The sequence below is a fragment of the Trachurus japonicus genome, chromosome 18, assembly GCF_045865225.1.
Source record: "Trachurus japonicus isolate A0001 chromosome 18, Traja_1.0".
Taxonomy (NCBI): domain Eukaryota; kingdom Metazoa; phylum Chordata; class Actinopteri; order Carangiformes; family Carangidae; genus Trachurus; species Trachurus japonicus.
Genome location: NC_140924.1, coordinates 10,826,740 through 10,898,106, shown reverse-complemented (window position 1 = coordinate 10,898,106; position 71,367 = coordinate 10,826,740). Strand labels below are relative to the sequence as shown.

Genomic DNA, 71,367 nt, shown 5'->3' with positions numbered 1-71,367 from the left:
TGATTCTCTGTGAGCAGTTGACCACACCTGAATTTCCTTCGGGATTAATAAAGTAAATCTATCTATCTATCTATCTATCTATCTATATGTTTTATGTCCCTATTTATGTCCCTATGTATTTGTGGTGTGTGAGATGGGGGAATGTATGTAAATGAATGTAATTTGCACTTCTCGAGGCTGTCTGTACCATAGACTGTATATAAAAGAGGTCTGTACGCAATGGTGAAAACAATTTTCCTTGTAAAGGACAAATAAATTCATCTATCTATCTATCTATCTATCTATCTATCTATCTATCTATCTGTATATATATCTATCTATCTATCTATCTATCTATCTATCTATCTATCTATCTATCTATCTATCTGTATATCTATCTATCTATCTATCTATCTATCTATCTGTATATCTGTCTATCTATCTATCTATCTGTATATCTGTCTATCTATCTATCTATTTATCTATCTGTCTATCTATCTGTCTATCTATCTATCTATCTGTATATCTGTCTGTCTATCTATCTATCTATCTATCTATCTGTATATCTGTCTATCTATCTATCTATTTATCTATCTATCTGTCTATCTGTCTATCTATCTATCTATCTGTATATCTGTCTGTCTATCTATCTATCTATCTATCTATCTATCTGTATATCTGTCTATCTGTCTATCTATCTGTACAGTATATCTGTCTATCTGTCTATCTATCTATCTATCTATCTGTATATCTATCTATCTATCTATCTATCTATCTATCTATCTATCTATCTATCTATCTGTCTGTCTGTCTGTCTGTCTGTCTGTCTGTCTGTCTGTCTGTCTGTCTGTCTGTCTGTCTGTCTATCTATCTATCTATCTATCTATCTATCTGTCTATCTATCTATCTATCTATCTATCTATCTATCTATCTATCTATCTATCTATCTATCTATATTGTGTAACTTGTTGATAATTGTTGCTTCCCTTCGCTGAATAAATAAAGGTTTTAAAATGAAACAGAATAACCCAGATGTGTGTGACTATGACCTCTGTCCTGTCGTCCGACTCGCAGCGTCCCTTCTCTCTGGAAGTTTCCAGATGTTGTTCCTCCTTCTTCTCTGGACAGAAACAGCAGCTGGCTGCGGTTCACCCTCAGCTTCTTCACCCTCCTCATCTTCATCTTCCTCTTCTTCCTCCTCCTCTCCACCACACATCAGCTGTCTGCCATCTTCTTCCTCACCAGGGTGTCATGTCCAGCTGCTGTAAAAGTTCATAACATTTTTACATTTTAAATTAAAAGTCATATAGGCTATTCTTCCACAGACAGGTAAATACACAATGGTGCCTGATAATACAGAGGATTAAACAAGGAAACAAACTTCTGTTATAGTTTCGATATCGGTCAATAACCTGGTAAAACACCTGTCACTCACTCTCTGCTGCTCCATAAACCGTTGAAACGAGCGGAAAAACTACAATAAAATTAACGTTTAACTTGATAAAACTACTTTAAATGAAACAAAGAGGGTTTAGTCTTAACATTTCGACGTGTTATCTGCTTCGTCCGCGTCTCTTACCGACTTTAAAACCGAGTTTTTTCTTTTTTCCTTCTGGGATTAAAACCAACTTTCCAACCGCCGCTGTTTGTTTTGACTGGAGTCCATGGGAAAAACCTTTGGACGCGCTCAAGTATCGCGAGAGTTCCGCAGTCCTCGCTGCGATGCTCCCGTTGGGCCACAAGATGTCGCGAGAATGACGGTGAAAACACAGAACTACAGGTGGACAAACGTAAAACAGTCACTATTTTTACAGTAATAAAGGTGGAAAAATACAGTTTTAAATGACTTGATGAGTTTTTTATGTTTTAAAACAGGTTATTTATTTATTTATTTTATTTTATCTTAAATGTGTGCACCTGTTTGATGTAGAACTATTAAAGGTTTTATGGAAATGTTGTAGTAGTTTTCCTCAGGATGTGTTTTCAAGAAGTATTTTGCTGATAATGAATATAATATGTAATAATTGTTTCTTTTTCTGGTAATATATGTACATAAATACACACAACATACATTTCACAACCAACTTTTATGACTTTGTAACCTTTTACTTTCACTGATGTTTAGATGAAACAATGAAAGAAAATATTTTTAACTATCCAGTGTTTTGGCTGATCAGTGTGTCATGATTCAATATGAAGCTATTATTAATTATACCATCAACCCACCTTTATTGATTAACCACAATGGGGTTTGCAGGTTGTGCAACTGTGGTCTGTCTCCGCCTCTCACTCTCTCTCTGTCACACTCTCTCTCAGTCTGCAGCAGGTTAGGATGGAGGCGGCAGCGCTTTCTCTACTTCTCTGTAAGTAACACGATTCAAAATGTACATTGTGTTTTCTTTTATGCATTTGAATTGAAATGAATGCATTAATCAATACAAAACACCAAAGCTTAAAAAATGATGATAATAATAATGATTATCAAAATGGTACTTTTTTGTTGAAAGTTTGTGAACCACAATGTTTTTTTTTTGTTTGTTTTTTAACAACCATTTTATATTATATTATTTTATTGCCATATTATTTGTGATATTTTGTTTTATAATGATAATCTTGATTGACATTTGATATTCGTTCAGATTTAGTGATGAATTCCTTGGAGTCTGGTGAAACGGGAGCTGAGAGTGAGTTCACACAGTATTATTATTATTATACTATAATACTGGTATAGTTGTTGGTTTTTGTTTTACGTAATGGGTAGGCACAATAAGCTATTACTTCAGCCTACACCTTTTGGTCGCATGGATTACAGACCAATCTATGCATTTTGTCAGTCTCTTCTTTTTTTTAATCGACCAAATGAAGAAATATTATTATAATATTGTGGTTTATATTCTCATTAGATCAGTTAATGTGTGTTATTTCTTCCTCCTCAGTCTCTCTGAACCCTAAAAGGTTACAGTTCTTTAAATATGGCACTTTCTATGTGAGCTGTGAGGAGGAAGAGGAGGAGGAGGCGAGGACTCAGTGGAGAGTGACGAAGAGGGCGACAGACGGAGAGGTTTGTGTGGGACGATGATGATGATGATGATGATGTTTATGTGTAAAATACCGTTCACCTGCAACTTATTTGTGGTTTTCCTTCAGGTGACTTCGTGTCTGTCGCCCTGTCGTGTCTCTCCAGCCTTCCCCAGCACAGACACTGGAGTCTACTGGTGTGAAACTGGACCAGGAAGCATCAACAGTAACAGCACCACCACCACCATCAACATCAGCACCGTCAGCGTCACTATCACTGGTACTGATAAAGTTTTTTTTGACAATAATTTGATCCCATAGATTCACTTTTACATTGCGGTTAGTACATCGGTTTAGGGATTTTTTGTTTTTTCATCCAAATCAACCAAAATGCAGTTTGGTTGAGTTTTTCTGGACACTGATGATTCATTGTGTGTCAGCCAATCAGAAGAGACGCTAAGACTCCTACTCTCTTCTGATTGGCTGACACCGACCTGATGCTCCAGAGAGAAGATGTGAAACTTTTCTGGGATGGTTTTACGTAGTTCTGCAAATGTGTTACTGAAAAGGGATAGTTCAACATTTAGTCAGATTCTCCCTATAGTCATAGCAGTAGGTTCATGACCTTCACAGTAATTATCAGTGCAAGTTGTTTTGAGATCAGCGGGGCAGAGACGTGAGCTGCTCAGTGAACACAATGGAGGTGAACGGTACAGGTCCCCTGTCCCTCATCAAACTCATCAAATACACAATCCAACAACTCCACAACGCTCTTGTGGACAAGTTGTGACCTGCACATTCACCACGCTATGAAATAATTATGTAACATTATAACAGATGAAGCAAATACTTGGAACTACTTGTGCTTTTGCATCAAAAACAACTCCGTCTTGTAATGTTACATACATGATATAGTGTGGTGAAGAGAGGAGAGGAGAGAGGAGAGAGGAGAGAGGAAAGATTAGAGGAGATGAGAGTAGAGGGGAGGAGAGAGGAGAGAGGAAAGATTAGAGGAGATGAGAGTAGAGGGGAGGAGAGAGGAAAGGAGAGAGGAGATGGGAGAGGAGATAGGAAAGGAAAGGAAAGGAAAGGAAAGGAAAGGAAAGGAAAGGAAAGGAAAGGAAAGGAAAGGAAAGGAAAGGAAAGAGGAGAGAGAAAAGGAGAGAGGAGATGGGAGAGTAGATAGGAGAGGAAAGAGGAGAGAGGAGAGGAGACGAGAGAGGAGATGAGAGAGGAAAGGAGAGGGGAGAGGAGAGGAGAGGAGAGGAGAGGAGAGGAGAGGAGAGGAGCGTTGTAGAGTTGTTGGATTGTGTATTTGAGTTTGATGAGGGACCTGTACCGTTCACCTCCATTGTGTTCACTGAGCAGCTCACATCTCTGCCCCGCTGATCTCAAAACAACATGCACCGATAATTAAAGGTGCATGAACCTACTGTTATGACTATAGGGATTATGATGAAAAATGTTGAACTATCCCTTTACATACTTCAAAAATAAACGGGGTCACATGACCACTGTCTCCACCAGACGGTGCTGTGCTCCTGGAGAGTCCGGTCCGTCCCGTTGCCGAGGGAGACGACGTGACGCTCCGCTGCAGGACCAAAGGTGAAACGTCCGTCTCGGCCGATTTCTACAAAGATGGCGTCTTCATCGGCAGCAGCTCCGCCACGGGGGACTTGACCATCCGCAACGTCTCCAGGTCTGATGAGGGACTCTACAGGTGCAACGTCTCAGGAGGAGGGGAAGGGTCACCGGACAGCTGGGTGAAGGTCAAAGGTCAGGAGGAATCTGACGGATAAAACTATTTAAAGGGACATTGTGTAACTTCTCCTGTTATATTCACGAAAATCGATTATTTCGTTCAAAAGTATGTTTTTCATTAAAGGGATAGTTCATTCAAAATCGAAATTTCACTCATTATCTACTCACCCTCATGTTGACTAAGGGTTGGGAGAAGTTTCAGAGTCCTCCGTGCAAAAAGACACACCAAAAAACATCCAAATACCTCCATAGTGCTCGTCTGTAATGTCCCTCTTGTATTGAAGCCCCAACATGAGAAATTGTTGCGAAAAAAATTTGTCCGTCTGCCGTCTGCCCAATTTCACGTGAATGCAGCGTGAAAAATACGACTGAGTTGCTTGCTTGTGATATACAACCACAACGCTAGATGGGAGTAATTCCTACACAATGTACCTTTAAAGAAAAGAAAAGAACAAAACAAACTACCAACGACTCGCTCCTCTCTGCAGCGCCCCCTGGCGGCCAGGAGGAGCCTCTGATGTCGACCGCCACCGTCCTGCGCCACCTGGTGGTGGCGACGCCGTACCTGCTGTCGACCGTCGTCCTGGGACTCATCTACAGAGACCGGAGGAGAGGTACGAGCTGCTGCTTCTTCTTCTTCTTTGTCTTTGTCTTCCAGTTTGGCGTCATTTGCTGTTTTATTCGTGTTACAGAGCTGCAGGCCGACGAAACAAGGCGACCGTCTGATGATGTCATCATGGAAATAGCCATATGATGACAACGACCAGTGACATCACTCGTCGTCGTCAACACCAGACGTTGATCACGTTACCCCAGAGACACTGTAGCACATAAAGGACCAAGACTCTTCTGGGCTTGATGGACGAGCAGTGTGGTACCGGACGCAGTTTGGTCCAGATCATCTTTTGACGTCCATGTTGACACGTGAAATTTGTTTAAATGTCGAAAACTGTCATGTGACCGTTTCTGTTTTTGACGTATTTGGACAAGAAGCTTCAGGCTGCTGGTTCATAAACGTACCGACCCCTCTGTGACCTCAAACTGTTTCATTGTACTGTATTTTTCTATTTTATTATCATTAAAGGTACATTATGTAGGAATTCCTCCCATCTAGCGTTGCGGTTGTATATCACAAGCAACTCAGTCGTATTTTTCATGCTGCATTCACTCGAAATTGGGCAGACAGCAGACGGACGACAGCCGCTGCACGTAACGGCATAAACAAGCCTCTATGTAAACAAGTGGTCCGTCATCAAGAGGCAAAACAATACACGTGACAATATGTTGTCATGGCGATGTCGTATTTTTGACCTGACCCCACGTTTTACCGTCTTTCTCTGACCTTCTGTGACTAAAATGACATCTGGTTTGTTACTGACGGCCGTCTGCCCGACTGCAGATGAATGCAGCATCAGTGTAACGCTCCATTCCTCCTCACTGCGTTACCACGGTGACTTTTCACAGACGCCACCTCGACCTGAGCCGAACGGCTAATTCAGAGCTGAAAGGAACACTCCAGTTTGTTGATGGGGGTAATTACTGATTAATGAAAAACATACTTTTGAACCAAATAATGGATTTTCGTGAATAGATAACAGGATAAGTTACACAATGTACCTTTAACGAAGTAGCAGCCATGTAATATTTAATTTCAGTATTCAGTTTTTCGCTGACATGTAAAAACTAAAGTGCTGATCTGATGCTGAGCTGAAGTTGAATCTTCACCTTCTGTTTGTTTCTTAGAAGTGATGCATCGTAGGTGTCCGAGTCGGAGCGCTCGCTGTTTCTGTGGCGGTGGGTTTCACAGGAAGTGTGTGTGTGTGTGTGTGTGGGAGGGGGTTCAGCTGTGGCAGTTTGTCTGTTTGAGTTTGTATCCGTGATTATCAAACATACAATATTTATCAATTACACTGATTAAATGTGAATTTATACGTCATTATAAAGACATACAGTAGCAGAAAGACTGATGTTATTGATGCCACTTCCCAGGCTGTGGTCGTTTATTACAATATATCAACATTACAAAGCTATTGTGACACGTTAACAGTTTGACTTTGAAGTGAGAAATTAAATAACATCTGGACCTGGATGGGAATAAAAATGTTTTAATTCCAAAATAGTAAAGTCTTATAGGTATAGCCTACAGTTTCAGTGTGAAAGCAGCAGTAGGCCGCAGGAACAAAGGTAACACCTCAATAATTGTTTCCTCTTCTGGGTTTCACAGGAAACTGCACTTTGTTTAGAAGAAAACATGCTGCCCCTCTTCGTCACCGTCTCCGTGGTCACACATCTTCTCTATACACATTTAACTTATGTTATGTGCTTTTGAGTAACATTTTCATTCAATTAAAATCTGTGAAATACACTTAACTTAACGCTTAACTTAACATAGATTTTAAAAGTTAATTATGTCTACTGAATACTTAGTTTTTGGTTCATTTTATAAACTAGTCAGCAAGGTAAAGAAACCTTATTGGCTATGAAAAGAACCAATAAGCTCAATGATAAAACATAATATATAAAGTATGTGACTGAGTGATTTTTTGCAGCATATATACAAAGCCAGTTGTCACAAACAGCCCAAAAAGAGTTTTACTTTTGGATGAGGTTTCAAAAAGAGACTGTCTGCTGCCCTCAAGTGGTCATTAAAATCCAGTGAGTCACTTAATGTAGAATAAATAAATAAATAAAAAGTTCATTATCATCATCATTTGTAATTACAAATAACACAAATCTCTCCCACTCAATGAGTTAAAGGTACATTGTGTAGTAATTACTCCCATCTAGCGTTGTGGTTGTATATTGCAAGCAACTCAATCGTATTTTTCATGCTGCATTCACGTGAAATTGGGCAGACGGCAGAGGGACGACAGCCGCTGCACGTAACGGCATAAACAAGCCTCTATGTACACAAGTGGTCCGTCAGCACGAGGCAAAACAATACACGTGACAATATGTTGTCATGGTGTTGTGGTATTGTTTTACCGGCTTTCTCTGGACTTCTGTGATTAAAATGACATCTGGTTTGTTAGCGACGGCCGTCTGCCTGACTGCAGGTGAATGCAGCATCAGTGTAACGCTCCATTCCTCCTCACTGCGTTTCCACGGTGACTTTTCACAGACGCAACCTCGACCTGAGCCTGAGTTTCCGTGGTTTCCTACCGTCACGCTGCCACTGAACGTAAAAACATGGCAACACCACATGGCAGCCAGCACCGAGCTTACCCGCTCCATGTAGATATGAATGATATGAACGGCTCATTCAGAGCTGAAAGGAACACTTCAGTTTGTTGATGGGGGGATTATAGCCTCGTAAACCAGCCTCTCACGGAAATGCATTTCATTTCATTTCTCGGGAGAGTCTGGCCTCATCCCCCCTCTAAGCGTTTGGGCTGGGCGGGAGCTGGGCGGGAGTAGTAGCAAAGACGGTTTAATATCTTTGGTAGCAGCGTTGACAGACAACCCCATTCAGCCAATCAGCAAGTTGGTGTAGTGACGGGGCTTTGCACCAGTCGGCCCCTGATTGGCCAACGTGCTGTGTCAATCACAGCGGCGACGCTGATTGGCTCGGCCTTCTGAGGGTTTCAGGCCAAATGCTTACAGCGGCAATGAGGCCAGACTCTCCCTCGGAATGAAATGAAATGCATTTCCGCGAGAGGCTGGTTTACGAGGCTAGTGGGATTACTGATTAATGAAAAACAGACTTTTGAATGAAATAATAGATTTTCCTGAATAGATAACAGGAGAAGTTACACAATGTCCCTTTAAAAAAAAACATAAATGTATAGACAATTAATATATAAGCTGAAATTTAAAAAAATACTTTGTTATGTACATGAAAATTAAGAAAATCCAGACTAAAATAAACATATTCAAGTGTTTTTTACGCTTTGAAATTGATTTTGTATTCATTTTAAGCTTCATTTAGTTAGGGAGAAATAGGAGACGCTTGTTTTGCAACGCGGCACCGCCCGTGTGGGGCGGAGTTCCGTTCACCGTCGCTCTGAGACCGCGAGAAGCCGCTTCCTGGCTCCGTGCCTCCGGAGTGAACCAGCCGCCACATGGAGCGCTCCCTCAGCAGGAAACAGTTCCGGGTGTGTTTGACTTTTCTCTGCAGCTTTTAGCTTCACAACTTTTTCTTTTCCATCGTTCAGTTTGTTTAATAAATGTAACAAAATGAGGAGTTAAAGGCGGGAACAGGAGGAAAAGTTTGACGTTTAAAAGACAAAGAAGAGGAGGAGGAAGAAGTTTTGTTTTTAAAGCCGTGAAGGTAAAAAAAAAAACGGTTTTAATGTGTTGTCACCTTTGTGTGTTTGTTGTGAACCGGGGTCTCACCTCTTCTACCGTCAAACACCTTTTACTTTCATCTTTTATGCACAAAAACCGACCGATTATCGATCTAAAATCACCTTTTAATAACTTTATATCGAAGATTTTGCTTCTTTTAGCTCAAATTAAACCACGTTATTGCCATTTTAGAGGCTGTGGGTTGAGCTGCTGTTACTAATAACATTAACATCGGTGTACTTATATAAGAGCTGAACACTAAAACCTTTATAAAAAGCAGATTTAAGTAGTTTTATGTCCAACTAACACCTGAGTGCACTAAATGTCCAAACATTATTGATAAAAGCATCACATTTTCACCTTGTTCACACTAAATCTATCAGTTTTTGTCAGATTTGTGCCTGAAAAACTATAAATCAATCAAAAATGATTGTAAATCAATGACATTTTCTGTGGATTAGTGGACAAACTGTTGCAGCTCTTCACAGGTTCATAGTTTGTTATTCAAATGACACGTTTCACTGAGCCTGTTCTGTAAAAAAAAAACTCATGTTCCTGTTATCAAGCAGAAGTGCAGATGATATTGATAAGGTCTAGTCTATATTTACAGGAAGTCTCTTCTTTACTTGTGTTGTTTGGTGCAGAAATTCAGTCTTTTTCTTGCCAGATCTGCAGAAATCTTAATATATTTAACAATTTATGAAACGGTTGTGGAGGTATAGAGATGTATCATCTAAGTAGAGAAACATTGATACACTAAAATATCGTAATAATGTACTGTATCGATATTATTTTACATGAGGACAATGGTTTTATTGTCCTTACTTGTACTTACCGACCATTGGTAACATTGGTTCAGATTTCATGACAAACAATGTTATATTGCATGTTCCAGTGACCTTTTATTATATTAATAATAGGCTTTTTTTGATGGAAAAACTCACAATCTGCAATCTGAACAAAGGAATTACCATCACTCAGTCTCATATACAACACTAAACCACTCTTGCAGCATAATATAAATGTAATAATCTAAAATATTGCGATATTTTATTGTATTGATATATGTTTTTACACCGTCTAGGGCCGCAACTATCGATTATTTTCATTATCGATTAATCTGTTGATTATTTAAACGATTAATCGATTAGTTGTTTGGTCAATAAAATGTTAAAAAATGTTGAAATATGTCAGCCAGTGTTTCCCAAACCACAAGATGACGTCGTCAAATGTTTTGTTTTGTCCACAAACCAAAGAGAGACTCAGTTTATTGTCATTAAGGAGCAAAGAAACCAGAAATATTCACATTTAAGAAGCTGAAATCAGAGAATTTTGACTTTTTTTCTTTAAAAAACTACCCAAACCGATTATTCGATTATCCAAATAGTTGACGATTCATTCAATTATCGATTATTGTGCGATTAATCGGTTAATTGTTGCAGCTCTAACACCGTCTACTGCGTACTTTTGTAATGGCTCTCTACCAGGAACCCCGGCTTATTGGATTTAGAGAAGATGCTCATGTTTGGCCTTTGTGTTGTTCGGACAATGTGTTTGAAAACTAATGCAGATTTATTCTGAGCTGCCAGGCCTCTTCTTTACAAAGGCGATTTTGCGTTTTGTTTTGTTTTTTTGGGTGGGACTCGACCGTCGTACCTGCCCCTACGTCTGTAATTACAGCTACGTCAAAGTTCACACTAAAGATAAGTTGCGTGTACTTTGCACTTTGCTGTAAACCAAGTTTTCAGAGGAACTATTTATTACCTTTAACAGGAAAGTGGTAAAGTTTTGGTAAACGCCTTAACATTACAACTGGTTACAGAGACTCTGTTTGTATTTAACGGTGTTTGATGATGCAACAGGACTCAATCTCGCCCTGACTTGTAAATTATTCATGTTGCCAGGTTATAATTGTCCGTGTTGTTGCTTGTAACGGCTGCAGGCGTCGTCGATGGTGTGTTAATTTACATTCATCAGATGGTTTGAAGCGTCTTCGTCTTGTTTGTCTGATTTAGTTTTAATTCGGCTTCAGGCTGGTAAATGTGGTTCGTATGCAGTCAGTGACTCTGTCTGGGCTTTTATTTTGAAAATCCATGCAGCAGTTTGAGTGTTGGATGGATTTTAACGACCAGATTTAGCATCTTTTTAGTTTCTTCTGCATTTTTTGTGTCTCAAAAAATCAACACTGAAACTAAAAATAATCCTCCATCCTTCCTTCTTTCCACAATCCTTTTTCCTTTCCTTCTTTCCTTCCTTCCCTTTGTCCTCATTTCTTCCTTCCTGATCTGTTCTCTCCTTCCATCTTTCTTTCCTTCCTTTTCCCCTTCCTTCTTTCATTCTCTCCTTCCATCCTTCCTTCCTTCTTTCCCTTCGTCCTTACTTCTTCCTTCCTTTTTGACCCCTCCCTCCTTCTATCTTTCCTTCCTTTTCTCTTTCCTCCCATCTTTCCCTTTGTCCTTCCTTCTTTCCCTTTGTCCTTCCTTCCTTCCTTCTTTCCCTTCATCCTTCCTTCCTTCTTTCCTTCCTTCCTTCCTTCCCTTCGTCCTTCCTTACTTCCTTCTTTCCCTTCGTCCTTCTTTCTTTTCTTCCTTCCTTCCTTCTTTCTCTTCATCCTTCCTTCCCTCTTTCTTTCTTTCCTTCCTTCCCTTTTTCTTTCCTTCCTTCCTTACTTCCTTCTTTCCCTTCATCCTTCCCTCCTTCTTTCTTTCCTTCCTTCCTTCCCTTTGTCCTTCCTTCCTTCTTTCTTTTCTTCCTTCCTTCCCTCTGTCCTTCCTTCCTTCTTTCTTTCCTCCCATCTTTCCCTTTGTCCTTCCTTCATTCCCTTCGTCCTTCCTTCCCTCTTTCTTTCCTTCTTTCCTTCCCTTCCTCTTTTTCTCCCATCTTTCCCTTTGTCCTTCCTTCTTTCCCTTCATCCTTCCTTCCTTCTTTCTTTTCTTTTTTCCTTCCCTTCGTCCTTCCTTCCTTCTTTCCCTTCATCCTACCTTCCTTCTTTCTTTTCTTTCTTCCTTCCCTTCGTCCTTCCATCCTTCTTTCTTCGTTCCTTTCGTCCTTCCTTCCTTCCTTCCTTCCTACCTTCCTTCCCTTCGTCCTTCCTTCCTTCCTTCCTCCCTTCTGACTCCTCTGTCTGGTTTCAGTCTTGTTGTTTCTTGTGTGTTTGTCTACGAAGTTCTTCCTCAGTCGTCTGAAACTAAACACTAAATAAATACCCAACTACTGACGATGATGTAGAACGATAAGGACGAGTCGACATCATGAACTTCCTTTAGTTTGTGTGATTCCTCGTTTTAACCACTAGATGTCGCTGTCGGTTCACGTTGATCTGAACAAACGTCAAACTGAACTGAAATCAAGTTGTGTATAAACATGTGAACACTGGTCTAAACTCTGACAATATATATGGTGATATAATAAACTTACAGATGAATTATAGTAGTTTACAGGTGTATTATTGATTTTACAAAAACACAATTAGACGATGAATCAAATTTCTCAAGATTATTAACATCAAACTAATAATTGCACTGAATTTTTAAAGAAAAATGTATTCGATACAATCTGATCAGATGTGATTTGATGTTTTTCCTCATCATGAATCACAATTAACTGAATATCTTTGTGTTTTAGACGTCGTTTAGACAGAATTTAATATTTTGACTGTGTCACTTTGAGCTATAATTTTCTGTATATTTTATGTAAACAATAATTAATTAAGAAAGTAATGATTTGAAACCTGGATATCAGGTTAATATCTGGTGATACAATGCATAATATTTCAATAATGAGCAGTGTTTTATCAGACACAATCCACCAAATAACAGAGGATGTGTTGGATATTTTTCCTGTTTCTACTATTTTTTTAGTAAAACTCTGTAGATTTATACAAAACAAACTTTTAAACAATTAAACAATGTCAACTATTTAAATTGTTAAATGTTACATAATGTTTAAACACAAAATAAATAGCTGGAAACGTGAATAAAGAAACATGTACAGTAAACATCATTGTCATGTTACATAATTTTCCATAACGGTCTGAACACGTTGATCCTTTGTGTAAATGTATCAGTCTGTGAACTGACATGTTTTATGTTTAATCTCTGAAGGAAGAAGAAGAAAAGAAGGAGAAGATGATGGAGGAGATGGAGCAGCGAGGCGACGTTACCGTGGCGTCCGACACCGCAGAGGAAGAAACTCCTCCCACGGTGAGACGGCGTTAAAAAAGAAAAACCGTAATGTAGTCTGCAGAGATGGACTGAGTACTCCACCCCAGTACTTGAGTAAGAGTACAAGTACTACTGGTAAAAATTTACTCCGTTACAAGTAAAAGTAGCTCAGTCGACATGTTACTTGAGTAAGAGTAAAAAAGTACCGGTACTTGCTTTTAAAGGTACTTAAAGGACAATTCCAGGCGAATTCAACTTGGGGGTGTATTTTCATATCATTTTAGGTCTAAAAGAATGAATCTGAAGATTTTCAGTTTAATCGCTCCTGTTTTGCGGTAGTTGCGTCTGTCCCCGCGTCCCCACGGCAGCAATGAATGGGAGTGGATGTAAGTTCCGCTGTTTAGGCTGTTTCCAGCCCTCAAAGCCGCAATTTTTTTTCCACAGACAGCGTCAGATGGAGACTCAAACATGCACCGAGAAGTTTATTTACTTCAAGCAAGCCGACATGTTTGTAAAAGTCGATCTAATTCAAAGTCTCCCCGGAGTCTCGCGCGAGACCCAGTTGCCGTGCTCGGTGTGTTCCGGTGCAGTAGGAAAAGCTACCGTTTGTGTCATAAACACAGGAATATCAACTCTTTACTTGCTTCAAGTAAAAAAAACTTCTCGGCGCATCTTTGAGTCGCCACCTGACGCTGTCTGTGGAAAAAAATGTACACTTGAAGCAAGTAAAGAGTTGATATTCCTGTGTTTATGACACAAACGGTAGCTCCTACTGCGCCTGAATGCACCGAGCACGGCAACTTGAGTCTCGCGTGAGACTCCGGGAGACTTTGAATTAGATCTAGTTTTACAAACATGTCGGCTTGCTTGAAGTAAATAAACTTCTCGGTGCATGTTTGAGTCTCCATCTGATGCTGTCTGTGGAAAAAATTACAGCTTTGAGGGCTGGAAACAGCCTAAACAGCGGAACTTACATCCGCTCCCATTCATTGCTGCCGTGGCGATGCGGGCGACGCAACTACCGCAAAACAGGAGCGATTAAACTGAAAATCTTCAGATTCATTCTTTTAGACCTAGAATGATATGAAAATACACCCCTAAGTTGAATTCGCCTTGTCCTTTAAGTATCCAAAAGTACATGCTTTTAAATTTACTTACTTTAGAGTAAGAGTAAATTTCTTATTTTTCACATCAATGAATTACTATATTTTTTTCTAAATGAATTTAAGGAGCTTTTAACTCTTGTTTCTGAGAATTAACTCTTTGAAACCAGCTGCGCTGATGTGCTGCTTTTAGGGGTCAGGGTTTCCTTCTTTGACAAACACAGCTTGTGTCCAATAGGATTTTAGGAAAAAAAAGGGGGAAAAAAGAGCAGACCTGAAAGTAACGAGTACTTTTCAGCCTTCCTAGAAATTAACTTGAGTAAGAGTAAAAATATTTGTCTTGGAAATGTATTCAAGTAAGAGTAATAAGTACCAAAGTACATTACCCAAGTAAATTACATCATAACTCTACATACAGGTGTGTTTACAGGTGCAAACACTGGAGTCAGTCCATTAAAGCTGACGAGCGTCGTTACAAACTCGTTAGTTTCCTCCGGAGCGTGTCACCGATTCATCACGGAGCCACGCGTTACGCAACCTGGTCAAATAAAAGAAGAGAAACGTCGTCCCCTTACAATGTTATCAGCGGTCGTCACGACAACAAAAGCAAAGCAAAGCGTGGTGATAAAGGGTGACAGCGAGTGGATGAAACGGATGAGACAGTGTGTGTGTGTGTGTGTGTGTGTGTGTGTGTGTGTGTGTGTGTGTGTGTGTGTGTGTGTGTGTGTGTGTGTGTGTGTGTGTGTGTGTGTGTGTGTGTGTGTGTGTGTGCTGTGTGTGTGTGTGTGTGTGTGTGTGTGATAAGACGACCATTGTTGTGGTTAATAGAGATGGAGTGAGGGCAGGGACCAGGAGCGGTCGCACCACGGTGATGTCATCAGCTGACTCACCTGTGTGGACAAATAACAGGTGATAACAGGTGAAACAGCTGATGGGAAGTTGTTTTCAGTCGAGTGTTGATCCACGAGAAAATTTAAATGTATCTGTGTTTTTTTTTAAGAATGAAAAACATCTCAGTGTAGTTTTTACTACATCTCCTCTCTCAGCTTCTTCTCAGCTGCTGTTGTTGTGACATCACAAAGTGACAGGAAGTCCTGACGGCTGGTTTTTCACAGTATTAATATACATAGAACCTAGAGCTGCCTTATAATCACACTACACATGGACATCTACCTTTATACTGTATGGAGCTTTAACACAAACATCTACCTTTATTCTGTATGGAGCTTTAACACAAACATCTACCTTTATTTTGAAGGAGCTTTAATACAAACATCTACCTTTATACTGTAAGGAGCTTTAACACAAACATCTACCTTTATTTTGAAGGAGCTTTAATACAAACATCTACCTTTATACTGTATGAAGCTTTAATATAAACATCTACCTTTATTTTGAAGGATCTTTAATACAAACATCTACCTTTATTTTGAAGGAGCTTTAACACAAACATCTAGAGATTATTATCTAAAGAGTTTTTCTTTATTTATCTGTACCGTCCCTTTAAGAGCCCATTGAAGGAACCAGCAGCCTCCCTGTCTCACATCAGCTACTATAACCTTTAGAAAGAGCAAAGGTGTGTGTGTGTGTGTGTGTGTGTGTGTGTGTGTGTGTGTGTGTGTGTGTGTGTGTGTGTGTGTGTGTGTGTGTGTGTGTGTGTGTGTGTGTGTGTGTGTGTGTGTGTGTGTGTGTGTGTGTGTGTGTGGTTTTGCGTCACTACATGCCTTGCTGTCTATTCAATGTGACACAACAACTTTGAGTCAAATTCATCCACAGGTGTGTGTGTGTTCAAACGCTCTTATTTTGAAGGTAAAGCTTTAAATCAGGGTTTAAGTTCATGTTCGGGGTCGGACAGAGGAGCGCCAACGCCGTGTGTGTGTGTGTGTGTGTGGTGTGTGTGTGTGTGTGTGTGTGTCATTACCTCTCATCTGCGTCAGGTGACCATTTCCTGTCTCGAGTGCTCCACTGACCTCCGACCTCCTTTTTTTTCCCCCCGGCCGCCAATCACAACAGGGCGCCATCGTCTCTGTGGCAACCACGTCGCAACCTTTTGATCCGGGTGCTCTGATTGGCCGCCGTGGGCTCCGGTTCCCACGGCGATCCCTCTCCTCTCTCCGTGTGTAGTTGTGTAGTTGTTGTTGTCAGTCACGGACGGTTGCTTTGACTCATGACCTTTGACCTCTGTGCTGTGTTGGGTACCACCGGTGATGCTGCTGCTCTTCCAGGAAGCTGAGGCTCGTGCTGCGTTCGAGGGCAGCGGGAAATTTCCGCTCCCAGTCTGGAATAATGGGAGACGAGACGACTTTACTTGCTCAAGGGCAGGAAGGCAAAAAATAAAAAGTGAGTGAGTGAGGGTGGGATTTGAACCAGCTTCTTCAGTCTTTAATTCGCCTGCTACTGGAAATTAGTTTCTTAAGAGAGAGGTCCAACATCTGAGTTTTTCAAAATAAGAGCCAAAAAGATTCAAAAATAGACAATAAAGAAGCAGAAGAGGCCAAAAAGGAGGAACAAATGTCTAAAGAATTAAGACAAGGCAAGGCAATTTCATTTGTATAGCCCATTTTTACAAACAGTTTGTCTCAAAGGGCTTTTACATGGCATCATAACAACATCCTCTGTCCTCAGACTAGGGTTGGGCGGTATGACGGTATTATACCGTGTGACGGTATAAAATGTCTACCGGTAGAGATTTTGCAATACCGTTTATACCGGAGAAAGAGCAGATGTCTGCGGCATCTCTCTGAGTCACTGTAGTTAGACCGCCTCGACACACGGGGGAGCCGGCACTGCAGCAGACTGCTCTCCAGCCGTAATTTTTTTCGATCGATCAGCTGTGTTTACCGTTTCATATGTGATGTTTAGACAGATGAATTAGACCTCTAACACATCCTAAAGTTTGACTTGTCAGAGTTTTTCAGAAGAGGAGTAAATCATGTTATAAGCGATGCTAATTTCTGTTAGCCCGTCTATGGTGTTTTACATAATACGTTAGCATTAAGCTAGCGGGCTTTTTATGCTTAGTTGTGACACTGGCTGTGTGTGTCTTAAACGTTATTTCAAACTATGTAGGTTTGATTGAACATCTTTGATGCTTAAATATATATTGCTGCTTAACATAGGCTATTGCTTTACTCCTCTTTCTATGTGCCATTTTTACTGTAGGACAGGCTAGGACACTCTTTGTTTATTATGGTCACTTCCGTCCCTCCCACACACCGTTTTTCCGTCAGTTGTTGAAATTTGAGCCCTTTGTGTACTACCATAGACTGTAAAGGTTACTTACTACCTTAGGAACTCTAAAGTAACTTTTTTGATTTTCCAGGTTTGACCTGTTTGAACAGCTGTAGACAGCACAGACCATAGGCATTTTTGTAAAATGCAAATTTGTGATGTTGTGATTTCTTTTTATATAATTGCACTAACTGGAGCAAGACTGCTCTGGCATTTTTCCTGTTTTTTTATTATTATTTTTAAATAGAAATCCAAGTTAAAAAATAAAAGAGGAAAATGATCAAATGCGACAGTATGGTTATTTTAAGCCGTTAATTTACAGGGGGAAAAAAACATACCGTGATATATACCGTTACCGTGATATGAAATTACTCATACCGTGATATAAGATTTTGCTCATACCGCCCAACCCTACCTCAGACCCTCACATCGACAGAGGAAAAACTCTTAAAGGTCCAGTATGTAATAGTTGTCAAGGTTTATTGGCAAAATGTGAATAAACTACCCATGAATATATTAGTATAAGTGTATAATCGCTATAAAATGAAATCTGTTTGGTTTTCGTAGCCTTATAATTATTCTTTTATATATACGTACATGTGCCGCCATGTTTGTACGGCAGCCTGAAGGGAAAATCCAGCCAGCCAGAGAGCGAGTTTCAAGAGTTTCGCGTTCATAAATAAACCAACTAAGAAGAAGGAGGAGGAAGCAGCAGACATATCATAAAATGGTTCAGATCTTCACCTCATCGCTCCATGCTCCTGAAATACTCCCAGTCGTGGAAGACGCCATTTCCGCACAAGTTTTTGCCGACAGGAGGGTTGAGCGCTGCAATTAAGAATCTGAATGCTGGATGTCATGGTTTTCCCCCCTATTTTACACACACTGGACCTTTAAATGTTGAAAAATCTGAATGGATGGATGGTCCAGTCATCTTGAAGCTGATTGGACGCCAAACTTAATTATGTTCTTCCTTTGCTTTTTCTTTACAGGAAACAAACAGTAACTGTAACCACACCTTCGACGATGCCCCCTCCTCTCCAGCCGAGGAAACACAGCAGAGCAGAGGTAAAAAAAAATATATATATAGTGAGTTATGTTTTCTAATGTGGTTTTATTTCACATACTGTCCGTGCTGACCTTTGACCTCCTCCTCCTCCAGACCTCCCGGTGACGCCAGAGCAACCAGAAGGAGGCCCTGTGGTCGTTCAAGGCAACGGCAAGAACGCTGCCAGCGAGAAGCTGCAGAGAGTTCGCAAGTGGAGCATCACCACGTATAAGGTGAGCGGGAATCAAACCAGGCTCAGATAATCAATACATGTGTGGTGGCCTGGGAAAACCCTTCACATGGTGGGATTTTGACATTTTCATTTTTTGATATTTCCACAAACTAGAAGTTTTCAGCTATTCATAACTGTTTGAATAACTTGGATAGTCCTTTCAGATTAAAAGTTATGGGCATTTTAATCTATTATGACCAAAAAACTGAAAAGTGAGAAAAATGGCTTTAAATAGAACGTTGCTGTTTTACAGTCTATGGTTTTAACCCTCTAAAGACGAGTGTTTTACAAAACATTAAACAACTTCTGAACCGTTTATGGTAGAGATGAGCTGTAAACTGCACTGAACGGTGCCTCTATGACAAGAAGGGACCGTATAGGGTGCGTGTAATCAAGTGGTACAGGAACAGACGCTAAACCGAGCATAGCATCGATGCTAAACCAAACGTAGCTTCGATGCTAAACAGAACGTAGCATCGGCGCTAAACAGAACTTATCATCGGCACTTGCACATGTTTTACAAAATATCAACAACATATTATAACTTCCAAACCGTTTATGATAAAGATCAGCTGTAAAAAAGCATCTGAATCGCAGGATTCTCTGCTTTCCGAGGGTCCTTGAATGTACCTCTACAACAACAACGGACCTCCTCTCCTCTAGCGCTGCTGCTGCAGCTCAGCTGTGCTGTGTCTCAGCTGGAAATGAAACACTCTATTCGCCATAAAAACGTAAAAATAAGTACTTTCCATTTTGTTTTCTTAAAATATTTATTCACCACGATGTAGTAGAGAGTTCAAAGTACCAGAATCACACAAAATATCAAAATCGTGGAAATAGTACTTTTTCACCTATTTTGGCTATTTGCCACAATAGAACGTCAGCGACATCCGACGGGTTTTCCCAGGCCGACACACAAATGTGATCAGAAGTAACTGTTTCTCTGTCTCTCTGCAGTGCACCAGGCAGGCGCTGTCGGAGAAGCTCGGCCGTGGATCTCGGACCGTCGACCTGGAGCTGGAGCCTCGGCTGGAGCTGCTCAAAGACGACCGGCAGCGCTACAACAACGTGACCAAGCTGGCGCAGACGCTGGCCAATCAGCTCGCTCAGTTCGCGGTGACGCAGAAGACGCTCGCAGACGCCTTCACCGAGCTCAGCGTCAAAACACCGGCGCTCCACGTGAGTCGACGTGATCTTTATTTAATCAGATCTGAATGTTTTAAACACAAAGAACAAATCTGATGTGCACCTTCTGTGGTAAATATGAAATGCTAATGCTAACACTATTAATAAATAAGCCTAATGAGGTCATCAGAAGCAGCCAAATCATAACTAATTATACGTTTATACATGTTTTTGTTTGGTTATCTGTTTTTATTCATCAATGAATTGCTCTATGGAGGATCTGGAAAGTTTTCTTGATCTCACACCGAGACAATATCACAAGACTCGTATACATCTAACGTGTGAATCAGGTGGAGTTCGGCGTGAACGCTGACGCTCAGAAGTTTCTGTCCAAGAGCGGCGAGACTCTGGCGACGGCCATTAACTCCTTCACGTCCGACATGAACACCCTGGTCAACAAAACCATCGAGGACACGATGCTCAACGCCAAACAGTACGAGGCCGCCAGGTGGGTAGAAACGTTAGAGACATCCCAAAACAATTCAAGAACTTCACAAAATGTTGAATCTTGGGGCGTTTTCACACCTGGTTCGTCTGGAGACGTCGTTCCGAGAACAGGGAGCGTTTAACATCAGAGATCGGTTCCTTTGGTTCATATGTGAACACAACAATTGCGCTCGGATGCGGAACAAAACAAGCGGGCCGAGATCGCTTGAAGAGGTGGTCGACGCAACACGCCGCTGGTCTTCAGTGGTTCTCAACGGCCAGGCGTACTGGTTCGGACCGGCCCGATTCAGGCCGAGTTCTTTGTTTTTGTTTTTTTTGCCTTGTTCGGGTCAAAAATATCCACAAAAGACTGGAATTGGGTCGGGTCTGGGCTTCAACTATGGTCCAGACTGGGTCGGGTTTTAATCTTCAAGCCCGTTGAGACTAGCCTTGTAGACCAGCCTCTCCCGGAAATGCATTTCATTTAATTTCTCAGGGAGAGTCTGGCCTCATTCCTCCTGTAAGCGTATGGCCTGAAACCCTCAGAAGGCTGAGCCAATCAGCGTCGCCGCTCAGATTTCTGTGATTGACATCAGGGACCGACTGGTGCAAAGCCCCGGATGATAACGTCACTACACTGCGTGACTCTTACCACAACAAACATGGCGGAGCTATCTAGCAGGAGCAGCCTAAAAACAGCAATAAGGGAAGTTCTTACTGAAATACCATCCATTACAGCAATTAAACAATAGCAAGAGTCGGCGCTTGTTGAGTTCCTAAAGGAAAAGACGTTTTCGCTGTTCTTCCAACTGGATTCGGTAAAGTTTGATACACCAACTTGCTGATTGGCTGAATGGGGTTGTCTGTCAACGCTACTACTCCCGCCCAGCTCCCGCCCATCCCAAACGCTTACTCGGGGAATGAGGCCAGACTCTCCCTCAGAAATGAAATGAAATGCATTTCCGGGAGAGGCTGGTTTACGAGGCTACGTTGATACCTCTCTTCCATGGTTTTTATTTTTCCTGGGTAACCTCCTCCTCCTTCCAGGTAAGAGTTCTGACCAATGAGAGAAGAGTTTGTTAACGCATGGCATTTGACTGCTTGGAACTGTTGGCGTGTGTCGGTTTAGTTAATGAATCGGAACAAAGCAAACGAACCACAGGTGTGAACACGCCCTCAAAGAAATACAGACCAATGAAAATCATTACAACATACTCCCTACAATCATCAGGATTGAGTACGATGCGTACCGAGTCGACCTGGAGGAGCTGAACCTGGGACCCCGAGACACGATCACGGTTCCCAAACTGGAGGTGGCCCAGAGAGACTTCCAGAGCCAGAGGGAGAAGTACCAGAAGATCAGAGACGACCTCTCCGTCAAGGTCAAACTGCTGGAGGAGAACAAGGTGAGAGGGAGCTCTGGGTGAATCCTGTGGAGTATGCCAGGGTTGGTAAATCTTTAAAGGTAGGGTCTCTGGAGTTTGGTTCCTTGCAGTTTGTAAACAAAACATTGAAACTCAGCCCCTCCTCTCGGGCTAAGCTGTGTAGCCTCCTGCTCCTGACAGCAGCCGTTGTCAGGACCACAAAGGAAAGGAAATGCAGTCCGAAAGAACCGCTGGAGCCGTGGGCCGATTAGCCGACCTTTCGCCAACACCTGGAGCCTCCGTGTATGTCTTTATGCCGTTGTGGTGAACTAAGAAGGGGGTGTTAGCGGCGGATGCTAACCGCTAGCGCTAGCCGAAGTTAGCATCGAGCTAGCTCACTACAAAGGCCCTAATACAGGGATGTCAAACATGCGGCCCGTGGGCCAAAACTGGCCCACCAGAGGGTCCAATCCGGCCCGCAGGATGAATTTGCCATATGTGAAAATTACATTAAAGACAGAAGAGGCATAATATTGTTGAAATTGCATGTGTTTTTCTTGTGAAATTTCAGGTTGTTCATAACATGTTTTGTAAAAGGACAGTTCATTTAATGTAAACATCTTAATAATGTACTTATTTGCACTAAAATAAAGAGAAACAATAAGAGTTCTCATTACTTATAGATTATTTTGCTCTTATTTTACCGGTCTGGCCCACTTGAGATCAAATTGCGGTGAATGTGGCCCCTGAACTAAAATGAGTTTGACACCCCTGCCCTAATACTTGTTGCCAGTGTCGGTGACGGTCGGGAATCGGTCCACGGCTCCAGTGTTTCACTCAGACTGTATTTAATTTTTCTTTGTTGTCCTGACTGCTGCTGCTGAGAGAGAGAGACTCAGTAGCATCAGACAACTAGTGCGGCTAGCAGCTCTACTACTCTGCTGCACGTAGCTTCACCTGAGCTCCGTCATTGGCTGGAGAGAAAACACAGATTCTCTCGCCATAGATATCTATGCTCTCTCGTGACTCTCTAGCTCCACCCAGAAACGTCCACGTGCATGACAAAACCTGAACAAAACAGAGCAAAAGACCAAAATACAGGCAGGGGGAGGGGGCGCTGCAGACACAGCCCCCACCACACAGGACACAAAGCCCATAGTTGATGATTAAGACGGATTTCATTTGTTCAAGTCTAATGTGTTTATTTTTGGGCACAAAACTCCAGACCAAACCTTTAATTTCCCATCTCTGCCCACAGGTTAAAGTCCTCCATAACCAGCTGTGGCTGCTGCACAGCGCAGTAGCAGCTCATAGTTTATCCTGCCACGGTTTCCTGGAGCAGAACATCCAGCAGGCCAGCGAACTCCTCAGCAACCCGGACGTGGACGGCTCCTCCTGGCTGGAGGAGAGTTGACCCAACTAAACAACAATTGGCCGAAGGACAGACGAGGGTTTGGAGGGTGCTTTGGGATCAGTGGACTCTATCGGTGGGGGAAAAAAAACTGGGAGATGCCTGATTTGGGAATTGTGGAGTAGAAATATTGAAGTGTATGTAAAGTTCTCCGATAGCTGGTTAGGGAAGAAGGTAGTTTATTTATACCAAAGGTTTGGGATGTACCTGTAAAAACTAGAAATAGGATGTTAGATACTGGGGATGTGGGAGTGTTCCTTGGGTTTGTGATGTTCATGCAGGTCTTGAAAGTCTTGGAAAAGGTTGAATTTCAACACTTATCAAGTCTCAAAATGTTGCAGAATCATTTAAATACCTTGGGACGTGTTGAGCGAGATCTGAAATTACCCAAAGACAAAAGGTTCTCAACAAGTCTCTGTTTCTGTCATAGATACTCAGCACTTGTCTCCTCTGACCCGTTTAACGAGCACCCACATATACATAGTACATACAGTACAGTATGTGCCCCTCCTGGGTTTTCCTTGCCTCTTGTCTCTGTGTGTTGGGGAGTAAATCCATCTAATCCCCTGTGAGTTACTAAGCCTTTCTTTGAACTTTTAAAAATCCTCAGTCGCTGCAGTCAGAAGCTCAAAGCCTCGACACTCCACTGCTGGAAAACAGCTTCACTGTCCATAAGGGCTGGTTAGTAGGTTAACCAGTTCTGTTGTTTGATCACTCCTCAATCTCATTTTTTTTAGCCGCCGCCGACTGTCACTTGTGGCTAATTAAGTTAATGCCAGAAGTTATTTGCTAAAAGGAAAACTTCTCTTTGAATAATGTGTTTGTTTTTTGGTTAAGGATTACTTGTAAGTTGAAAGAGGCCCCTCTCAGGTTTTTGTAGTTCAACAAGACCAAAAATGTTGACTACAGTTGAGACAATCTCCAGGTTAAAATGTATGAAATATATCAATGATGTAAGGGGATCCGGCCTACTTAATGTGGACCATCAAGTAGCGTGAACATTGTCTTGTTCATTGGTAAATAAAAGCTGGTTGATGACGACGGACTTTCGAACAGAAAAACCAAAAATGACACTATACGCCGATGATGTTGCCTTATTTGTTGTAGAAGGAACGTTTGTTGTAGCCAACCTTTCAGATGACAATAGCCTTCAAATACTTTGTTTGTCTAGTTTGAAAAAGCTACTGTGCTGCCTTTTTTCCTACATGTAAGAACAAAACTTAACTTCTCGTTCTTCCTCTTTTTCCAGTTGGTGGACAAAATAACAGAAACACCTTCTATAGACCGAATCGCCTTGTTGTTTACATTCTACTTCCGGGTAGAAAACCAGCACGTAATTTGAATGAGATCAATAGTAACGAACGAGAGTTTAGCTATATATATCATATTTTTCACGCCCTATCACCGTTTAGACAAATCTGAAATGATTGAAGAAACATTACTATTTCTGTGTGTGTGTTTTGTGTTGCTATGTGTTGTATTTATTCAGTTTGGGGGAATCACGGTGTCTAGAAAGCATCAGTGGCTCAGCTGACAGGGACAGCTAACGGTAGCTAAGCTAACAGCGGTGGCTAAGCTAACGGCGGTAGCTAAGCTAACAGCAGGACGTCAGCTGTTAAAACCCTCCCGTTGTCGGATACGACATGAAACTACTCCAGTTAGCTCAGTCTAGTTGTAACTAAGATATCCACTGGAGAAAATATTTTTTCATGGACCGTTTATTGAGTCACTGAGTTATTAAAGTTAAACAGGTAGCTAACCGTTAGCCCGGCTAATCTATGATAACCATGACTAATTATAAAAATGTGCACACGTAAATAGTAATGTTTGTCCAATCATTGGTTTTTATAAACTTTACAAACATCAGATTAGTCTAAACGGCGATATAGTGACATGAAAAATTAGATATATATAGCGAAACTTTCTTCCGTCACTATTGTTCGAATGCTGGTTTTCTACCCGGAAGTAGTTGTAAACAACAAGGCGATTCGTCCTATTAACAATCTGATGCAATCTAACAGCTCATGCAGGTGCTAAAAGGTCCTGCTTCTGTTCGATCTGATTTGGGTTTTCAATTTGACGACTATCTTACATCATAATGTGAAGTTTCTGGTTGTTTTATCCACCTACTGTATTTTCCCGCACTCTTTGCACTAAACCCCAAAGCACGATCTGCCTTAAACTCTTCTTGTGATACAATGTGTTGAAATGTTCAGTGAACTGACTCCTTTTGAACTGTTTCCTATGAATGTGTGATTGTGTGTTTGACAGTGACTTTGCAGTAAGTGTGGATGTTTTTGTGCAATAATGTCCCAAATAATAATGTCTTCTGTCTTAAATAGGATATTTTCTGTCAGTTATCTCTTTGTTTCCTATGAAACACCGGTCCCACCTGCATTAAATTGAGCCTTAAAGGGAATGTCCACTAAATTTGAAAATGGAAAAATTGTTGTTTCTTTAAGAGGAAACTGGCAAATTTGGATATTAGAAAACGAGTGGAAAACTTTGGGTTAATATTGGAAAAGCATTTTCTTTCACACAGGGGCTGTTATTGTCTGTTCTACACCATGTGTCTTTGGGTTGTTTTGTTAATAGTAAAGTTTTTGTCTTCAGAGAGTAACTCTATTTTTTCCTCAATTATTTTCAATTTACTAAAAAGAGTTTTACAAAAACCAAAATATAATCTAAATCTCTTCTCTGAAACAGTGGAGGAGATCGAACTGTTGAAGAAAACTTTGGGACTTTCACAGAGGGAATAGAATAAATCTTTTGGGGGTTTTCCAGTGGCTGTTTTTTTTGTGGTTGCCTAGTTTTCCTTTTGAAATCCAGTCTGACCTGAACAACGGCTGACCTTAGATCAGTCTCAGGTGGATCTCTAGTCCATTTATCTATAAGACCAAAAATGGTCTAGCGCTAAAGGGTAAAGAGGATTTGTTTTTCATTTTAATTGCCAAACAAGGACCAAAATGTACATGAATAATAAATTGCTTTAACATTGTCAGATGTTTTGAACGTTTTGTTGAATGTTTGTATGACCCCAAAAAACTGCCAAATAAATAGGTATATTGGGAGATTTGAAAAAACAACAACTGTTTAAGGGTTTGATTTCTGAATAATAACTGAAACTGTTCCCTCCCAAACAGGATCGGCCTGCCTGCCACCTATAAACTATAAACTGGGGTGACTGTATTATGTTTTAGGGACTTTCCAGTGGGTTTCACTTTTAGTCCCTCTCTTGTTTTAACAACCAAGTGAGGGTGTTGAGGCAACTTCTTTTCATGGGTCCATATTAATTTTCCAAATTTGTTTCCTTGGAAAATTCTTGGGAAAACCTTGCAATGCCCTAAACCAAAATATTAATATATATAATATAAAAGCCTGTGATATAGGACCAAAATGTACATGAATAATAAATTGCTTTAACATTGTCGGATGTTTTGAACGTTTTGTTGAATGTTTGTATGACCCCAAAAAACTGCCAAATAAATACGTATATTGGGAGATTAAAAAAAAAAAAAACTGTTTAAGGGTTTGATTTCTGAATAATAACTGAAACTGTTCCCCCCCAAACAGGATCGGCCTGCCACTTACTATAAACTATAAACTGGGGTGACTGTAGTAATCTGTTGGTTTACATGTTTTAGGTACTTTCGAAGTGGGTTTCACTTTTAGTCCCTCTCTTGTTTTAACAACCAAGTGAGGGTGTTGAGGCAACTTCTTTTCATGGGATGGGTCCATAATTTTCCAAATTTGTTTCCTTGGAAAATTCTTGGGAAAACCTTGCAATGCCCTAAACCAAAATATTAATATATATATAATATAAAAGCCTGTGATATATGGAGAATTGATAATTAAAAGAGCATTCATTTTTTCTTTCAAAAAAACAAAACAAAAGAAGCCAACTCTTTGGTTCAGGTGCTCCTTTGTACCTACAGCCATCTGACTGTACTACAGTGCCTGAAACAAAACTTTTATTTATTTGCTATATTTATTGTTACTTTACTGTTACCGTCACACATAAGAACACTGACACTGATACATTTTTGTGTGTCTCGTTTTGTATCTATGTTGTATATTTTCCTGCCGCTGCAACACTTTGAGTTTCCCCCTTGGGCGATCAATCAATAAAGTTTTATTCTATTCTATTCTATTCTATTCTATTCTATTCTATTCTATTCTATTTCAGATAATGGTCACATTATAATTATTTACATTAAATCAGAACCAAATTTTGGAAGATAGCCTATAATCACTTTTCCCACCACTGGGCAGAACATTAAAACAATGTCTGGTGTTATTTTCAGATATAGATTCACAACAGATTCAGGATTAGTATGCAGCCTGTGTGTTTCTGTCTCTAAATGGAGAGGGGGATCAGTGCAGCGACTGTAGAATAAGACTCTGGTTGGTCTGTTTGTGGTTCTGTTGCTCTGATTGCTCTAAAGAGGGGCAATTATTCACCTGGCAACACCAACACACAAACCTGATTCTACTGTTGCATCCAGGCTCATTTTCCCAAACATTTCAACAGCAGAATAGTTTCTCACAACAGAGATGCTCCCGTGTGGTCTAAGACTACTTCTTCTTTTTTGTTTTTGTTTTAAGAAGTTCATCTTTGAACAGAAACTACTGTAGATCAGGTGTTGATTAACTTGTCGTCTGGACTGTATAATCTCTCAGTACACACTACAGCGGTCAGAGGTCAGTTAAGGGTAAGACAAGGTTTATTTGTCCACTTACTTTTTACTTTTTAACCGTATCGTGTCCAATTGTTATTATTCTTTAGCACTGTTGCGTTAATGTCCCTTTGTTCATTTGTTAATTGATTATATTTTAGCTCTGATGTCAGTGTCTTGGGTCCATGCCTATGTTCCCACAGTTCTAAGATTTTTCTCAAAATTAGGCCCTATGTTCCCACTGGACTCTCTCTACCTATCTGGACTCTCTCTATCTGGCCTGTCTAGCCTCTACCGGGTCTTTTTACTAAACTTAACCAACTCTTTTCTTCATTGCCTAAACCCAACAAATGGTGGGACCAAAGGGCTGTGGGAACATAGGGCCTAATTTTCAGTGACAAAAAAGTTAGAAATGTGGGAACATAGGGCTGTGGGAACATAGGAATGACCCCAGTGTCTTTTGCCAAATATGAAATATCCCAGCTATTAAATATGTTAATTTCCATGAAATTTGGTTGTTTAATTTGAATAACTCATGGCCCCAAGATGATGAGTAGTTTTCTTTTAGCGCCACCACCAGGTCAAAATGTATCCGTAGGCTAGCATTGCTATCATAACTATGTTAGCATATATGGTGAGAGCAGCTAGCATGTGACTTTTTACTCTTAAACAGCTGGTTGGTGTCTGAATGTTTTTTTAAATTTTGTATTTTATTGATGCAACCTTTTTAACGGTTTTATTATTTATGATGTTTCCGTTTTTTTCTTGTTGCTTTTTAATAAGGTGACGGAAAACTGCTGACACATGAAACAATAATTGTGTAGGCCTGTGTGTGTGTGTGTGTGTGTGTGTGTGTGTGTGTGTGTGTGGAGGGAAACATGACCGTTTTTTCTTGCCAAGGGCGCGGCTGGTCGAGCTTATCATGGCCAAACACACACACACACACACACACACACACACACACACACACACTCAAATTATATAAGTCATCACGGTAGAGGACATTACATATTAGACACACACTATGCTAATGCTAATATAACCACATCACCACTTCACCTTAGAAATGAATTAATTGAGATGGAAATGTATTGTTAAAAAAAAAGCAATAGATGCTTATCAGTCACGTGGCGTTCTTGTTGTGAGCGCCATCTTGGGTAGGTTAGGACCTAGCATGGATGTATTGGGACCTAGGTACAGCTATGAACATTAGACTTTATATGGGCTTTGATGAAGGATGTCTTAGTCTTTATTTCTCCATAACCACAGACTAACTCTACATTATCCCGCTTATTACACGGCTTATGGGTGAAATTATTAATTTCAGATGTAATGTTGATCAAAATACGACTTTTATCGATTTATAGATTGCATCATTTAGCCTAGCGAATCTGCAAGTCCAGTCACTTCTCTGCTGGTTTCCTCACCCGCCTTGGTCGTGTGCATTTGTTTTCAATGAAGCCTTTAATAATCAATCAGTGGATCAATAGATATATATGTTCCTTTTGATAGAATTTGTACATATTTTGGTACAATAAAGTTTTGACGAAAAAAAAAAATCACCTAAGTAGCTAATTAGGCTAATTGTGCAGCGACATTACGTCCCTGTAAAGTCGGGGTCCCCACAACGTAGGTTACACATGTAGCCTACACACACACTGTGGATGCTACAGTATTTAAAGCAGAAGTAAGCGATCCGGTGGTTTTGGCTAACTTCCTGTCAGCGGATGGAGTTAGCAGTCCCCGCCCTCGTCCCTACGTCACCACATTCAGGCGCATCCCTTGGCTGCACACACTGGGTCTCATTCATGAAACGTGAGTAAATCTGTGTGTAGATTTGCACATAAAAGCTCACTCTACTAAAACTCTACTCCGGATTCATGAACGGTGCGGGAAACTCAGATTTGATCGTAAACACGTGTGTAACTTCATGAATGCCAACCCATCGTAACCTAACAACACGCCCCCGGTGATCAGCAATTAGCATAGATCTCCATACATGAATAGCCATATAAGGAGATCCTGACCACCATATTAGGAGGTAGGTGCATCCTGCTCACCTGCGGCCATGACGCAAACGAGGAAAGAGGGAGAGAGAGAAAAAAAGAGATCGCGGATCAAAGTCATTTTGGGTGAAGTGGAGTCCAGAAAAATATTTAATTCTCTTCTGTTAGTAGTGGTGTGACTGGGACAGGTCAAAGGCTGGAGGGAAGAAACAGATTTAGTGAATTAAGTAGGCCTATCCTTGGTTAATTAAAGAACCGTTTAAGAAGTAAAGCCAGAATAGTTCGATATGAAACATGAAAAAAAAAAAAAAACACACAACTACAGAGCTACAGCAGTGACGGGAGGAGGAGGCTCTTCACAGCCTCAGCTGGAGAGGAGCATGGTTGTATCAACACATGAAGTTATATAGGCAGGTTATATTGTTACAGAAGCACCAGCCGTCTGTCACAGCTCCATCCAAACCGGTGCAGACTGCGCTGCTGCGCAGGGTGAAGTGTGCGCCCACCGAGCGTGTAGCAACAAAAAAAAGTTTTTTCCGGTTTTATATCATATTATTATCATCATAAAATGGAGCCTTGATGTGTTTGTGCGTGTCCGATCCCTAAAACGTCTCTCTCTCCAAATATTTCTAATTGTTTGTCATGTTTAAATTACGTGTTTCAAAGGCATCGGCGTATTTTGAACATGAGAGAGAGTAATACGGATTAAAATTGTAATTTTCAACAGTGACAAGCAGTATTTATTTGCATTCCTACATTTACACAAGCGCTACACACAGTCCGGAGCAGGTGTAGATTTTGTGAGTAGCTACGAAAAAATCAGCACTACTAAAAGATTGATGAATGCGGAAATCCACGTAAATTTGCGCTGCTCAGGGTTTACACACAAATCCGTGCTGCTCACGTTTCATGAATGAGACCCACAGAGAGGACCGCCCCTTTATGCCGTTCTCTCTCCTCATTGGATAAAGGTTGTAGGATACAAGGAAAGTTTTCTCCTCGGCTTACAGCAGAGCAGAGTGACTGACAGACCCGTGTTTCAGACCAAACACTCTATATAAGTGATTGCTGTCAGAAGATATAACTATTTAAGACTTAGATTAACACAAACAGAGTCAGAGTCAGTTTATTTGCCATTTGTGGAAGGGGACCACATTGGAAAAGGGTTTGCGAGAGCTCAAAAAGGAACACTAGGACAATAGGACAATAGACAACCAATAAACAGATAAAATAAAATTAAAATGGACAATTTGCCTCCATGGATAGGCTGGCGGTCACAAAGGAAAAGTACAGTACATAATAAAAAAATGCATACTTTGTAAAGTACAAAGTGCAAAGTGCCTGCCACTGGTGCCTGCAGGAGCATAATAAAAAAATAAAATTAAATGTGCGACTTTTGTTTGTTCAGGCTACGCACAGCACTAGGAAAAAAACATTCTGCTTAAGTTCTGCTTTAATGTTTGTCCCTGTAAAGTCGCGGTCGCTAACACATGTAGCCTACACACACGCACACTGTGGATGCTACAGTATTTAATGTAACATTTATTTGTGTTAAAGCAGAAGTACGCGGAATTTTTGTGTTAATATAAGTCTTAAATAGTTATATCTTCCGACAGCAATCACTTACATAGAGTGTTTGGTCTGAAACACGGGTCTGTCAGTCCCTCTGCTCTGCTGTAAGCCGAGGAGAAAACTTTCCTTGTATCCTACAACCTTTATCCAATGAGGAGAGAGAACGGCATAAAGGGGCGGTCCTCCATGTGTGTGCAGCCAAGGAAGGGATGCGCGTGAATGTGGTGACGTAGGGGACGAGGGCGGGGACTGATAACTCAGTGGGGCGCTCGTTCGTTTGCTGTTGCAGCTCCCAGGCTGTGGAACAGACTGCCACTCGACATTCACACCAACTGACCTCAGCCTTTTTAAATTGAAGCTAAAGACGCACTTTTTTAGATTAGCATTTAACTCTGACTAGGGAGGTCCTGCTCTTAAAGCAGAAGTAAGTGATATATTTGTGTTAATACAAGTCTTAAATAGTTATATCTTCCGACAGCAATCACTTACATAGAGTGTTTGGACTGAAACACGGGTCTCTCAGTCACTCTGCTCTGCTCTGAGCCGAGGAGAAAACATTTATCGTGTCCTACAGTTTTTATCCAATGAGGAGAGAGAACGGCATGCAGGGCTGTGTGTGCAGCCAAGGAACGCCGTGAATGTGGTGACGTAGGGACGAGGACTGTTATGGTGCGTTCAAGGAAACTCGTAGACTCGTGTTTTTCCGTCCTGTGAAGTGGTACCAGTTCGATCTGGTACGAGTTCACGGGTCGGAAGTTACGAGTGGCCGTTATAGTGACTTTCACCGGTAAAACAGGTCGGAAAAACACGAGTGGGTTGCCTGAAACGCTACAAAGTCGTAAGTTGTGACTTGAAGCTGTAATTTACGATTTCAAAAGCCTGCCTGGAACGCAGCATTAGCGAAAACGACCGGATCGCTTACTTCTGCTTTAAGTGTACTACTTATTTTTGCCTGTTTTTATTCTACTGTATGCACTTTTAGAGGGCCTTTAACACCCTGCAGCACTAGTAGCACTTTCTTGTGTCTTCTTGCAGCACTGTGGCACTTTCTTGGGTTTTTATGTATTGTTTTTATGTATTATTTTATTGCCTTGATGTAAAGCACTTTGGGTACCGTCTGGCTATTGTAAAGTGCTATACAAATACATTTTGATTGATTGATTGATTGATTGATTGATAACTCCATCTGCTGACAGGAAGTTAGCCAAAACCACCGGATCGCTTACTTCTGCTTTAATCAAAAATTGAATTTTGCACAAAGTTTGGGCTTATTACACTAATGTTAGGACCCACAGTGGAATCAAATTCAATTTTCTTTTCTGTAGCCTACAGCTTTAATGCAACATTTATTTGTATGTATGTAGTGTGTGTTAGTGTGTGTGTGTGTGTGTGTGTGTGTGTGTGTGTGTGTGTGTGTGTGTGTGTGTGTGTGTGCCTGTATCCTAGCAGGTGGGCGTGTGTACGGGAGAAAGCGCTTTCTCTTCCACCTGAGTGATCACGCATGCGTGGGCGGGCGGACTGGGGTCCACCTCTCCCTCTCTCTCTCTCTCTCTCTCTCTCTCTCTCCACCATGCACTCAGTCTCACACACTCTCACTCGTTCACAGCCGGTGTGTGTGTCGGTCGCTGCTGCTGCTGATGGGAGCCGCTGGAGTCACTCTGGATTAATAAATGTGTGTTTTTTGTTTGTTTACCTTTGAATTTTAATCCTCAGTTCGGCGCTGGAACCGAAGCGGAACCACCGACACCGACACCGACCTCCTGTCTGCGGTGAGTTTCACACCGACACACACATAAACACACATACACACATACACACACATAGGCTACACATACACACAGTTTGTTGTCAGAGAAGGAGCCGCTTCACTCCGCAGGTTCGCGCTGTAAAATGACTCAGTGGTGCGTTTGAGGCGCATCCATCCAGAGCAACTTTAACCTGTTTTGTGGCGTTTCTATGGTTCATGTAGCTACTATAGGCTTAGCTGGACGCTGTTTGTGGTTTTGATGACACTTTGAGATAATTATTTATAGCCTATGGTACTCTGTAAATTGAATTAAATAACATTTCTGGGAGTTTCCTGCAGTTTTGCTTCTGATGTCGTCAGTTTGCGTTGGTTTTATGATCTCAATGATAAACCAATGTTTGTTCACCTGTCTGACAGTTAGTGCAGTTTATACTCATATAATGTCTATTAACGTGATTTCTGACATGTTTTTTTGCTATAATATTAATCTAGTATTCACAGAATGATTATTAGCCTACAGCAGTTTATGTTTCCTCTACTGTTCCTCATATTGCAATATGATATTACTACCACAGCAACGTTAAAGGGATAGTTCAACATTTTGGCAAATTGGCCCATTGCCATAATCGCTATAGTCATAGCAGTAAGTTCATTACCTTTAATTGTAGGTGTAAGCTATTTTCAGTACGGCGGAGCGCAGCAGCTGGCAGCTCAGAGCTACGCTATGGAGGCTAAGGGAATTTCTTGGTTTCCCTCATTAAACTCATCAAATTCAACATCCCAAAACTCCACAGCGCTTTTGTAGACAAGTTGTGACCTGCACAACCACCACGCTATGAGATAATGACGGAACGATACGAAACGGAGCCGTTTTCGAGGTAAATACAGGGTAAATACGGAGACTGCTTGCTGAAAAAACTGTCCCTGAACGCAACGCGCATCAGCGGTTTTGTATGAATTTACCTCGAAAACGGCTCCGTTTCGTATCGTTCCGTCATTATCTCATAGCGTGGTGGTTGTGCAGGTCACAACTTGTCTACAAAAGCGCTGTGGAGTTTTGGGATTTTGTATTTGATGAGTTTAATGAGGGAAACCAAGAAATTCCCTTAGCCTCCATAGCGTAGCTGTGAGTAGCCAGCTGCTGCGCTCCGCCGTACTGAAAACAGCTTACACCTACAATTAAAGGTAATGAACCTACTGCTATGACTATAGCAATTATGGCAATGGGCCAATTTGCCAAAATGTTGAACTATCCCTTTAAACTGAGCTTTTGTTCCTAAATAACCATGAAGTGCTCCGTCTTTGTGCTGCTTATTGGTACTTTTCCACTCACATCTTCACTTGTGTCTGGTGGAGCTGTAACATTGTTTTCTAGTTCAATTGTGTGGTATGCAAATAATGATAATAGTTCAAGTGATTAGCCTATTTTACATTTTAGCTGACAGACAGTCCAAAACCCAATGAGTTGAGAGCTTCTGTGATCAATCGGAAAAGCAAATGTCCACTATTAATTCAATTAAATCAAGTAATGAGTCTCTCTGCCTGCTGACATGCAGAGAGACTCATTAGAGCTGCGTGTTTTCTTGTTTTCCTGCTGGATCACAGCAGGTGTCGAGGCCTCGGGCGGCTGAACTTCACCTGACATGTGTCAACACAAGCAGCTCAGACAGAAACTCCACTGATACAGGTGATGGGAAAAGGGGAAAAATTAGGTCATCACATTGGAAATATCACAGTTTTACTTTTAACCAGGCGTTTTTTTTATTATCTGGAGGTCACATAAGCACATACTAAATATACCTGTAATTAACCGTACATGGATGTGAACATGAGGAGGGCGTGTGCCGCTGCAGGGCAGATCAGCTTCATCATGCACGACTGAACTTTCAAGTTTGAATAGTTTACACAGCAGCTCATTAAACTAATATGTTCGCTGTTTCTCTAATGATTTGCACATGTGGCATCATCACACTACTGTCTAGGAAATCTGATGATGTGTGAACCAAAACTGCTGGGAGGCGAGAGACACAGACAGAAGTGTCTAATTCAATCTGAGATTTCACCTCTCTGGACTCTGATTGGTCTTCAAGCTGCTTTTATTTTGAAAAATAAAGAAAGAGAGACATTTTTAATGTGTGGAAAGATCTGGCTGATTGTGTTTTTGAAGATGAGCAGCCGAAGTCTCAGTTTCCTGATTGTTGAACCGGCCTCAAACCACATGAAGCTCCTCGGCCTTAAAAGAATAGTTCGCCCAAAATTCAAATTTCACTCATTATCTACTCACCCTCATGTCGACTAAGGGCTGAGAGAAGTTTGAGAGTCCTCCGTGGCTTCTCTGAGTTACAGGGGGTCTCGGCGTAGCAGTGCATGTCCATATAACGGTTGCAAATGGATACCAACTGTCTTCGTAACAAAAAGACACACCAAAAAACATCCAAATACCTCCATGCTGCTCGTATGTAATGTCCGTCTTGTATTGAAGCCCCGAAATGCGAAATTGTTCCGAAAAAAATTAAATAAGTCTATTTTACAAGCTTGTTTGAAGCGGAAGCTTTTCGAAGCTCCTCTTCCCGGTTCGTCCAATTTGACGAACTTCCGCTACAAACAAGCTTGAAATATAGACTTATTTAATTTTTTTCGGGACAATTTCGCATTTCGGGGCTTCAATACAAGACGGACATTACATACGAGCAGCATGGAGGTATTTGGATGTTTTTTGGTGTGTCTTTTTGTTACGAAGACAGTTGGTATCCATTTGCAACCGTTATATGGACATGCACTGCTACGCCGAGACCCCCTGTAACTCAGAGAAGCCACGGAGGACTCTGAAACTTCTCCCAGCCCTTAGTGACATGAGGGTGAGTATAATGAGTGAAATTTCAATTTTGAGTGAACTATCCCTTTTAATTGTTTTAGCCGCTAAATTAAACAGTTACGTAATGATATCAGCAGGTGAAACTCGTACTTGTTGATGTTTTTGTTACAAAGTGATATGACGGTGATGATGAAGGTGAGGTTTTGACATTTTTAGAGCATCTTTAAACCTCCAATCAGCTGTTAGTGGTTCTCTGCGTTCTGGCCTTGACCCACCTGGATCTTCCTATGGGGAAACCACTGAATGACGTTTTTAGATACAGGACATGTGTTCAGGACTGTGTCTGCGTCTGTCTTTGGCTTTCTGTCTCCATGGTAACCCCAGAGACGAGCGATGCTCAGCCAGCTGTCTGCCTGACACCTCCCCGACTGTAAAACACAGCAGTAAACTTCATCTCTCCCTCTCTCTTTGGCTTCCTCTGCTGAAGAAAAGACTCATCGGTCGCTCAGTCGAGCCTCAAAGAGATTTAAAGGGATAGTTCAACATTTTGGCAAATTGGCCCATTGCCATAATCCCTATAGTCATAGTAGCAGTAGGTTCGTTACCTTTAATTGTCGGTGCAAGCTGTTTTTACAATGGCGGAGCAGAGCCGTAAGCTGCTCAGAGCTACAGTACGCTACGGAGGCTAATGGGATTTCTTGGTTTCCCACATCAAACTCATCAAATACACAATCCAACAACTCCGCAACGCTCTGGTGGACAAGTTGTGACCTGCACATTCACCACGCTAATAACGGGATGTTACGAGACAGAGTTGTTTTAGAGGGAAATTCATGCAAAACCGCTGTTGGGGGCAGTTTTTCAGCAAGCAATCTCTGTATTTCCCTCTAAAACAACTCTGTCTGGTAACGTTCTGTTATTATCTCATAGCGTAGTGAATGTGCAGGTCACAACTTGTCCACCAGAGCGTTTTGGAGTTGTTGGATTGTGTATTTGATGAGTTTGATGAGGGAATAATCCCTATGACTATAGGGATTATGGCAATGGGCCAATTTGACAAAATGTTGAACTATCTCTTTAAAGCAGAACCGAAGCAGGACCGAGGTGTCTTTTTTGATGCCAGTGCTTCTTAAAAACCAGTTCAGATGCTTTCCAGAGCCTCGTCAATGTGGGGGGTCCTCCCTCCCCATCCCCCTCCCCCCCTCCACCCACACACGTGTGTTTACTATTGTTTGTCTGGTAAATAAGTCGGAGGCCTCCTTCTTCTCCTCATCCTCGGGGGGTTTTTACTGGGGTCTCCACGACGACTGAGAAACGTGTTCAGTGAGTCCAGCACCTGTGGCTCTGTTCAGCCCGAGTCACATTATGTACAGAGACAGTTATTGATCACAACACGGAGGGTTTCTCAGTCATGTATCGGTGATTAATGGGTTGATTCTTGGACGGTTTCTCGGGCGTGTTTTGGTAACAAATGGGTGATTATTGATTGGTGATTTATTGGCAGATTCTTGGGTGGTTCCTTAGTCAGGTATTTGAGATTGATGGGAAAATTCCTGGGTATTTATTGGTGATTAATGGTTTGATTGTTGGATGCTCTCTTGGTAACATATGGGTAGGTTCTTGAATATTGATTGGTATGGTCTTGGATGGTTTCGGTGATGAGTTATTGGTCATTCATAGAAAGATTCTTGGATATTTATTGGCGATTTATTGGCAGATTCTTGGGTGGTTTCTTAGTCAGGCATTGGGGATTGATGGGAACATTCTTGTGTATTTATTGGTGACTGATTGGTTGATTCTTTCATAAATTCTTAGGTTATTGGTTATTCATTTGGAAGAACTCTCTGATATCTATTTTGCTAGTTTCTTGAATGGTTTTCTTGGACATGCATTGGTAATTGATGGAAAGGTTATTAGAAATATTTATTGGTGGTGCCTTGTTTGGTATTGATTGATGATTTCTTGGACGGTTTCTTGGGCGTGTTTTGGTAACAAATGGGTGATTATTGACTGGTGATTTATTGGCAAATTCTTGGGTGGTTCCTTAGATATTTGAGATCGATGGGAACATTCTTGGGTATTTATTGGCGATTCATGGTTTGATTGTTGGATGCTCTCTTGGTAACATACAGTATGGGTAGGTTCTTGAATATTGATCGGTATAGTCTTGGATGGTTTCGGTGATGGGTTATTGGTCATTCATAGAAAGATTCTTGGACATTTATTGGCGATTTATTGGCAGATTCTTGGGTGGTTTCTTACTCAGGCATTTAGGATTGATGGGGACATTCTTGTGTATTTATTGGTGACTGATTGGTTGATTCTTGCATAAACTCTGAGGTTATTGGTTATTCATTTGGAAGAACTCTCTGATTTTGCTAGTTTCTTGAATGGTTTTCTTGGACATGCATTGGTAATTCATGGAAAGGTTTTTAGAAATATTTATTGGCGGTGCCTTGTTTGATTGATGATTTCTTGGACGGTTTCTCTGGCGTGGTTTGGTAACAAATGGGTGATTATTGATTGGTGGTTTATTGGCAGATTCTTGGGTGGTTCCTATAAATCAGGTATTTGAGATTGATGGGAACATTCTTGGGTATTTATTGGCGATTCATGGTTTGATTGTTGGATGCTCTCTTGGTAACATACAGGTAGGTTCTTGAATATTGATCGGTATAGTCTTGGATGGTTTCGGTGATGGGTTATTGGTCATTCATAGAAAGATTCTTGGATATTTATTGGCGATTTATTGGCAGATTCTTGGGTGGTTTCTTACTCAGGCATTGAGGATTGATGGGGACATTCTTGTGTATTTATTGGTGACTGATTGGTTGATTCTTGCATAAACTCTTAGGTTATTGGTTATTCATTGGTAGTCAATGGAAGGACTCTCTGATATCTATTTTGCTAGTTTCTTGAATGGTTTTCTTGGACATGCATTGGTAATTGATGGGTTGATTCTTGGACGGTTTGGTAATTTATGGAAAGGTTATTAGAAATATTTATTGGCGGTGCCTTGTTTGGTATTTATTGATGATTTCTGGGTAGTTTCTATTTTTTGGGGTACTTATTTGGAGCATCAACGAAAATTTCCATTAATAGCTTGAGATTATTTGTGTCAGTGTTTTTTAAGGTGGTTTCTGGATTATTTCCAGAGAGCCTTGTTGGTTAGTTTCTCATAATGTTATCATTGACCTGTGATGAAATAATCCTAACTCCAGGTTTAGACTTTCTATCTTCATCTCCCACTGGAGTTGTGTCTGGAGCTTTTTTTTGGATCGTCTCTGTGGAGCTCCGGGAGTTTCAGGCTTTCTCTGTTCATCCTCTTTCTTTCCCATATTTCCAGGCTGACAGTGCGGTCTGCTGACCCGCCGCTGTAATCCTCCGACTGAAGCGTTAGGAGATCTGTCACTGCTGGAGAGAGAGAGTGTGGGAGCTAATCTGTCAGACTGCTGAGCAACAGCCAGTCGGCCTGTAAACCTAAAGAAATCACATAGAGGGAGGGAAATGAACAGGCTGTAAATCCTGCTGCTGTGGAGCACTTTTCCCTTTTTTGTGTGTTCGTCACGACGCTGTCGAGCTGTTAATCAGACGTTTTCTGCTCCGACGAGGTGACAGTGACGTGATAGTTATAATTGGTCACAGCTTCTTTTCTGTCTCTGTTCACTGTTTCAGCCCGTCGCCTCCTCTCTGATGGACAGGAACGGCACAAAGGAAGGAAATGTGTTACATAGAAAATCTAAAAATCGGAGACTTGTTCCTTCACAGCATCAAATTATCACATTTATCTATGAATAGAACATTATAACCACGGCATTTACAGTACAATTTCAAAACCTGGTGGACCAAGACAGTCACATATTTCAGAAATAATGGTTTTATATCAAAAATTCACACTGAGAAATCAAGCTAAAACATCCAACGCGGAAAAATCTTCTGAATAAGTCTGGTTTAAAGAAGGGAAAACATAAGTAGGCCTAGATTTTACTTTACTTACTTTACTTTATTTGTTTATTTGGTCGGGACAATGCATATTAATGGACAGTGAGTGCTAGAGTACCCACAGTAAATACACCGGATTTAGCACATGTGCTAAATTACATCCGTAGTCCCCAAAACAATACAACAAATCAACATAAAAAGTCCAAAAAGACCATGATCATGTAGTATAGGTCTGCTACTATACAATTGCTTTTATCATTGGTTCATTTGAAGGTTTTGTCCAACAAAACCCACAAATATTCAGGTTTGCAAAGATAATCAACAGAGAAAAGCAGCAAATACATGTAGCTGCTGATTTCATTTCCAGTTTCAGATCAGCTGCTCTCTGCAGTTCTGGAGAAATACTCATTAAACAAACATTATTCATTATTCAGATGATTGATTTGATACTGATCGTTACTATCAGATAAAATGGAGTTAACAAACACTGAACTGGTCCAAACCAGGTGATTCAACCAGTTGTTAAAAACTTAAATGCAGATTTATCCAACTGTTGAACCCTTTAAGACTGGTACAGTAGTTAGTCACCAACTCTTAATGCCCTCTAGTTAAACACAGGCCTGATAACACACTAAACACTGTGTATCTTTGTTTACGTGGAGCTCATTTAAATGAGTGGGAATAATTGATGAGTGGTTATTCTTATATAAGCCCGTCACCTGCAGAGCCTCTGCTGCTGTATTGGCAGCAGAGCTCGGACGTCACTGAGCAGCTCAGGCTGGAAACTATCTGAGTCCGACCTCAGTGTCAACCACCGGGGATTAGAAACCCGGGTCTGGGTGTCTCCTCCGTCCTCCGTCCTCCTTCCTTCAGCAGAATGTGCAGCAAACCGGCATTTATTTTGTCCCGGCTCGACCAAAACCTTCATATTAGTTTCATATTAAAAAACCCAGGCTTTGTTTTTTTTTTCTGTTTTTTTTTCCACTGAGTCACTGGAGAAACTTCAGGCCTGAACTGACGGAAAAAAGCATTAAGATGAGTGACAGCAGCGGGCTGAGGGAGGATCATGGTGGTGGTGGTGGTGGTGTTTTACCCTCAGTGAGTCTGGACGGACAGCAGCAGCCAGAGATGGACAGAGTACTAACCCTAACCCCAGTACTTGAGTAAGAGTACAAATACTACTGGTCAAAATTTACTCTGTTACAAGTAAAAGTAGCTCAGTCGACTTGTTACTCGAGTAAGAGTAAAAAAAGTACATGCTTTTAAATTTACTTTAAAGGGATAGTTCAACATTTTGGCAAATTGGTCCATTGCCATAATCGCTATAGTCATAGCAGTAGGTTCATTACCTTTATTTGTCGGTGCAAGCTGTTTTTAGAAGGCGGAGCGGAGCGGCAGGCTGCTCAGGGCTACGCTATGGAGCCTAAGAGAATTTCTTGGTTTCCCTCATCAAACTCATCAAATACAAAATCCCAAAACTCCACAACGCTTTCATGGACAAGTTGTGACCTGCACATTCACCACGCTATGAGATAATAATGGAACGTTACGAAACAGAGCCGTTTTCGAGATAAATACAGAGACTGCTTGCTGAAAAACTGTCCTGAACGCAACGCGCATCAGCGGTTTTGCATGAATTTCCCTCTAAAACAACTCTGTCTGGTAACGTTGTGTTATTATCTCATAGCGTGGTGAATGTGCAGGTCACAACTTGTCCACCAGAGCGTTTTGGAGTTGTTGGATTGTGTATTTGATGAGTTTGATGAGGGAAACCGAGAAATCCCATAAGCCTCCGTACCGTAGCTCTGAGCAGCTCACGGCTCTGCTCAGCCGTTCTAAAAATAGCTTGCACCGACAATTAAAGGTAACGAACCTACTGCTATGACTACAGGGATTATGGCAATGGGCCAATTTGCCAAAATGTTGAACTATCCCTTTAAGTAAAAGTAAGAGTAAATTTCTTATTTTTCACATCAATGAATTACTATATTTTTTTCTAAATGAATTTAAGGACCTTTTAACTCTTGTTTCTGAGAATTAACTCTTTGAAAGCAGCTGCACTGATGTGCTGCTTTTAGGGGTTCGGGTTTCCTTCTTTCACAAACACAGCTTGTGTCCAATAGGATTTTAGAAAAAAAAAAAAGAGCAGACCTGAAAGTAACAAGTACTTTTCAGCCTTCCTAGAAATTAACTCGAGTAAAAGTAAAAATATTTGTCTTGGAAATGTATTCAAGTAAGAGTAATAAGTACCAAATAAATCTAATAGGCTATTCAAGTACGGTAAAGTACTGTACAAATCCTCTGGATATTAAGTACAGTACTCAAGTAAATTTACTCTGTTACTGTCCACGAGTCAACGGGCTCGTTCAGGACGTTTGAGCGTCTGCAGCTGGACGTCCTTTCACCGAGAGGAGAGGACACACCTGTCGCTGCTGACTCACCTGAAAACTCCTGCAGGTGGCGGTTTTGTGGTGTGCAGACAGAGGACGAATTCATAGGCAGGAAAAGTTGCACCGCCGTGACCGTCCATCATGGAAAATTTCCACCAACGATTATTTTTTATTACTAGTTAATCTGCCGGTTTATAGATTAAACTGTGAAATAACAGAAAATCATCCATCACGGTTTCCCTGAGGCAACGTGTTCTGTTCTCTCTGACATTTTACTATTATTTACGTTTAGAAACTGTGTTTTGATCTAATTCATCTGCTTTTAAGCGCGTTATCCGTTTGGAAATGGTGAAATAATGGTTTAAATAGTGCAAAAGGTGACATAGAAACAGACTTTAATATGAAATGTTGCAAAGGTCTCATGCAGATCTTTATATTAAAGCGCCATACGGTAACTTTGTGATGTCACAACGAAGCTGTCACCAAGCCCCGCCCATCTGGACACACCATCCAACACGTGCAGGATTTGGTTTAAACCTAAAAATTTGCTGTATTTTTAATTAGAAACCAGTCAGCCAATCAGAAGCGAGGCTCGGAGCAGAGCGTTAGTGATTAGTCACCATCGGCCCGGTGTGTGAGGTCATGTTGTGTGTTTACTTAAAGGCTTGTACGCTGTGTGTGTCTGTGTGTGTGTGTCTGTGTGTGTGTGTGTATGTGGCAGAGCAGAGGTCAGATGAATATGTAGTGTAAATATTTGTCGTTGCATTATTTCTCAAACAGGTTTGCTGTGACTTTTGTGTGTGTGAGAACAAACGAGTGTGTGTGTGTGTGTGTGAGCCGTCCTGCACACTTTCACTGACATGTTGTCGTTGCTCTGAAGTCATGGTGTCGTATTCATCGCTGTCCAATAAAAACAAAGAAGCTACAGGCTACACAAAGACAATTTAATGATTGATTTCGTACATGAAAATAAACTAGAGAAGAGAATGCGTTTCCTGAAGGAAATACGGGTGAATGCTGCAAGCTAGATAGATAGATAGATAGATATCTGAGTTAAAGGGATAGTTCAACATTTTGGAAAATTGGCCCATTGCCATAATCCCTATAGTCATAGCAGTAGGTTCTTTACCATTAATTGTCGGTGCAAGCTGTTTTTAAAACGGCGGAGCAGAGCCGTGAGCTGCTCAGAGCTACACACTACGGAGGCTCATGGGATTTCTTGGTTTCCCTCATCAAACTCATCAAATACACAATCCAACAACTCCACAACGCTCTGGTGGACAAGTTGTGACCTGCACATTGACCACGCTATGAAATAGTAACACAACGTTACCAGACAGAGTTGTTTTAGAGGTAAATACAGAGACTGCTTGATGAAAAACTGTCCCTGAAGGCAACGCGCATCAGTGGTTTTGCATTAATTTCCCTCTAAAACAACTCTGTCTGGTAACGTTCTGTTATTATCTCATAGCGTGGTGAATGTGCAGGTCACAACTTGTCCACCAGAGCGTTTTGGAGTTGTTGGATTGTGTATTTGATCCCATTAGCCTCCGTAGCGTAGCTCTGAGCAGCTCATGGCTCTGCTCCGCCGTTCTAAAAACAGCTTGCACCGACAATTAAAGGTAACGAACCTACTGCTATGACTATAGGGATTATGGCAATGGGCCAATTTGACAAAATGTTGAACTATCCCTTTAATTATTTACCACAAAACTGAGGTTGAAACACAAATCGAACCACAAACATCCGGTCGGACCAGACCTCCGCCCATCGTTCAGCATCTACAAGCGTCTCTCTCTCTCTCTCTCTCTCTCTCTCTCTCTCTCTCTCTGTGACAACTCCTCTCTCTTCTATCTGAACTACGATGAGCCGACAGTTTGTCAGAGGAGTCATTAGAGGAGGAGGAGGAGGAGGAGGAGGAGGAGGAGGAGGAGGAGTCTTCATGACTGTCACTAAACGTTGCTCATTCACTCTCATTCACTCTCTCTGTCTGTATTGAGGTCAGGGTATTGTGGGAATGAGATGGATGTATTGTAGGTAGCGGAGTGGTGGTGGGGGGGCGGCATCATAACTGGGTCGGCACGTAGAAGCCTCAGCTCAGCTAATGAATGAAAGAGTGCACTGCAGATTTCCATCCCAGCATGCATCTGGGCGTTGATGCCACTGGAAAGTCGTGACAGCAGCTGGAGGAAGTCGGACTCTGATGATCGGTGTCCTACTGCAGGGTTTCCCGCAGCGCTTTCCTGTTAAGGCGGCCGCCTTAACAACAAAGAGCTGCCGCCTAAACTAACATCTTAAAAAAAAAAAAAATGTAGCGATATTCGCCGCCGCCGCCGCCGCCGCCCCCCCCCCCCCCCCCCCCCCCCCCCGTCGAACAATGGCCGCATCCTCTCACACACATACACACCACAGAGAAGCGCGCACGCATAACAGCAGCGCGTGTTGAAAGCGAAACTTTAATACGGCACGGCGCGTCCCCCCCCGTCGATCGTCCCCCCCCGTCGATCGCCCCCCCCCCCTCCGTCAACAGATCTCCGCGCTACCCCCCCCCCCCCCCCGTCGACAGGTCAGACACCACCTTAACTAACAAATTTTCTGGGGGAAACACTGTACTGCTATGACTATAGGGATTATGGCAATGAGCCAATTTGCCAAAATGTTGAACTATTCCTTTAAAAAACTATCCAAACTGATTATTCGATTATCAAAATAGTTGACGATTAATTTAATAATCGATTATTGTTCGATTAATCGCTGCAGCTCCAACTGATCTGATAATCAATTCAGTTTTCAAGCAAGAAATGTCAAATTTTTACATTTTTGTTTGCCTCTGATTTGTAGTTAAAGTGTCTTTGCAGTCGTTGTGGTAATTTTATACGTCTTTTCGGCTGTTTTGCGTCTTCTTTTTGTTAATTTCTTGTCTTTCTTTTGGAGATTTTGTGTTTAAGTGGGAAATTTCAAACAGTTTTTGTCTGTTTTTAATGACTTTTTGGTCATTTTTGTGTATTTTTTTAATGATGTAGCTTCTTTGTTGCTGGCTGGTGTGGTTTTTTGGTTGTTTTTTGTCTCTTTGTGTCTCCTGTCACTAGCGGACAGTAAGGTAATTAGTCGTTCATTGATGTCCCAACTCCTAATCACCAACTGATCTGATAAGCAATTCAGTTTTCAAGCAAAAAATGTCAAATTTTTACATTTTTGTTTGTCCTATTTGTAGTTAAAGTTTGTAGTTGCTGTCGTGTCGTGAATTGTTGTGGTAATTTTATACGTCTTTTTGGCTGTTTTGTGTCTTTTATGGTCTTTTTTTGTTAATTTCTTGTCTTTCCTTTGGAGATTTTTGTGTTTTTGTGGGGAATGTCAAACAGTTTTTATCTGTTTTTAATGACTTTTTGGTCATTTTGTGTCTTTTTTAATGATGTAGCTTCTTTGTTGCTTCTTTGTTTGGTTGTTTTTGTCATTGATGTCCCAACTGATAATCAATTCGGTTTTCAAGCAAAAAATGTCAAATATTTTCATTTTTGTCAGTCTCAGATGTGTAGTTGTAGTGTCTCTGCTGTCGTGTCATGTGTCTGTGTTTGGGTTTATACCTCTTTTTGGTTGTTTTGTGTATTTTCTTGGCGGTTTCGTGTCTTTTTTGTTAAATTCTTGTTTTTCGTTTGAGGTTTTTGTGTCTTTTTGAGAGTTGTCGAGTGTTTTATTCCTCTTTTTGGTTGTTTTGTGCATTTTCTTGGTGGTTTTGTGTCTTTTTTTGTTCATTTCTTGTTTCTCGTTTGAGGTTTTTGTGTCTTTTTGAGTGTTGTGGAGTGTTTTAGTGTGCGTTTTTTGTAATTTTTGCTTCTATGTTTGAATGATTTCGCTTTTTTGTTGCTGTGTTGTGTCTCTTTATGGTTGTTTTTGTCTCTTGTTGTGTTCATGTTGTCGTAGTAGTAGTAAAAGTAGTAATATTCGGTACAGCAGCAGCGGTACAATGACTATAGTTTTGGCGTTTCGTGTGAACCAGGTCGTGACCCTCCTCACCCCGGTCTATTTTCAGTTTCTGAGTCATGTGACTGGATGATGTCATCATCAAGTTTAATCAATTAAGCTCCTGAAAAAATGTTAAAAGAGAAAAAGAGAGAGATTTAACGACAACAAACGACAGAGAAAGTGAAGAAGGAATGAGTGAAGAGACATAGTTTGATATTACGTCTAACACACACACACACACACACACACACACACACACACACTGACCCTGATTTCGTTGTCTGCCAAGTAAACAAACTTTCATTGTCTGTAACCCGCTCTGTTACCACGACGATCGGTGGCCCTCTGACCGGTTGCCACGGCAGCGCATGGCAGCACCATGCAGCACACACACACACACACACACACACACACACACACAGACACACACACACAGACACATAACTCTCAGTGTCGCTGCACTTTGTCCCTCAGAAAACGACCACATTCACCAAATTTCTGCAAAAAATCTGCTAATTTTAAAGTTTTATTTGTTTGTTTTTTCATCTAAATGTTAAAATCAGTTTATATATTTAATAAAACACCAACATTGATTCAGTTAATCATTTTAAATGAAAAAAACAACCTTTTTCTTCACAATATTTATCTTTATGTGTCATTTGTGATTAACCATTAACCACCAGGACAAATATTAGTTAAATAAAATGTGTGTAATAAAGTCTAATTCAATTAAAATCTTTATAAAAATGGATTAATCTGTGTTTAAACTGGAGTTTGGTTTATTTAAATAAATAAATGGATCAGCAGTAACACACCACAACTAGCCTACTACACACACACACACACACGCTGAGCGTTGTTAACACGATTACGTCGGTCGTTTGACGGAAGAAACCGAGCGATCAAACAGAGATGTGAGATTAAGTTATGTAACACACACACACACACACACACACACACACACACACACACACTCATCTTTAATTCAGCAACAGGAAGTGTGTGTCTTTGTCGACATGAATCCAGAACTTCACACGACACGGGGGACCAGCATGTGTGTGTGTGTGTGTTCAATAATTTAGTGCAGGAATTTAAACTATGTTATCCATATATGGACTTCCTCCTCTGTGTGTGTGTGTGTGTGTGTGTGTGTGTGTGTGTGTGTGTGTGTGTGTGTGTGTGTGTGTGTGTGTGTGTGTGTGTGTGTGTGTGTGTGTGTGTGTGTGTGTGTGTGTGTGTGTGTGTGTGTGTGTGTGTGTGTGTGTGTGTGCTGTTTGATCGCACAGAGAAAACAAACACATGAAGTTTCTATGAGAACACACACACACACAAGTTATTCACAAAGCAAATGTTTAATGTTCAGTATTGTTTAATTAACTTCTATTTAATTACACTTTGCTACACGCGCTGACTCAGTGTTTTTCCAAGTCGTTCCCTTCTCGTGGCTCCGCCCCCTTTGACCAACATCGAATGTATCGATATATAAACTAGAGCTGCAGCGATTAATCGAACAATAATCAATTATTAACTTAACCGTCAACTATTTTGATAGTGTTTTTTAAAGGGATAGTTCAACATTTTGGCAAATTGGCCCATTGCCATAATCCCTATAGTCATAGCAGTAGGTTTGTTACCTTTAATTGTCGGTACAAGCTATTTTTAGAACGGGATTTCTTGGTTTCCCTCATCAAACTCATCAAATACACAATCCAACAACTCCACAACGCTCTGGTGGACAAGTTGTGACCTGCACATTCACCACGCTATGAGATAATAACACAACGTTACCAGACAGAGTTGTTTTAGAGGGAAATACAGAGACTGCTTGATGAAAAACTGTCCCTGAAGGCAACGTGCATCAGTGGTTTTGCATGAATTTGCCTCTAAAACAACTCTGTGTGGTAACGTTGTGTTATTATCTCATAGCGTGGTGAATGTGCAGGTCACAACTTGTCCACCAGAGCGTTGTGGAGTTGTTGGATTGTGTATTTGATGAGTTTGATGAGGGAAACCAAGAAATCCCATGAGCCTCCGCAGCGTAGCTCTGAGCAGCTCACGGCTCTGCTCCGCCGTTCTAAAAACAGCTTGCACCGACAATTAAAGGTAACGAACCTACTGCTATGACTATAGGGATTATTATGGCAATGGGCCAATTTGCCAAAATGTTGAACTATCCCTTTAAGAAAAAAGTCCAAATTCTCAGATTCCAGCTTCTTAAATGTGAATATTTCTGGTTTCTTTGTTCCTTTACGACAATAAACTGAGTTTCTCTTTGGTTTGTGGACAAAACAAGACATTTGAGGACATCATCGTGTGGTTTGGGAAACACTGATTGACATTTTTCAACATTTTATTGACCAAACAACTAATCGATTAATCGTTTACATAATCGACAGATGAATCGACGATGAAAATAATCGTTAGTTGCAGCTAATCTCTAATCGATATCTCATCTCTCTCTCTCTCTGCAGCCTCTCCTCCTCTCCTCTCCTCCTGAAGCGATGACCCGTCTTCATCGTCGTCGCCACCTTCCTCCTCCTCCTCTTCGCCATGCTCGTCCGTCTCCACGGTGACCCCGACGCACACCCCCCCCACCGCCGCCGCCGCCGCCCTTTCTCCCACGAGCTCCCGTCCAGTCAGTCGCGAGAATGCACGTGATGGGCAGCGTCTCCCCGGCCAATGAGAGACAGGGATTCGCCCCCGTCGCCGTTGCCGTGCCGACATCTCTTCCTCCTCCTCCTCCGACGCCACTGAGATGTTCTGATATCGAAGGAGGCGACCAGATGAAGTCAGCTCCTCCTCCTCCCCCACCTCCTCCTCCTCCTCCTCCTCCTCCTCCTCTTCCTCCTCCTCCTCCTCCTCCCCCTCCTCTGCTGCCCCTGGGTCCTGGGCTGGGAGACCCCGCAGGGCTGAGGATGAAGAAGAGGGTGAGGAGCTTCTTCTGGAAGACGATACCAGAGGAGCAGGTGAGCATCGTCGAGTAACACTTAATATTATAGGGGTGGTAAATCGGTCCGATATCCCGATTCCATTCGATTAACAACCGTTATTCAATTATTAACGATTATTAATGATTATCAATTCGATTTTCCATTATTGCCTTTTATTGTCTTTCCATTTGACAGTCACAGGAAACCAAAATACAACTTCTCTTTCATTGTGTTACACCTCACTGCACCTTCAATTATTAGTATAGTGTAGATGTAACTTCCAAATTATTGTTTTTTTTTAAAGAGGAACTATGCAGGATTTTCACCTTAAAGGGATAGTTCAACATTTTGGCAAATTGGCCCATTGCCATAATCCCTATATAGTCGGGGAGCCACAGGCTCAAAAGCTCAAGGAAATGGGTTGAACCTGACATCGTCCGTTATACTTTTTATTTGTGTTTTTTCTGTTAACTTTGACACTAAGGAACAATAATTGAGGGGTCTGCTCTGCCGGAAATATCGCGAAAAAAAATTGTGGCCATTTCACTGTATGCACCCTTTATTTTTCGACAGGAAATTGTAAAAAATGATTTTTTTCTTCAAATCCTCAGTGGGCTGGGTAGGCTGTCAATGAATGCATTTCAGATACACAGAACACATGTGGTGACAACATCCACTGAAAAAATAACTCTTAAAACACATTTCTACATGATTTTGTATCAATTTTATGGAAAAAAATTAGGTGTTTTCTCACTTTTTCCCAATATTTTCATCTTTACTTCATTGGCAATCAACTATGGGTCCAGGTTATGACATCAGTCAATGTGTCATCATTTTCAGCAAACAGTATACTCATTCCAGTGAAAAAATTATAAAAATCCAACCAAAATCATTGGTTCTATGATAATTTCACTACTAGCTGGCAATCAACAGGCTCAGAGCCTCAATAGAATTTTAGGCTAGGCCTACTCTCGAAATTCCAAAAGACATACTGGATGTTCAGCATCATGGTACACTCACAAACATGAGCTTAGTATTTGAATGAGTTTGAAACAACCAACAGTTACCAGTGTTTCTAGTTTAGCTGTTAGTTGAAATTCAACTCCCGTGGGAAACCCCCTAAAAAAAGTAGTTGGGGTAGACCTACCTGTAACCAGACTTTCAAAAATTCCGAAATTTTTAATTTGGCCTTAAGTAAGTTGTGAGGGGTCAAACTAGGGGTTTTTCACGATTCTGAGTTGATTGCAAGCATTAGCTTTTCATCCAAAACACTCCTTGGTGTAAAAAAAAAAAACAGCCACACCCACTTTTCCTGTTCATCGGAAGGGAACAACCCCCTCCCCCCACCAATACAATGTATTAGAAGTTATTCCGTAGCATGACACAGGTTGTCTGTCACATATCACTACTAAATACTCAATATAATATAACTTATATTCTACCCTTTTTTCTTGGTAGGACATTATACAGACCCTCCAGGATTTTGCAATGTCGCAAAACTTCTTAAAAAATTACAATAGGCTAAATGTAATTTATTACATGGATCGGGAGCAAGTGAATGAAAGAGAAAAGACACTGGACATGCACCGGATTTCACATACCAGCAAAAACTGAAACAAGTTTGCTAGAAATGAAGAGAGGACACAAAAAACACACAGTGCTGTCAGGTACCAGCTTTTGTTGTGGGGTGTATACATCTTTGCATCAACTAATAGAGTGCTAAAGATTTTGTAATCTAAGTAATATTATTAACCTTACTTTAATGTTATGAGTTAAAAACTCATAACATGTGTGCTGATGTATGTTGAGCACTGTACAGATATCTCCAGGACCCTCAACCTCAACCCTCAAGCTTGTGTTTGTCGCCTCCTTCTACGATTTTCCACAAGTTGCCACACGAGTTTACCCGAGCCAGGAAAACAAATTTGATTGGTCGTTATTGAGCGGGCGGGATATTCAATGTTCGGGGCGAGACCGAGCTCGGTGTGTGTGTGTTGTCTCAGACGTTTGATTGACGGATAATGGATCCAATATCAGTGGCTGATGAATCGTGAGCAGCATGACGCATAACCCGTGCGTCTGCATTATCCAATGTGGAAAAAAACTACCACACTTTAATCCCAGATTTACTCGAAAATAGAATTTTGCACAAAGTTTGGGCTACATCGTCTGATAGATGAGTTATTACACTAATGTTAGGACCAACAGTGGGCTCAAATTCATTTTTCTTTTCTGTACAGCTTTAAGGGCTATTTTGTGACTTAGAAATGGGACACCCCTTAAATGCCGATACTCCTAAAATAAGAAAATAAATATTATGTAACAATGAGGTAAATACTCCATAAAATGGCCCTAGACTTAGATAATACAATGGTTTTCGTAATATTCATATCTCTATTAACAAAGAAAATACTGCATTCTGGATAGCCCTTGCTCCCAAGGGTGGTGTCGGAAAATCTCAATATTGAGGGCTATACAGCCCTTAAACTTGCACTTAATTTTTCTGAGAATCAGGACAGCACTAGCACTAGCAGGAGCGCACATTTTTGAGATTGAGGGTTAAGATTGAGGGTTAAAAAAGAGAGGAAATGGAATTCACCCAAAATTTGTCCAGTCCCATTGGTGTGAGTAAGGGAGGATCAGAAAGTGGAATAGATTTAGTGATGAGGAAAGTCACTGTCAGCCACACATCTGTCAGCAGGTCAGCTCCATGCAGGCACTACACAAACTTTATTTTGTAATGTAAACAGTGACATGCCAGGTAGAACAACTGTAAAACACCTGGGGCTGGCAATCCAGTAAAGAGCAACATTGACTCCTGACATATGAGCAGCACACATGTCCAGAACAGGAATATGATTTTGAACAGCTAGCATACAATCTTCTCAATAAAAATAAAATATGAATATAATGAATGAAAATAATATTAACTACATTCTTTCATTAATGATGCCTTCAAGCAAAATGAGAATATCAGATATGATAAAGCTGGTGAAACCTTATTGTGGTTCCAGAAAAAGATATTATTATTAAAATAAGGTGATGTTAAAATGGTGTTAAAAATAAACAACAATAACACAGACGCACCGTGCCGTGTCACAGCCTCTCGCTGCGGAATGTGATGGTCTCTCGGCCACAGCAGGTCAGGAACACCGGCCCCACCGGTGGTCACGGTCCTTCTGTGGTACGGGTCGGTGGTGCCGGTGGCCTGCTTTGGCCCAGAGACCATCACATTTTACCGCGGGAGGACACGGTGTTGCTCCAGATGAAGACCGGGCAGGACTCTTGGCTGAGAGCTTCCTGTTTCGGCTCCGAGCTGCTGGAGCAGTGGCGTGCACAGACTTTTTGAGGGGCAGGGGCGAAAAGGAAAAAAAAGGGCACATAATAGCGCATCCTCACCACTGAAGAGGGCACTTTAGCACACGTTTTGGCTCCTAGAGGGCACTTTAGCACACGTTTTGGCTCCTAGAGGGCACTTTAGCACACGTTTTGGCTCCTAGAGGGCACTTTAGCACACGTTTTGGCCCCCATGAGGGCACTTTAGCACACGTTTTGGCTCCTAGAGGGCACTTTAGCACACGTTTTGGCCCCCATGAGGGCACTTTAGCACACGTTTTGGCCCCCATGAGGGCACTTTAGCACACGTTTTGGCTCCTAGAGGGCACTTAAGCACACGTTTTGGCTGCCATGAGGGCACTTTAGCACACGTTTTGGCCCCCAAGAGGACACTTTAGCACATGTTTTGGCTCCTAGAGGGCACTTTAGCACACGTTTTGGCTGCCATGAGGGCACTTTAGCACACGTTTTGGCTCCTAGTGGACACTTTAGCACATGTTTTGGCTGCCATGAGGGCACTTTAGCACGCGTTTTGGCTGCCATGAGGGCACTTTAGCACACGTTTTGGCCCCCATGAGGCCACTTTAGCACACGTTTTGGCCCCCATGAGGGCACTTTAGCACGCGTTTTGGCTGCCATGAGGGCACTTTAGCACACGTTTTGGCTCCTAGTGGACATTTTAGCACATGTTTTGGCTGCCATGAGGGCACTTTAGCACGCGTTTTGGCTGCCATGAGGGCACTTTAGCACACGTTTTGCCCCCCATGAGGGCACTTTAGCACACGTTTTGCCCCCCATGAGGGCACTTAAGCACGCATTTTAGCTCCCATGAGGGCACTTTAGCACACGTTTTGCCTCCTAGAGGGCACGTAAAATTAGGTTTTTGGCACACAACACATGGGAACGAAAAACGTAAAATTACGTGGTTGGCACTCAATGAGTTAAATGTTTGGAAGGAACCTGTACCAATGAGCTGTACTGGAAGCAAATTGCACCAGCCTGGCTGTGTGGTCATTAAAAAGAATCAATCAATCAACTGCACAAATCCTCTCTAAGACCATGCATAGGCCTTAGCCATAGCTAGATAGCTATTGGGCAGTCAGCGAGCATTTAAGAAAATGAAATGATCATCAGATGCAGTTTGGGGTGTGTAACACATACATAGAGTTGGCTAATGAGCCATGATATTTACTGTTAGCCAACTAACAATTAAGCTAAGTTGACAATAGGTTTCTTATGCATGTTATTAATGTAGTGGCATGAAAAACGAAAAAAGTTCTTCAAAAAAGATGTAGATAATATTAATGTATCAGACGTAAAAAGTTGTATATTGTCAACCAACTAACTACCACTAAGCAACATTTAGGCCTATTTACCATGGCAAATAATGAAAAAAGAAACCAATAAAGCAACTTTTTAATTTACATGTATACCCAGCAGTGAGAAGGGTGTGTGTGTGTGCATTTCAGCTTTTACTGGTATGTGAAATCTGGTGTGCACCCAGTGTTTTTTTTCTCTCTCACACTCCCAATCTGCATAATAGCTTAATATATGAAAACAATAATTAAAAATTATTATTAATTAAAAAAAAAAGAATCACAGCTATTGACAACATCAATAATTCCTGTGACCATAACTAGCCACAGTGGTCTGTGATAGCAAATTTACAGAGAGGTTGTGGTGATAAATTGCGTGGCGGATGAGAATACATGAGGACTGGTTGAATTTGCGTTAATAGTTGCAATTAAAACATTGTAAAATCCTGGAGGGTCCTACCAAGAAAAAGGGGTAGAATGTAAGTTATATTATATTGAGTATATGTGACATTAAAGACAACCTGTGTCATGCTAAGGAATAACTTCTAATACATTGTATTGGTGGGGGGAGGGGGTTGTTCCTTTCCGATGAACAGGAAAAGTGGGTGTGGCTGTTTGTTTTTTTTACACCAAGGAGTGTTTTGGATGAAAAGCTAATGCTTGCAATCAACTCAGAATCGTGAAAAACCCCTAGTTTGACCCCTCACAACTTACTTAAGGCCAAATTAAAAATTTCGGAATTTTTGAAAGTCTGGTTACAGGTAGGTCTACCCCAACTACTTTTTTTAGGGGGTTTCCCACGGGAGTTGAATTTCAACTAACAGCTAAACTAGAAACACTGGTAACTGTTGGTTGTTTCAAACTCATTCAAATACTAAGCTCATGTTTGTGAGTGTACCATGATGCTGAACATCCAGTATGTCTTTTGGAATTTCGAGAGTAGGCCTAGCCTAAAATTCTATTGAGGCTCTGAGCCTGTTGATCGCCAGCTAGTAGTGAAATTATCATAGAACCAATGATTTTGGTTGGATTTTTATAATTTTTTCCCTGGAATGAGTATACTGTTTGCTGAAAATGATGACACATTGACTGATGTCATAACCTGGACCCATAGTTGATTGCCAATGAAGTAAAGATGAAAATATTGGGAAAAAGTGAGAAAACGCCTAATTTTTTTCCATAAAATTGATACAAAATCATGTAGAAATGTGTTTTAAGAGTTATTTTTTCAGTGGATGTTGTCACCACATGTGTTCTGTGTATCTGAAATGCATTCATTGACAGCCTACCCAGCCCACTGAGGATTTGAAGAAAAAAATCATTTTTTACAATTTCCTGTCGAAAAATAAAGGGTGCATACAGTGAAATGGCCACAATTTTTTTTCGCGATATTTCCGGCAGAGCAGACCCCTCAATTATTGTTCCTTAGTGTCAAAGTTAACAGAAAAAACACAAATAAAAAGTATAACGGACGATGTCAGGTTCAACCCATTTTTGAGCCTGTGGCTCCCCGACTAATAGTCATAGCAGTAGGTTCGTTACCTTTAATTGTCGGTGCAAGCTATTTTTTAGAAAGGCGGAGCGGAGCGGCGAGCTGCTCAGAGCTATGCTACGGAGGCTTTATGACGGATAAGACTACACAAATATACACATGGTAACATGGTAGATGATAAATAACGTTATCCACCGCTCCATGGATTGATTTCTCACCGGCTTCGTTGTAAACAAATGCACATGGAGGAGAGGAGGGTTAGAGACACAGAGGAGGAGAGACCAGACTTGCATAGTTCCCCTTTAAATTCATTTTCTATTTTATTTTGTTTGTTTTAGATTCAGTCTTCACAGTCAAAAAACAAAAAAAAACTTGCAAATAAATGTCCATAGATTTGAGTTTTTTCCTACAGAACAAAGATGCAGCTTTGGAACTTTAAAAACTTAAGACAATAAAATTGGTTGTCAACATTCGTCCCACGTCATCGATCTTAAAGCTAAAGTTCACAGGACGTTACGGATGAAGAAAAAATAATAATGGAGGTGGAAACATTTTATGATACAACAACACATCTGTTCTACAAGAGAACAATTTTGAACAGCAAATTGACCTCAGAAAAGCAAAGTAATGTGTTGTTTTGATTTTTTTCACCACACCTACTTAATATATGAAAGAATATAGATATAGATAAGTGTGTGTGTGTGTGTGTGTTGCAGGTGAAGGGCCGGGCCAACCTGTGGACTCAGGGCCTCGTGCAGCAGCAGTACCAGATCGACGTCCAGACGGTGGAGGAGCTGTTTGGTCAGAAGGACTGTCAGTCAAACGCCAAGGCCACGCCCACCCGGGGCGGGAGGAGCCGCAGCTCCTTCAGAGAAACCAAAGAGGAGGTGAGTGAGTGTGTGTGTGTGTGTGTGTGTGTGTGTGTGTGTGTGTGTGTGTGTGTGTGTGTGTGTGTGTGTGTGTGTGTGTGTGTGTGTGTGTGTGTGTGTGTGTGTGTGTGTGAGACCCCGTGGCCTCTGGGCCTGTGCTCTTGGGTCAGTCAGGTTAATCGACCCGTATGTGTGTACGTTGAAGTGTGTGTGCTGCTGTTTGTTGAAGGTGTGGAGGAGGTAAAGTGTGTGTGAAGAGTTTCCACCTGGGCTCTGACCTTTACACTGACACCTGCTCACCTCTCTCTCTCTCAATTCAATTCAATTCGATTCAAATGGCTTTATTGGCATGACATACATTGTACATATTGCCAAAGCAAGCGTTTGGAATTAAAAATAATAATCATAACAATTAAGGGAAACAACATCTACAGTATAGTGTTGTGATTACTGTAGAAATAAATGTATCTACTCTACTGTATAAATACAAAGAATAAAACAACAAATAACAAATGTGTGTGTCAGCTGACGATTATTATTCTTTGATTCTTCCCCCAGCAGGATGGGCAGTTTTTCCTCATCTGATAATTAAAAAAAAAAACCTTTTGTTATTGATTCAAATTTGGGGAAATATGTTTCTCTAATACGTATTACTCTTATTACTCTCTGTGTTTTATCCATGTCTCTGGACCAGGTCTCCATTCTGGACTCCAAGCGAGGGATGAACATCGGGATTTTCCTCAAACAGTTCAAGAGGTGAATCTGATCACAAACACAACTCAAACACTTTACAGACAGAGACAGGGAGAGAGAGTGAGATTGCGTGATGCGTCCGCTCGCCCTCATCCCAAGGTGTTATGGGTAAACAGGTGTGGCGATGCTGGCCTGTTGTGGAGAACGCACGCAGACATGTGAGTCCAAAATGTGTTGATGTCCGTCCGTGGGTCGTATCATCCCCCCGTGGCTCCAGAAAAACAGCCACAAAGAGACAAAGACAAACTAACACTAAAACAACCACGACGAGATGAAAAATGACAGCAAAGAGATACAAAACAGGCAACGGGTGAATAACGGCGACCACAGAGATTCAAAAAATGACTACATAAAGACACAAAAAGACCTCAAAGAGACACAAAAAATGACTTTAAAGACGTGCAAGAACAACCTCAAGGAAAAACAAGAGACCGCAAAGATACAAACTGATGACAAACAGACACACAAAAGTCACAGTGAGATGATAGAAAATGACAATGAAACGGGCAAAACCACAGTAAAAAACCATCGGTGATGTCACAGTCGCACAACGTAGATGAATTGAACCCATGGTTTGATGATTTTTGAAGATTTGCAAGTTGTCATCAGCAAGAAAAACGACATTCACACTCTCCTTTAGCCTTTAGCTTCGTTTACGTCTCCAATGGCTCCAACAACCACATGGGAAACAAAATGGCGTCTTCTTCAGACCGTAGAGGTTTGGTTATGTAAAAACCAGAGGGACGGGAGGTGTCCTGACTCCTGGATGTGTTTGTGTTGCATCGACGCTGTTCAGACCGAGTGCTGCTTACCAAACACTCAGACAGACATACAGGTATGAGGGAGGATGATTGACAGGTTGAGGCTCCTCAACGTGAAAACCTTCAACCCTGCTCTCCGCGTGTCCTTCGTTTGGTTTTCTTGTACCTCAGTGACAAACTTTAATTAAAAAGCTGTGAAGTAAAACCCTATTTATGTTCCTCTCCAGGTCCAATCAGACGATAGTAGACGATATTCGCCACGGCAACAGTGAGCCGTACGGGGCGGAGCCTCTGGGAGAGCTGTTGAAACTGCTGCCGGAGCCAGATGAGGTGAACACACACTCTTTCACACACACACACACACAAGTTGGTAGAGGGGAAACCTTTGGATGGCAGAGTACAAAAAAGTTTAACACTTTTTAATTCATGAAACTGCACAGCAGCAAGAAAACGGACGCGTTTCGGCATTCCTTTTCACGGGCAGTGGATGTACCATATCTATTTGTCATTTATCTGTTATCTACGATGGTACTGTATGGACCCATGTATGTTTTATTCTTATTGTCTGGTGCATAATATTATCGGACAGTAGGGACAATTGTTGTTATGTCTACAACTTGTCGATTTTTACAGATAATGTTTTTGATTACGTTTTTGTCATTGTTCTTTACAAGTTAATATTTTCTATTTTTCTATTTCTATGTGGCTTAGACTTTTTTCTAGTATTTCCTGACTGTTTGATGCATTATTTATGAATGACCTGTACATGTATCTTGTCTGATATGTGAATGTTGATTGGAACCAGCTGGCTCATGTTAAAAGGGGCGACACACCCACTAATGTGTTAACGCTGAGGACGGCTGACTGCCGAAACGCGTCCGTTTTCTTGCTGCTGTGCAACTTTTTTGTACTCTGTTGATTTTTTGGACTGGCACCCGGTTTACTTTTCGTATACTTGGAGTTGAGCACGCCGAGTCTGCTGAAAACCTTTGGATGGCATCAACGGGGTTCAAGTCAAAGTCAAAAGTAAAAAGTACTTCATTTTTCCGTTCAACATCATCAGTGCAGTAGTCACAACAATGGTTAAAAGGACACATACAAAGATACAATTGGTTAAAAACAGGTTAATTGATAATGTCGTGGTAGGAGTTAGCGATGGGAAGGAGGTGGGCGTCCAACGACCCAACGATTGATTGGCTTGAGGAACACGACGAAAGGGAAGGTTCAATGGTCAGATATCGTTGACCGTGGAACTGGACAGAACTTGTGCAAAGAGCTCGTCCTTCCTTCCTTCCTGAACCTTCACCAGAACTTCGTTAGAAATGGAGAAAGACGTAGCAATTGGTCGGTCCAACGAGTCCACAACTCATAGGAGCAGTTTCTGAACCAGTTCCTCTACAATGGCAACAGGTGTACTGGAAACAGGAAGTCATGGTTTGGTTCACTAGTTAGTTAGGTTTAGGAAAAGCTTTGGTTTTTGATTAAAGAAAGTACTCTACTAAGGTTTAAGGACCTTTGTTGTCAGGGTTGGAGCAACCTAAGGAAATCATGATAATAGAGACAAAGAGATCAACAAACAGGCAAAAAGCAGTTGATCTTGACCCATCCGTCCAATCCAACAACTTCTTGTCTTCATCAACCAGCTTCCATCTTTGCTCCTGTCATAACTACTACAACCACAAGAGGTTGTTAGCTGCTTGTACAGAAGACCGCTGGGCTTGTTTTTTTAGTGGGCAGTCTAAGTCAGTCTTGGGGTCTTGGTTGGGACATTGGCTAGTCCAGAACAAGACAACTAGATGAATTTTATGTGACCATACAAGACTGGTTTCACTGAAAGCCACAACAGACTGTGTTCTGGTTCAGGTAGACTTGGAAGGAAGTTATTCTCAGACCACTAGTCCACTAGCAGCATAGCCTAGCTAGCTAACACCAGACCTCATCTCAATGTAGACTGAGATTCGGTCTGGAAACCACCCGTTCATTTTTTCGTATTTGAGGCGTGGTTTACGAAAGCCCAGAGCTACAAATGTCTATAAAATGCGTCTGTATGTAGTTTATAGCCAATCGTATCAATCTACCCAATGACGTATGTAGAGCGACAGAAATCTGATGAGGAAAAAAATGCTAAACGTTGCTCTTTTTTCGAAATAAACTTGCGGTCTAAACTACTTGAAACACTTTCTAACGCTGCATCGAAGCGTCTGCCGCCATGTTGGATCAAGAAGCTATCAACAAAGTCGCTTTGGTGCGTCGTCATCGTCTTGCTGCCCCCTCCCCCGTTCTGTGATTGGCTCCCTTGTTGAGGGAAAAATTGGGTCCATGGTTTCCCGGCTGACTTGCAGAGCGAATAAAATCACGCGCAAAGCAGCATGGGTAAACCCAGGCTACTAGCAGCAAGAAGCTGAAGTGAAGTCAGATACATAAACAAACAATTGAATGTTCATACCAGCGTGTTGGTGTCTTCCTCTCTGGTTTCCAGGTAAAGAAGCTGAAGTCGTACCGAGGCGACGTCTCTAAGCTCTCATTGGCCGACTCCTTCGTGTACCTGCTGATTGAACTTCCAAGGTGAGAGGCCGCACCTGAACTCCACTCAGACACTCTGTAACAAACACCTCGTTTGTTATGGCCTTACAAATCTATATTTATTAATGTGAATTGAATGTGTCTTTGGTATTTTGGTGGGGGTCATTACTATGTTCCCACAGCCCTATGTTCCCACATTTCTAACTTTTGTTGTCACTGAAAATAAGGCCCTATGTTCCCACAGCCCTTCGGTCCCACCATTGGTTGGGTTAAGGCAATGAAGAAAAGAGTTGGTTAAGTTTAGTAAAAAGACCCGGTAGAGGCTAGACAGGCCAGATAGATAGAGTCCAGATAGGTAGAGAGAGTCCAGTTGGAACATAGGGCCTAATTTTGAGAAAAATCTTAGAACTGTGGGAACATAGGGCTGTGGGAACATAGGCATGGACCCTTTTGGTGCTATCGCAAATGTGTGTATTGTCTTAAAAATGTATATTTATTAATATGTCTTTGGTATTTTACCTCATTGTTGCTTTTTTTAAGGTTGCCTTTTATCATCAGGCAGAGGGACTGGCGATGAAAACTAGCTTTTTTTTAGCTAACTCGGGTGCATTTACATTTGTTTTTTTTTTACAATGTTTTATTAATGTACATTGTCCCTAGTCAAATAAATTAAACTGAAACTGAAACCTCGACCTGTGTGGATCCAGATTATGTAAAAGCAGCAGTTTGTGAGAGTCAGTGATTCTCTGATGGAAGTAGAGATGTAGAAACAGATGCTGCAGCGTCTTGTGGAGCTGAAGCTCTCAGAGTTTGTTGCGGCAGCAGATGGTGCAAAGAATGAAAAGACTCAAGCGTGAAGCCGAACAGCAGATGAGGAATATGCTCTTAATTTGAAGAAAACACCAGCAGCGACATGTATTTGACTTTGTCTCTGTGAGCTCATTAATCAGTTCCTCCTCTCGCTGCAGCTACTCCGTCCGGATCGAGTCCATGCTGCTGAGGGAGGAGTTTCCTGTGGCGTGCGGCGGCATGAAGCGAGACATCCGGACCCTTCGTTCTGCCACCAAAGGTAACGCCACTAGATTATAGCTCTCATACTCAACTGCTTCAATAACTGTGGAAATTAAAGGCTTAGTCTGGTTATTTTCACCATTGTGCTACTTTGAAAGCCAATCTGGATTAATCCACCGCTGAAAAATATTGTTTTCTCGTCTTTGTTTCTCTTTTTTTTTAAAGCTTAAAAGGATAGTCCACCCAAAATTCAAATTGCACTCATTATCTACTCACCCTCATGTGGACTAAGGGCTGGAAGAAGTTTCAGAGTCCTCTGTGGCTTCTCTGAGTTACAGGGGGTCTCGGCGTAGCAGTGCATGTCCATATAACGGTTGCAAATGGATACCAACTGTCTTCGTAACAAAAAGACACACCAAAAAACATCCAAATACCTCCATGATGCTCGTATGTAATGTCCGTCTTGTATTGAAGCCCCGAAATGCGAAATTGTTCCGAAAAAAATTAAATAAGTCTATATTTCAAGCTTGTTTGCAGCGGAAGCTCCTCTTCCTGGTCCGTCCAAATCTCACGCGATTTGCGCCGGTATCGATATTTGGATGTTTTTTGGTGTAAGTCGACATGAGGGTGAGTAGATAATGAGTGAAATTTCAATTTTGAGTGAACTATCCCTTTAGGTGGGCTGCTGTTTTAGGGGATAATTTGACTACATCAGTTTTATTGTGTGACAGGTTGAGTTGAAATTCAATTTGGTTTGAATTGACCATTAAAGTCAGAGGACAGAAATAACCACGCTAGTTACTGAGAGGAAATATTGGTAAGAATGAATCAGAGTAAAAACCTTTTAATAACCTAAAAAGTGATATTATATCTGTTAATGCTGATTTACAAAAGTTTTACAATTTGTCATCATCATTTTGACTTGAAAACTACAAACACGTTTACATAAAATGTGACGTTTGCACACAGATTAAAAGATACAGCAGCTTTTCTCCAGCCTCAATGATGCAAATCTGCAAGTTCATGGAGAGAAATGCACCTTTATCACATGAAAATGAATCAGTGTCTCTTCTGCTTTAACACCGGTGTCATGGGGCGTTTAAATACTGTTGGTTTTTGGGGGATTTTCCTGCAACAATAAGCAAAAACCCCCCAAAAAACCTGATGCTTCCACTGTTGCTCGTTTGCTTTGTCTCCATCGTCGGTGATTATAAATGCAGTGTGAAACATCAACTCTCCTCCCTTCTCACACATACACACGTTCACACAATACAAACTAACACCTGGATTATTTTTAGCAGTGTGTGTGAACTTGATAACTCCCTGAATTGCTAACTAACCGTGCACACACACACACACACACAGTCTGAGATGCACTCGGGGATTTTAGGATTATAAACTCTTTTCTATGAAGTGTGTGAAGGTGTTTCTCTTCTTTATCTGTGTGTTTATGTCTCTCCTCTTCCTCTCTGCCTCTCTCTTTCTCTTTAATCTTTTTCCAGCAGGTGCTGTTTTTTTGGGAGGAGGGGGGATCTGTCCATTGATGCAAATAAATGATGTTTTCTTTTTTTGTTGTCGTCTTTTTCCCTTTCTCCTCCAGAGTTAATGTGTTGTGAGGAGCTCCACGCTGTTCTCCACCTGGTGCTGCAGGCTGGAAACATCCTCAACGCTGTGAGTGGGGAAAAACTGCATGAATGAGTAATTACAAAAGGAACAAACAGAGAGAGAGAGAGAGATGGATGGAGGATGGTAGGAGGAGGGAAGGATGGTATATAGAAAGCTTAAGACTGTTTAGTTAAACCATTTACAAACCGTTTCCCCTTTGAATTAGCCCTAAATGAGCTTTAATGTTCATAAAGTTGAATTATTCTGCTCTGTCGCAGCTCTTTGTTTCATTATAAGGTCTTTAAATTATTAATCCATTTAAGTCCATCCTTATATTTTAATGATGGAACATGCACAGATGGTCCCTGAACGCTTCATATGGAGACTATAGCTACATACATGCTACAATTTACTGAAGCCCTGTAAACGTCTCACATAGGAAGACGCTTCGAAATGTCCCCGAAATGCCCCACAGTCAGTTAAATGGACACTAGGGATGTCACGGTTACTTGTTTTCACAATTAATCGTGGTATTAAACGCCACAATTAATTAATCGTAAAGATTCTAAAATACCGTCACTTTCCAAGAAAAGATTATGTTGAAACTATACTAACAGATGTGCATCAAAATAAAGGTAAATGCACCGATACTGGTCCATTTACGTAACATTGAATTGGTAGGAATTTAAATGTTAGCGTGTCATTTTTAATTAAAAAACGAAATAAATAATTAAAAAAAACGATTAAGATAAACTTAAACATTTGGTTTTGACGACAATTTATGACCTGAATATTTCAAACATTTCCTCTGGGGATTAATTTAGTTTAGTTTAGTTTAGTTTAAGTTTATTTCGGACATGTTAAAAGAAATAAAACATAATACAGAAATGGACAGACATAACAAATAAAAACTTTGCAAAGACAACATATGAACAAAAATAAATAAATAAATAAATAAAATAATTGAAAGTAAAGATAATTAGATTTTTTGTTTTGTTTTTTCATATCCGAAAAGGAGTGGGAAGAAGTAAAACTTATTTACTCCCACCCCTTAATCATAAATTATCTATCAAGTTATCTAGTCATTATAGTCTATACAATAAATTAATTTATGAGTTATTTAACTGGATTTATTCTAATATATATATTATATTTATATACATATAGATTTATTCTAACATATGATTACTAATCTTTATCTCTCTATATAGTCATATACATATAAAAACATATACAAACACATTCATACATACAAAGACAAACTGAAAGTAATAAGACAAACTGAAAATAACAAAGTAATAATTGGTCATATATTAATAGATACTTGAAATATTTTGTGTAAACAATGAGTAATGTAATTAGTGCATAATAATCATGATAATCGTAATACCATGATTATTTCTCTGACAATAATCGTACCTGGAAAATATATAATCGTGACATCCCTAGGTCACACTGCAGTATCCCAATAAAAATTTTCTAGGTGTCTCCAATGCAGACAAAAGGCAGAAGCTCCAGATGTGTGTGTGTGTGTGTGTGTGTAACTGCTGTGTTCTCTGTCCTGCAGGGAGGCTACGCAGGAAACGCCGTGGGCTTCAAGCTGTCGTCGCTCCTCTCTCTGGCCGACACCAAAGCCAACAAGCCGGGCATGAACCTGCTGCACTTTGTCGCTCTGGTCAGTTAACGACGACGAAGCCGATCGCAGTGTTTATGTAGATCCATGTAAACCAGTGGAAACCTTTTCAACGGAGACGGTGTGAACTCTCTTCTCTCTCCTTCAGGAGGCTCAGAAGAAAGACAAGCTGCTGCTGGAGTTTCCTCTGAAGCTGAGTCACATCCAGGCTGCAGCCAGGTCAGACGTCGCTCCACCGCCACTATTTGTTCTGCAACGCTGCCCCCTGCTGGTTCATAGTCATCACAGCAGAGCTCCTATGTGTTTCTCAGTGTCCTTATGGTCGTTTTTAAAGCTGTACAGAAAAGAAAACTGAATTTAGGCCCACTCTGGGTCATAAAATTAGTGTAATAACTAATCTATCAGACGATGTAGGCCAAACTTTGTGCAAAAGTCTATTTTCGAGTAAATCCGGGATAAAAGTGTGGTATTTTTTTTTCGTAATGGATAATGCAGGCGCACGGATTATACGTCAGCCTGTACACGATTCACCAGCCACTGATATTGGATCCGTAATCCGTCATTCAAACGTCTGAGACACGCACACACACACGGAGCTCGGGCTCGCCCCAAGCTTTGAATATCCCGCCCGCTCGATAACGACCAATCAAATTAGTTTTCCTTACTCGGGTAAACTCGGCGCGACAAACAGGACAAACGGCCATTTATGTACACCTTTAAAGTCTCTTCATAGTAATTGTTCATCTCTTCTTAAAGCTGTTTTACAAACTTTATAATGCAACAGAGACGTCATATTGCAAATATCATGTTTTTCCTGTTTATGTTTTTGAAGGATCTCCTTGGAAACGCTGGACGCTGAGATGCAGTGGCTGATGACTCGCGTGCGCTCATTGGAGGAGAACGTCCAGAGAGACACGGAGCTGCTGCAGCAACTGGACGACTTCCTGCAGGTAACTCACCTCTGAACCCCAGCCACAGTAACGGAGTAAATTTACTTAATAGGATTTGTACTTTACTTGAGTATTAGATTTCTTTGGTACTTATTACTCGTACTTGAATACATTTCCAAGACAAATATTTTTACTTTTACTCAAGTTAATTTCTAGGAAGGCTGAAAAGTACTCGTTACTTTCAGGACTGCTCTTTTTTTTGTGTGTTTGTCAAAGAAGGAAACCCTGACCCCTAAAAGCAGCACATCAGTGCAGCTGGTTTCAAAGAGTTAATTGTCAGAAACAAGAGTTAAAAGCTCCTTAAAGTCATTTAGAAAAAAATTATAGTAATTAATTGATGTGAAAAATAAGAAATTTACTCTTACTTTAACTTAAAGTAAATTTAAAAGCATGAACTTTTGGATACTTAAGTACCTTTAAAAGCAAGTACTTTTTTACTCTTAGTAGTAGTATTTGTACTCTTACTCAAGTACTGCTACAGATATGTGGTGTGTTTAGAGAAGTTTTCAGATCCTATTAAAGAGACACATCCAGGAATTTTTAGATCAGTGTCGCAATCATATTTCTACAGAAATAATGTTTGGATATGGATGGAAAATCAGTTATTTTTATGGTGTTGTGGTTTTTTATTCTAATTTGTTAGTTTCTAATGTTTTCATCATGTCTGTTATTTTTTTAGTTGGCGGCCTCGTCCCTGTGTGCGCTGCGCGGGAGCCGGCAGCAGCTGAAGAGCGAAGGCAGCGAGTTGATCGACTTCTTCTGTGAGGACAGAGACACGTTCAGACTGGACGACTGCTTCAGCATCTTCCAAACCTTCTGCTCCAAGTTCACTCATGCGGTCAAGGTACGCAGATATACGTATATACGGATATGCAGAAACTGGTGAAGCAGTGTAAGGCTTTTATTATGAAAAACCTTCAAGAAGTTTGCTAAAAATGTCATTCTGATAGGACTATAATGTGTGGTCAGATATGATATGTTGTTCTGGAGCAGCTGATACAGTTGATATAGTGATATCTGCTGGTCAAATCTTGGCAACACACCCTAATTACACAGGATAAACTGCTTTTATTATTGTTGTTCTGTAAAATAAGGCTTTTTCTTTTAATGTTGATATTTCTTACTCAAACATTAAAGTAATAGTTCACCAAAAAATGAAATTCAGTCATTATTGACTCACCCTCATGCTGATGAATACTCCGGAGTATTTTTTTATTCCTCAAAGTGCATCTGGAGACCCGGGAGGGGGATTCGTAGTCCAACGAAATCCTTATATAAGAGTCAATAGCACCCGACACAAAAAGGTCCATAAAACTACAAATATTCCTCCTTACTGCTCGTCCGCTGCAATCCAAGTGTCCTGAAGGGATATAGTCCAGAGTTTACTCCAAACGACGTCGTTTAGGACATTTTTACAGCCTAAATAGTCCTGTATTGAATTTGACTGAGGCGCGCTCTCACGTTCATGCGCGTGAACGTCAGAGCGCCATACAGGACTGTAAAAATGTCCTAAATGACGTTGTTTCGAGTTTAATGGACCTTTTTTGTGTCGGCTGACTGAATTTCATTTTTTGGTGAACTATTCCTTTAACATATTACCTAAATAGTGACATCTTTGTGCTGCTCTCTAAAGGAGAACATGGAGAGGGAGGTTAAGGAGGCCAACCGACGCCGGCGCTTACAGGAGGAAGAGCAGAAGAGGCATTCCTGGGCTGGTGGCGAGGAGGTAGGACGACACTCACAACCAAAAACACACACTGCAAAAACTCAAAATCTTACCAAGAATATTTGTCTTATTTCTAGTCAAAACAAATCTAATTCTACTTAGAATAAGACTCATCACATTAGTAGCTTGTTTTTTGACACATTTTACTTTTTTCAAGCATATTTTCACTTGAAATAAGTAGAGAAATCTGATAGTGGAGCAAGTTTCTTATTACAAGCACAAAAAACTTGCTTTCACTGGCAGATTTTTCTACTTATTTCAATTGAAAATTAGTTTGAAACAAGTGAAACTTATCTGAAAACAAGTTGATTTTTAGGTGATGAGTCTTATTTTAAGTGGAAAGAGATTTGTTTTTACTAGAAATGAGACATTTTGACAAGAAATAAGACAAATATTCTTGGAAAGATTTTGAGTTTTTGCAGTGGACTCATTGACCATTAACTACAGGTTGAAAAAGGTCGGCATAAGAAAGAATGAAGAGTCTGTGAACACTGTTCTTCAGGAGAAATAGAAACTGAGGCCCATTTCCTCCTCTCCTGCCCCCTGGACCAAACTGAGAGAGAGGTTTTCCTACAGCTTATTTTAAGTGGAAAGAGATTTGGTTTTACTAGAAATGAGACATTTTGATAAGAAATAAGACAAATATTCTTGGAAAGATTTTGAGTTTTTGCAGTGCAAAATCTGCTTGGTTGGTAATGAATTCCCTCTTGTGTGATCCCTGTCGCAGGTGGGCGGAAGCTTCAAGTTGCGCTGCAGCAGCGAGGCGGACATGTCGGCGGCCATGTCGCGACACGACGACGGCGGGCTGCTGATGGAGCTGCTGACCCCGAAGCCCCACCCGCGCTCGCCCAGCGCTCTGGGACGATCGGGGAGTTTACGACGTTCCCGGAACTCTCCGTCCAGCTCGCCGTTCATCGCCGCCGAGCGCGACCTGAACACGCTCCTGGAAATGTCGACCCCCGACCACAAAGTCGGCCTGCAGAGAGGAGGAGTAGGAGAAGCACGGACAGGTTTCCGATCGGCTTCCCCTGCGCTTAGGAGTCCCGGTCCCTCGCCTCAGACTTTGGCTCAAAGTCCGAGGGCCAGGATATTCACCTTCCCCGACAACCAGCAGCCTCAACAAGGCGAGATTGTACCACATACCCCTCCGTCACCTCCCAAATCCTCTCGGAGTCCAAAAAAGGCAAACGCATATCTTAAAACAACTACTTACCTCGGCTCGGACAGCCACCGGACGCCAGCAGATGCCAGTAGTCCCACTAAGGACGTTACAGTAAAACCTACCTCTGATTCAAACCAGCAGTCTGACCACAACAACAATGGCGATGATCGACTCGGCCTCGATCTTAGCAACCAAACGACGCTTTCAGACCATAAAACTCAGTCTGGTTTGGGGGAGGAACCCACAGGAACGGATAAAGCCGATAAGGAAATGTCTGTGGTTTTGGAAACGTGCACACTGGTGCCTGAGCTGAAGGTGTTTGACGCCTCCTCGAGTGGACGTCAGCAGGACGATCTGGTTATCACAGATTTGGAGGAAGAGCAAGCGGACAATGCTCGAGTCCAGAAGGTGCAGAACGAGTCCCAGGTTGGGAATGTAGAAAAGCCCGAGGTGCAAAGAGACGAAGAGGAGGCGCGGGAGGATCCAGTGATTGTTTGGTGTGTGACGGGTGTGTGCGAGGCGGCGGCTGACGCTGAACTCACACACGCCGACGACAACAACGACGCACACGTACGAACCGACAAAGATCAGTGTCGCAGTGACAATCAGGGAGGAAACCGGCCGCCGTCCTCCTCCTCTGGCTCGGCCAATCGCAATCGCACGCCCTCAAAACCTCAGCCGGCCAATGAAAAGCCAGTGCCTGTACCCATCAGCAGCCAACCAGTGCCTGTGTCGCGCAGTGACGATGACCCGTCGCTTCAGGTTTGGCCCGCGGCGTCGGCCAACAAAGCGCCCGCTCCCACCGTAGATGCCTGCGAGGAAGGTAAAGAAGCGGCCAATCAACGGGAGGAAGCAGCCGACTCCACCAATGACCCAAGAGATCAAGAGATGACCCTCCAAAGACAACCAATGGATGTCAAGAGTAAAAACAAAGCTGCGACCAATAAAAACTCTACCGCGCCGGGAAAGACGGAGCCAGCGCCTTTGTCCAAACCGTCCGCCAAGAACGCCCTTACCTCAAAAACCAGACCCACCGGGACGAAACCCAACGCAACGCCAACCGCCGCCTCCACGGCCAACAAATCCAGACCCGTCAGGACGCTCACCAACTCCGAGAAACAGGGCATGAGGCGGGTCGTGCACATCACCCGAACAACAACAACAACGACTCGCCCCGAGAAGCCTCCCGTCCGTGGATCTTCTAGCGTTGCAGCACCCAACAGTCTAACCGCCGCCGCCCCCCCTAACCCTTACAACACCGTTCTCCGACGAGTGGAAAGATCCTCCGCCCGACGATCCAGCGTCCACAAGACCGGACCGGACCCCAAGGATTCGAAAGACCAGAAGACTTCTGGTGCTCCGGCAGCGCCTGCTCAGGAGACGCAGAAGAACCAGGACTTGGCGAGGAAGCCGTCGATTCGAAAACCGGTAGCGAAACCCAAACCGCCGCCGGAGGAGAAGATGTGTCGCTCCACTCTGCGAGCTCTCTCTCAGGCAGGACAGGGAGGCGGAGTTGGAGGAGGAAGCGGTGGCAGCATCAGTGCCCCCGTCACCCCTTTGCACAAAGCCGCTACGTCTTTATCGTCGTCGCTTCCAGGTTTCGCCCGAAGCACGGCCTCGTCCTCCTTCAGACGGACCAACACCACGCTCGTTCCTCCTTCCCATTCACCCCACACCAGCTCGGACACCTCCCTTAAACCTTCTCTAAAGACTACAACCACTTCTTCCGTCGCCCCGCCCGGCATCTCTTCGCCTTTCACCCGAACGGGCTCGATGAGAGTCTCCGCCGCCTCCAGATCACCTTCAGATCTCTCCAACTCGTCCTTGCGGAGGACTCAGAGCATCCGGGCGACTCCTCGTCCAACCCTCGCCCCGCACGACTCCCTGACTCCGCCCAAAGGCCACCGGAGGAACGACAGCGGCAGCTTCTCCGACAAGTCCACCCACTCTAAAGACTCTGCCAAAGCCACAAAGCCGACCTGGAGATAACAGGAGAGATCTAATAAGTGCTGCATGCATCCCAACAACATGAATGAACTCTGGGCGGTACCTTCCTTCTTTGTTCTTTGGAGGTCAAAGGGAAGCCAGTGGATATATTCCGTTATGAAGTGTAGGCTCTTACACTAAAAAAAAAAAGGAAGAAAGATGCGATCCTTGGTACAATTGTCAAGTTAAGTTGGAGAAATGAAGGAGTCACATTCCAATACAAAGCACAGACACTGTTACAAAGATTTCAATTGAAAGAACTACATTATGTGCAGCTATTTGCTCTTGAAGGATGAAGAATAAACTGTCTCCGGGTGTTTTCATTTTAAACACTGTTGATCGAAGTGATAATTGTCAATGCATTAACATGAAATACGTTAAGGACACTCTCGGGTCCTCAGAAGAGAGAAAATGCAGAAATGTATTGTCTTTAGAGGCTTGGCGACACCATGACTACTTGCAGGGCAAAAACTCAAAATCTTTCCAAGAATATTTGTCTTATTTCTAGTCAAAATGTCTCATTTCTAATCAAAACAATCTCATTATACTTAAAATAAGACTCATCATATTAAAAGTAGCTTGTTTTTAGACACTTTTTACTTCTTTCAAGCATATTTTCACTAGAAATAAGTAGAAAAATCTGATAGTGGAGCAAGTTTTTCTTTCTTATTACAAGCACAAAAAACCTTCTTTCGCTGGCAGATTTTTCTACTTATTTCAAGTGAAAATTAGTTTGAAACAAATGAAAACTATCTGAAAACAAGCTCATTTTTAGGTGATGAGTCTTATAGAGTTTAGTTTTGACTAGAAATGAGACATTTTTACAAGAAATAAGACAAATATTCTTGGAAAGATTTTGAGTTTTTGCAGTGCACTATCAGCTGGCAATATGCTAACGTCAGTCAGTCACATTAGCCCTTGAAAATTGGTCAACATGCCAATTCGGTTGGAAGTGGTTTATTCTGACGTTAAAAACAAGGGGAATACATGAAATA

At 41.5% G+C, this 71,367-nt stretch overlaps 4 protein-coding genes across 9 annotated transcripts in view; 3 read left to right on the top strand and 1 right to left on the bottom strand.

Annotated features, from left to right (window-relative positions):
- Positions 1-1,656, bottom strand: part of LOC146968732 (type II inositol 3,4-bisphosphate 4-phosphatase-like) — a 33,606-nt gene extending 31,950 nt beyond the window's left edge. For all 5 annotated transcript variants that reach the window (XM_085806232.1, XM_085806234.1, XM_085806231.1 and 2 more), the window contains exons 1-2: positions 1,559-1,656; positions 1,029-1,241 (exon numbers count right to left, since the gene is read on the bottom strand). In XM_085806232.1, coding sequence (XP_085662358.1) covers positions 1,029-1,161 — 133 coding nt within the window. In that variant the 5' untranslated portion in view covers positions 1,162-1,241; positions 1,559-1,656. The remainder of the gene's footprint in view (positions 1-1,028; positions 1,242-1,558) is intronic.
- Positions 1,657-2,239: 583 nt separating this feature from the next.
- On the top strand, positions 2,240-5,632 carry LOC146968731 (uncharacterized). The gene is made up of 7 exons (XM_085759672.1): positions 2,240-2,342; positions 2,619-2,663; positions 2,916-3,040; positions 3,127-3,277; positions 4,525-4,773; positions 5,247-5,372; positions 5,451-5,632. Exons 1-7 carry the CDS (start codon positions 2,312-2,314, stop codon positions 5,510-5,512), a joined length of 789 nt encoding a protein of 262 aa, XP_085615798.1. The 5' UTR covers positions 2,240-2,311; the 3' UTR covers positions 5,513-5,632.
- A 3,315-nt stretch (positions 5,633-8,947) lies between these two features.
- LOC146968730 (arfaptin-1-like) lies at positions 8,948-23,915 on the top strand. Of its 2 annotated transcripts, none has more exons than XM_085759756.1 (8): positions 8,948-9,028; positions 13,149-13,247; positions 18,535-18,610; positions 18,705-18,823; positions 19,780-20,001; positions 20,298-20,455; positions 21,665-21,839; positions 23,056-23,915. In XM_085759756.1, exons 2-8 carry the CDS (start codon positions 13,173-13,175, stop codon positions 23,209-23,211), a joined length of 981 nt encoding a protein of 326 aa, XP_085615882.1. In that variant the 5' UTR covers positions 8,948-9,028; positions 13,149-13,172; the 3' UTR covers positions 23,212-23,915. The 2 variants fall into 2 exon arrangements, with proteins under 2 accessions (XP_085615882.1, XP_085615884.1); XM_085759758.1 differs by having other exon boundaries at positions 8,960-9,043; positions 13,167-13,247.
- Positions 23,916-33,129: 9,214 nt separating this feature from the next.
- Positions 33,130-70,702, top strand: LOC146968729 (uncharacterized). Its single transcript, XM_085759666.1, has 14 exons — positions 33,130-33,231; positions 48,791-49,285; positions 56,110-56,280; positions 56,957-57,018; positions 58,004-58,106; positions 60,256-60,341; positions 61,268-61,368; positions 62,911-62,981; positions 64,483-64,590; positions 64,697-64,767; positions 65,381-65,498; positions 66,178-66,342; positions 67,132-67,224; positions 67,952-70,702. The coding sequence occupies exons 2-14, from the start codon at positions 48,968-48,970 to the stop codon at positions 70,373-70,375; spliced, it is 3,891 nt and encodes a 1,296-aa protein (XP_085615792.1). The 5' UTR covers positions 33,130-33,231; positions 48,791-48,967; the 3' UTR covers positions 70,376-70,702.
- Positions 70,703-71,367: the final 665 nt, after the last annotated feature.

Coding starts and splice junctions, on each gene's coding strand:
- LOC146968731 (XM_085759672.1), top strand. CDS start 2,312: ATGGAGGCGGCAGCGCTTTCTCTACTTCTCT. Junction 4,774..5,246: donor CAGCTGGGTGAAGGTCAAAG/GTCAGGAGGAAT, acceptor TCCTCTCTGCAG/CGCCCCCTGGCGGCCAGGAG. Junction 5,373..5,450: donor CTACAGAGACCGGAGGAGAG/GTACGAGCTGCT, acceptor TTCGTGTTACAG/AGCTGCAGGCCGACGAAACA.
- LOC146968730 (XM_085759756.1), top strand. CDS start 13,173: ATGATGGAGGAGATGGAGCAGCGAGGCGACGTTACCGTGGCGTCCGAC. Junction 18,611..18,704: donor GGAAACACAGCAGAGCAGAG/GTAAAAAAAAAT, acceptor CTCCTCCTCCAG/ACCTCCCGGTGACGCCAGAG. Junction 21,840..23,055: donor AACTGCTGGAGGAGAACAAG/GTGAGAGGGAGC, acceptor CTCTGCCCACAG/GTTAAAGTCCTCCATAACCA.
- LOC146968729 (XM_085759666.1), top strand. CDS start 48,968: ATGCACGTGATGGGCAGCGTCTCCCCGGCCAATGAGAGACAGGGATTC. Junction 60,342..61,267: donor CTGCTGATTGAACTTCCAAG/GTGAGAGGCCGC, acceptor CTCTCGCTGCAG/CTACTCCGTCCGGATCGAGT. Junction 67,225..67,951: donor CCTGGGCTGGTGGCGAGGAG/GTAGGACGACAC, acceptor TCCCTGTCGCAG/GTGGGCGGAAGCTTCAAGTT.